The sequence below is a fragment of the Nicotiana attenuata genome, unplaced genomic scaffold (assembly GCF_001879085.1).
Source record: "Nicotiana attenuata strain UT unplaced genomic scaffold, NIATTr2, whole genome shotgun sequence".
Lineage (NCBI taxonomy): Eukaryota > Viridiplantae > Streptophyta > Magnoliopsida > Solanales > Solanaceae > Nicotiana > Nicotiana attenuata.
Genome location: NW_017670621.1, coordinates 64,831 through 136,919, shown reverse-complemented (window position 1 = coordinate 136,919; position 72,089 = coordinate 64,831). Strand labels below are relative to the sequence as shown.

The following is a 72,089-nucleotide window of genomic DNA, read 5'->3' as shown; positions in this document are numbered from 1 at the left end:
TTTGCGGCTACAGTTTGAAATCTTCGATGGTCCAATTAAATTTTCTTTTAGCAATTGATAGTGAAGATCCACTCGTTCTACTTGGTGTCGTTGACAGCGACATGGTAAGGAATGAAGCACAACAATGTTATCCATAATGGGCATTAAAAAAAGCACTGTCAAAATTATGTGAAGACCTGATTCAACCTACCAACAAGGAAAATAATTGTGTAATTTAGTTATCTTCTGGACTAAAAAATTGTAGATTTTGTTACATGCGGTAGGTAGGGAAGAAGAATTTGGAAGATGAAAGAAAAAAGGGACGGGATGAAGAATGGGAGAGGGCTCATCGGAGAAGAAGATTGGAGAGTAGGGTGGTTATGAGGAGAAAGAAATAGGGATAGTGTAGTGGTGGCGGGTTGGTGGTTGAATTGTAATTTACTAGATTATTAGGTTTTTTGTTTTTTATTAACTTTATTTCATATTGTTTAGCCACGTGTCAAATACTAATTGGTTCTTAAAATTGTTTTCGAATGTGTATCACACGCGATATGGGCTGACTAGGTCGGGTATTTATTTGGGGGTTTTGACACAGCTACCCACAAAAATAAAACTATTTACCCTTGTCTACCCATTTATTTTTCTACCCATAAACTAATTACATTTCCTACCCATAGTAGTTTTTGTGGGGAATTTTTTCTTTATTCTCCAATTTTTTATTTATTTATTTCTATGCTTCTTTTGTCTTTTTTTTCTTTTTTTTTCTTTTCTCCTTTTCTTTTTTCTCAATTTCTTCTTATTTTTTTCTTTTTTCCTTTTCTAATTTCATTTAACTTTTTTTTATATTCTTTTTCTCTTTATAGTCTAATTTCATTTACTGTTTCCACTATTTTTATTATTTTTTTCTACTATTACTAAAGAAAAATTAAATTGTGTACCAATTAAATGTAGCTAATACAACCAAAAAAATATTAACTAACATATGATACCAGTATAGTATATAGCTATACCAACAGGGTATAGTTAAAAAAAAATTTCTTGTTTTGAGTTCAAAATAACCACAAACTCAACAAACCCAATTTATGAGTTTCAAAGCTTCAAGGTCCTCCAATGGTATATTAATATTTTGCAGTAGTCAGAAGTCTTGGAATTCAAGTCATACAATAAATCAAAGCGAAAAAAAGATTTGAATTTTCACTTTGGCCCTCACGCTGGGTAAAAGCTTAAAGCAAATTAAAAGAGAAAAGGCAAGTGAATTTACGGGTAATAAGTTTACTATTATGGTATATTATATACTATTACAGCATACTGTTACGGTATATTGCATATTATTACAGTATACTATAACAATATATTGTATGCTATAATAGTATACTGTTGCAATATAACTATATACTCCTATAGTATATTGTATACTGTAGCGGTATACTGTTAGATAACTGTGTTCTTCTTCGATTATTACAATATACCGTTGCAGTATGTTGTAAACTATAACAGTATATTGTTGCAGTATAGCTATATACTCCTACAGCATATTGTATACCATAGCAGTATACTATTGGGTAGTTGTGTTCTTCGTCGATTTTCAGCTGAAAATTTCGATGTCAATCACCTCAAATCAGCTCCAAATGCTATCAAATTTCAGTATGAACTCCCAGAAGGTATTATAAGCAATATTTAACAGCACCCACTTTGAATCAAACAAGAAATCTTCAAAATAAAAATTTTAAATTCAAGAGCTTCAAAACAAATCTCAATACATGTTCTCCTTCCATTTAGTATAAGATTTTTTTTTTTTGAAATTAAACTGATTTTGCATTAGCAGACATGTAGGTCATTGAGGAGAAGAGGTGGTCTGGAGGCTGTGTTTGCCTCTGCTGTACTTGTAGAAGATTTCAACATACAAGGAAAGACAATTTTGACATAAGCAATTGCAAATTGTTGGACATAGGCAATATAAATGGGAACAAATGTTGGATGATTACATAGTTTTCCATGTTAGTAGGGATCCTCTTTCACTATAGGAAGCTACTGAATTTATACCCTTTCTTGACGAGAAATTCAGTAGTTAATATGTAGTTAACCAAATATACCCGCCCTTTCCAAAAGAAAATTCCCGCGATCTTTACTAGTATTCAATTCCGGATCTGACAAATACGATCCAATTCACTCATTTGCAACAGTTTTCCTTCAAAAGTTTTTTTTTCTCTTCAACACACAGACAAAACCTACAAATCACTATCATGGCTTCCGAGAAAGAAACCCTAGAAGAGAAGAAATAAGAAAAAGAAACAAACGAGCAAGAAGAAAAGGTTAAACAGAACAGTGAAGAAATAAAAATTGATGATGATAAGGATGAAATAGGAGAAGACAGAGAGGGTGCAGGGGAAATGGAAGTAGACAAACAAGAGGAAGAGGAAGAATCTGGGGAGGAAGAGGAAAAGAAAAAAGTTGTGAACAAGGGAAAAGATAGAGGTGCAATGAAAGAGGAGGAAGGGAAAAGGGATAATATGGATTCGCCCACAACACCAGGTTCAAAGCCATCGGTGGAGACATACACAAAACAGTTACCGTGAAAATAACCGGGTAAATAGTTTGGGCCCCATTAACAAGAGTAGTAAATAGTTTGCGTCTGGGTATTAAAGGATAAATAGTTTAGAATTAATGTGTATAAAGTGAGATTTTCCCATAAAAATTTGATACACTTGATAGCCACTTGAAGTGTCTAACTGGAAATGGACTCATTTGAAGTATTTGCCTGATAGTTAAGGACAACTTAAAAGAGCCATTTATGTATTTCGCCTTTTTAATTTTCCTCACTACACAAAAAGTGGATTACACTTGATGAAGTAAAAACTTTGGAGAACAATAGTCAATTTGGTCAATTTTGAGTTGATGTCGATAACTATTCTTTGATTAGGGAAATAATATAATTTGTATAATTTCGTTATGTTTTTAAGATGAGAAGTATTATAACGTCGTAATAGTTAAGACAAAAAATCAGTATCCAGCTAAACCTGTAAAGCTAAAAGGTCAGTTGTAACCATCTCATAGATGCATTTTATGTGGTATACATGGCAGGTGAATGTGCTCATATTCATCTTTGATATTTCCAGCATTTATGAGATTCAATCCCAATTTTAGTTGGTATATTAATTAATGAGAACAGGCAACATAAGAGAATTCGTAAAGAACTTTCTAGTTCTTTAATATTTACCCATGTGAATTCTCTTTTATTTTTGCAAATCATACTTAAATTGATATGGGTAAACCAATTATGCCAACTGAATAAATTATCAATATTGATAAACTTCAGATTTATACCATGACGTGTGCAATTATCAATAAACTTCAAGTTTATTATGATATGGGTTTTTATATCAATAAAATTTTCTTTATTGTGACATTCTTTTGTTTGTATAGTACAAACTGAAGAATAAAGCAGGTAGCTTTTCAGATATATATTACCCCGCTACAAGTTGTAGTAATAGAAGATATTAAATCTTTCCTTTATTTATAGTCTCAATATATCCAACCGCTTTCGTGAATATCTTAGAAACTCAATTAAGTTTCTTTAAGACTTATTACAACATAATGCCTTATTGATAATCAGTTTTATTCCTCCAAAATAGTAATAATTGACTCTTCCAAAGCTCTCAATTAATTTGGTACTACTACATATTCATCACATCCATATGGTGAATATCTCTTTTAAAAAAAAAGTTATACCATTATGGTCATGGTTAGAATTCTATACAAGATCTGTTCCTTGCATTACTGTTGCCTTTTAATAACCACATCGCCAAAATATTTTGGCGTACACTAGGTATGTGACCAATGACCCTTCATGCCATAATAATGACATTATTTTCTTATTTCCCCTCAAACTTCATTCTAGAAGTGAGTGTGGTATATTCACTACCAGTAGCACGTTCATATTCTTCCAAGAATGGATATGTATTCATAAATCACATGTTGTCACATTCACATCATGAATGGACCATAATCATCTATATGTGCTTTACGAAATCTCATGTCAAATCGATGACAAATATTACTTTCACAAAGTGGAGGATTATTTTGAGAATCCTTATTGTTCTCATTACCACAATGATGACGATTATAATTTCGTCTATTGCTACGTCTACATCCATTGATACATTCATAGTAATAATTTTGTCTTCTTTCATACGTATTACATACTGCTATCACATTCTCTTAAGGGAATGAGAATGAAGCACATATAGATGATTACGTCCCATTGAATTTGCTCCATTCTCATTCCCTTAAGAGAATGCGATAGCAGTATGTGATAAGTCTGAAAGAAGACAAAATTTATTACCATGAATAATCAATGGATATGGACGTGACAATAGACGAAATTATAATCGTCATCGTTTGTGGTAATGAGAATAATAAGGATTCTCAAAATAATCCTTCACTCTGTGAAAGTAATATTTGTCATCGATTCGACATGAGATTTTGTAAAGCACATATAGATGATTATGGTCCATTCATGATGTGAATGTGACAACATCTGATTTATAAATACATATTCATTCTTCAAAGAATATGAACGTGCTAGTGGTAGTGAATATACCGCACTCACCTCTAAAAGGAGGTTTGAGATGATATAAGAAAATAATGTCATTATTATGGCATGAATGGTCATGGTCACGTACCTATTGTACGCCAAAATATTTTGGCAATGTGATTATTAAAAGACAACGGTAATGCAAGAAACAAATCTTGCATATAATTTTGACCATAACCATAATGGTATAACTTTCTCTTTAAAAGAGATATTCACCATATGGATGTTGATGAATATGTGGTACTACAAAATTAATTGAGAACTCTGCAAGAGCCAACTATACTATTTTGGAGAAACAAAATTGATTACCAATAAGGTATTGTGTTGTAGTAAGTCTCAAAGAAACTTATTGAGTTTCTAAAGTATTCGCGAAAGCGATTGGTTATATTGAGACTATAAATAAAGGAAAGATTTAATATCTTCTATTACTACAACTTGTAGCGGGGTAATATGTATGTGAAAAGCTACCCGCTTTATTCTCCAATTTGTACTAGATAAACAAAAGAATACCACAATAAAGTGGATGCTTATTGATATAAAAACTCATATCACAATAAACTTGAAGTTTATTGATAATTGCACATGTCGTGGTGTAAACCTGAACTTTATCAATATTGATAATTTATTCAGTTGGCATAATAGGTTTACCCATATCAATTTAAGTATGATGTGCAAAAATAAAAGAGAATTCACATGGGTAAATATTAAAGAACTAGAAAGTTCTTTACGAATTCTCTTACATTGCTTGTTCTCCTTAATTAATAGACCAATTAAAATTGGGATTGAATCTCATGAATGCTGAAAATATCAAAGGTGAATATGGGCTCATTCACCTGCCATGTATACCACATAAGATGCATCTATGAGATGGTTACATGTGCGATTATTATTAATCCGCAACATGGTGTTTGCGAGGTAACTTGCTCAATAATTTGATTTAGAGCATAATTTCCAGATTTTTTACTCAAGAAAGTTTATCTTGATAAGTTGGTTTACATCACAGTTAGTTTAGCAAAATAATTATTGAGTGCCTCCACTTAATAGCTAAACTATTGCTTATGAGAATAAAGTTATATATATCAGTTTGATATATGTTATATACAAAAGTATATTATATTCTCCCCTCACAAGTGGTTCAGGGTCAGGAACCAAATAATTTCATCTTATTATTATTGATGTGCGGTGTACATTTTGATTAAGACCATAACGCACAAAGATGGATTCTCAAAGTTGAGGAAACAAGTTAGTTTTTCTAACATGAGGGGGAGACATGATAAACAGTTGAGAAAAAGTTACGTGGAATGAATTATCATTTGTACATTTAGATCCTCGAATAAAATAATATGAACTTGAAGTTCATAAAAAGATAATTCATTGGCAATATATTGCAAAGCATGCCAGACGCATTTGCTAGCCCAAAGAAAGTAACTATATTCTCATTGCAAATGCTCCTATTAAGTCCTAGAAGGACAAAGTCTATAGTACGCTTAACTCATATAGACAAATCGGTTTCAAATAAACTTCTTGATAAAGAAGATGAGCAAATGATCATAATAAAAGAGGCAAGTGATCTAGAAGATCACATGACATAACACTTCATAAAATCTCAAGAGAGATTCAGGTACCTGGATATATGAATGAAGAGATCTCTATGTTATGTCTTTATGAAAAATAAGGAGGTTGGAACCGATATAAAATGTTCGTCGATTACATCTATGATACCGCTAAATATATATGAGGATCTTAAGTCTAGAGAAACAATTCAAGTAGAATTGGTTTCATATGAAAGACATGTTGTTTTGGACCTGCAGTTCAAACACTTGAAAGTATAAAGTCAATGGTATGTGCAATCAGTTTTAGCATGACATGAAAACTTGATATGCATCTAGAGTCTATTATATGGCTTATATGACTTAACTTATATGACAATCCATGAAGGATTTAAGTTGCTTGAAGCATATACAATTCTTGATCTTGAAGTACCACTTCCTCAGTGCAATTTGTGCACAAATGTATCTTGCTATTACCATAAGCATGATAATGTGATAGCGAAAATACCTCTATGGAGATATTGAAAAGGCCATTCCATGGCAGTTTATGAAGACATTACATCTTTATCAAGAATGATGATTTCAAGGTGCAATATATTCATTCGAGTTAATATGGCTGATTTGTTCATCAAATATCTACCAAAGATCCTTTGAAGATGGTGCACAAGATTGGAATGCAAATGCTTAAGTATGTGAATTGATGCTCTCATCAGGGGGAGTTAATGCGCGTTGCACTCTTTTTCCCTTACAAGGTTTTCCTTGCAAGGTTTTTAATGAGGCAACCAAAAGGCATATTGTTAGATATGTGTACTCTTTTTCCTTGTCTAGAATTTTTTTTCCCACTGGATTTTATTTTAGTTAAGGTTTTATCGAGGCACATTATCTGTTGAATAGACATTCAAGGGGGAATATTATAAATAGAATTTTATTTATGGTGAATGTCTATATTTAGAGAGATTCTAGGGTTTATTACTTGGTGGTTAAGTCACCCTCTCCCTATAAATAGAGGGTTCTATTCCATTGTAAATCATCCCAATATCAATAAGAATTCTCTCTCTCTACTTTTCTATGCAATACTCTTCTTCTTCTTTTATTGTTTTATAACATTAATATTATTTTCCTACAAGTTAAAAGCTTGACCCAATGGTTTAGTTGAATATTAATGCAAAGGGAGGTATGGATTCAATTTCCTTAGCCCCAAATTTTTAACAAGAATGCCATCTCAAATATATTCGAAAAATAGAATGTCCGAGTCCATCCACCAACATACGACCTTTACAAACCCAAATATGAGCATGACCAGTGAATCAAGAAATACTCTTTGTCAGAAAGCGGTGTCATTACTATTTATATTGCTCCGTTTTTGCAAGACTGGGAGAAATTCAAAAATAGCCAGATTTACCACTGGTCGTTGAAAAATAGTCAAGTTTCAAAAGTTATCGAAATTTAGCCACTTTAAATCTGAGCGAAAACATTATTCAAAATTTCGAAAAATACGCCCGCAAATTTTACGGGAGTTCCAGCATAAGTATGCTTGAACTCCCGCAAATTTTACGGGAGTTCAAGCATAATTATGCTGGAACTCCCGCAAATTTTACGGGAGTTCCAGCAAGTATAATTGTCCAGTATAATATACTGGAGTTTGGAGCACTGGTGCTCCAGTCTCCCGCAAATTTTACAGGAGTTAGCAAAGTATACCGGTCCAGCATAATATGCTGGAGTTCGTACACAAATGCACCAGAACTCCCGTATATTATACTGGACCGGTCCCTGTTGCAGCAAAATAGTGACTATTTTTCATTGACTTGATAAACGGTGGCTATTTTTCATTGACCAGTGTAAAAACTGGCTATACCATGATATTTTAACGAATATAAGTATAAATCTTTAGTATTTCTTTTCGGCGAAGCGAGGTCGGATGACACTGCTTCCACCCATTTGTGTCCGCCCCTGATTGCTAATCATATTTAACGATGAATTAGCGATAAATTATTAAGAAATTCTATTAGCTACAAGCAATTTAGCGACATATTCGTATGTCCGGAGCTAATTTAGTTTTTTTTTGTGTGTGTGTAATATAACCTCGAATGATGAATCAGTAATTGGCCGAGCTGGTTTGGCGTCAGTGTTATTAGATTGACATATAAGTACTATTTAATATTCTAGCGTACCTTATTTCAATTTGCTTTTCGTTGTGCTTAACATAGTTGCAGACAGCATACGTACTAGAGACACTTGAGTTCTGTGCGAAAGCGAGAATTTTTTTAGTGAAAAAGTCATGGAAAATAAAAAAGAAATAAATTGGCACAAAAAAAGAATTTAAATCGTAATGGTTCCAGCAATAAACTTAATACAAACAAAGGACATAGAATAAATAATTTCTGAAATTCGGTAGGAAACAAAGTAATATAATCTGGTATGGAAAATGTCAACCACTATTAAGGGTGTGTTTGGTATAAAGGAAAATAGTTTTCCAAAAATATTTTTAAATTTTTTCATATTTGTTGGCTTAAATATTTTGAAAAATATTCCTGTCAAGAGAAGGGAAAATATTTTCCAAAACTCTTTTTAAACCTTACCCACCCTATTCTTCATCCCCATCAACCCATCCCCACACCCCCACCTACCCACCCACCCTATCTTACACCACCCCATTCCCTACCCCCACCCTAAATAAAAATATTATTAAGAGTACTTTCTTTTCATGTTATAGATTAAAAAAAAAGATTATTTCAACGAATGAGTATTTTCTTTTCTTGATATAAAAAATACATTTTTTATTTTACCACTTTCTTTTTATGATTAAAAAAAGTATTTTTTTTTATTTCAAAATGGTGTAGTAAAAAGTATCTTCTTTCATTTCAACCAAAAGAGTATTTTTCATGATGTAGAAAAAGTATTTTTTTTCATTTCAACAAGAAGAATTTTTCTTTTCATGGTGTAGAAAAAAATATTTTTTTTCCATTTTAACATGAGTATTTTCTTTTTATGGTGTAGAAAAAGTATTTTTTTTATTTCAATAAAATTTGTAAAAAATATTATCCGGAAAAAGTTTTCCACTCACCAACCAAACAAGAAAAAATAAGTGATAAAATTACTCATTTTCTACGAAAATATTTTCCTTCGTACCAAACACACCCTAAATATCAACTTTGGACCTCTTGATGTTGGGAAGCACTTGATGCCTCTAGCGACGGCTCCTCTTGGGGGCATCCTTTACCATTCTGCTCATGTGTTTCCTTCAATATTTTTTGTTGTAATTAAGACGTGCATTGTGCAAGGTAGCAAAAAGAAAGGAGAAAAAGAAAGATGGATGAAAATTGAGATCTCTCCACTCTTAATTTAGAGGTCTCATTTTTGAGTTTTGAGAATGAAAAAAATTCTTAATAGAACATGAAGCCAAATGCAATATGAATACAGATTAATTTGTTTTGTGCCAAATCCCGAGTAATTACAAAAAGAAAGTGGAAATCATAAGGGTAAAGAACAATGAATAGACTTGTCTTTCAGGGGTAAAGGACTATGGTCCAATCATACTTGTCTTGTCTTGGCATATCGCAACTTAGGATGGTAGAGAATTATAGATAGACTTTGGATAAGTACTGAACTTCTCGAAACACGTCCATAGGGGAATTTATGACTTTTCTGATACATAAATATGTGACATTCACAAATTCGACTATGAAGGATTTCATGATATCTAAAAGTTTAAAAATTTGACTAGGTACGTCCCTACTCAACATTGGATTAAGCTGAATTTGGGATAAACACGATAAGTTCTGATTATCATTTCAAAATAGAAATGAACAAATTCATGATAAAATGATCGAACATCACAAATGGACAGAAAAATGGTGTAATCTGGCTAGGAAAAAATGCATAATGTCAGACAAGCGTGTGACTGCGTGAGTGTCATGCCTTTTTAATACTTTTCTTTTGGTCATATTGCATTAAACAGTAAAAAAGTTACATATGGGGAGCTTCTAAGGTGGCTCTACATCTACATTATACATTATACCAGAATCATCCCTATTTGGTTCCACAGTAGAACCCAAAGGACAAAAAACATCAACATTGGATGGTATAGTAGTATTGACAGCCTCATTGGTTGACGACAAAAGCGATTGATGATGTGCAGTTGAAGAGATGTACCGCAAATAAACAATGCCCAGCAGATCAGCATGGAGTAGATCCAAGACAAAAAGTGGAGGTTCTTCAAAAATTACAGCTGGTACACAATCTTGCTTCAATGGCATACCTAGCTAGCCTATCCGCAACCATATTTTGCTCCCAATATGCGTGCTTGATTGGCGGGTTACCCAGCTGGTGGATCACTGATCTGCAGTCATTAAAGCATGTGTGAGTAAAGCAAGTTGTCAGTATTCAGTAAATGTATTACCTCAGTAGCATCAATCTCAATTTCCAGCGGCATGAGATTGTGTTGGAGGGCAAGCTGTAGACCTTGCAACAAGCCAAGCAATTCCATATGGAGGCTATTTGCGTGATATGAGAAACCAAGTTGCCAATTGCATGTTGAATCTCGGATGAGACCACCATAACCTGAGAAACTATTACTTGATCGAGCGGCTCCATCAGTATTTAATTTATAAGACCCCATATTTGGAGGATGGCACTTAACATATAAAGAAATTTTAGAGGGTGCAGTGTTTGAAGGCTTTACAAGGTATACATATTCATTGGAGTGATGTAGTATGTTGTTAAAACTGACAAGTTCTCGTTTTTGCTCAAAAATATTTCGGTTTCTAACTGTCCAAATCTGCCATAGAGCAAATGGAACTAGTAATGAGGATGGAATATTGTTAGAAGGTGAAACATTAGTGTCCATGATAAGATCCCTTAGCCAAGTGTTAAAATGGTCTGGATAGGCAGGCAACTTAGAGGATATATGATTAAGTTGTAATTGCGACCATAATACAGAAACCATAGTACATTGAAAGAAAATGAGTTGGATCATTTCCTCTCCATTATTGCAAAGGGTGCAATCGGGAGAAGGTATGATATGCAGGCGATAGAGATAGGAAGCTGCAGGCAACCTGTTATGGCATAAAATCCAGAGGAAGTAAGTAATTTTTGGAGGCAATATTAACTTCCAAATCCATCTAAAAGAATTGTTGTAAGGGGTGTTAGTTAAGGATTCGTAGCTCGATTTAACCGTAAATAGCCATTTGAAGTCAGACCCCAAATGATATGATCATAAGCAAACGGATTTACTGGAAAGTAGACACTCATGAAGTGATGAAGAACACCATCCGGTAATTCAAATGAGAGATTAGAGAAGTTCCAGCTGTTATGAAGACGATATTGTGCTAGAAGGGCATTCATTTCAGACTGCTTCAGAGGACCATAGATCAATTGTCTAAGACTCTAAGTGATATATTTGGTTTAAACCAAGAATCTTGCCAGAAATTAATATAGGAGCCCATAGCAGGTTTTCATAATATGCCTTTCTGACAGTAGGGCCAACCTTTTTGAAGATTAGTCCATGTACGGGAAGGCTTTGCCATTGGCATCGAAGGATTTGCATATCGGGAAATGAGTATAGATGCCCAAAGGATATTAGGAGAATTAAACAGCCGCCAAGCCATGCGAGCTAGGAGAGCTTGGTTTTTTTTGTTGAAGGCGTTGGATACCTAGTCCTCCCTCAGCTTTGGGTGAGGTGACTACATTCCAATTTAACAGATGAATTTTCCTTTGCTGGGTTGTGGTTCCCCAAAGGAAATTACGTTCATACTGTTCTAGTCGGCGAATAATATTGAGAGGGAGTGCAATTAACTGCATGACGTGATTGGAAAGAGTATTGAGATTGGATTTGATGAGAGTAACTCTTCCGGCTTTAGAGAGAAGCTTAGTTTTCCATCCTGCTAAACGAGCCTTAAAGTTGTCTAGGAGGAACTGAAAATCCTGATTTGCGAGGCGTTTCATGAAAATTAGAAATCCTAAATATTTACCAAAAGTGTTACCTTCTGGCATGTGGAAGGAGGATAACACAAATTGTCTATCCGGAATAGAGCATTTTTTTAAGAATTTTTTTTTTGACTTTTCAAAATTGATTTTCTGCCCTGAAAGAGATGTGAAATGGTTTAGGTGATCAATGATTGAGTGGCATGATTTGGTGGTGATTTTGGAGGTAAGGATAATATCATCGGCAAAAAATAGATGTGATATTTGTGGGCCTGAGCGGGAAATTTGGATAGGATCCTAGTTATTATAGTCTACGGCGAGATTAATGCTACGGGATAGCAGTTCCATACATAAGATAAATAAATAAGGTGAGAGGGGATCTCATTGACGTAAGCCACACGACGGAGAGAAATAAGTTGTGGGAGATCCATTAACGATGGAGACAGAAGAGGAGGTAACACAAGACATGATAATGTTGATAAGAGAGGTGGGGAACGGAAATGAAGTAGTGCATGCCGCACAAACGACCACTCTAAGCGGTCAAATGCCTTCTCTAGATCTAATTTAAGAAGCATTTGACCCCTTCTACCTTTAATCCTTTTGAAATGGTCTAAAATTTTCTGAACAATTATTGCATTATCGGCCGCACAACGATTTGGTTGAAAACAAGATTGAGTAGGGCCGATAATCTTATCTAGAAAAGGCTTAATGCGAGAGGCGATTATTTTAGTAATTATTTTATAAATAGTATTACAAAGGCTTATAGGACGATAATGATTTAAGGAAGAAGCGCTTTGATTTTTTGGAATGAGGCAAATATAGGTAGTATTTATCCTAGCAGGGATGACATGCACATTAAAAACTTTATGACAAAAATGTAAAACGGAATCCTTAATTTTAGGCCAGTAATATTGATAGAAGAAAGGGTGGAGGTCATCCTGTCCCGGCGACTTATAAGGCTTGAAAGATTTGATAGCGCGAACCACTTCCAGATCTTGAAAGGGACGAGTGAGACTAAGGCAGTCTTCATCAGAGAGAAAACAATTGGAGCTTTGTGTATAAGTTTTAAGGGAGCTCGACTGCTCTGTTGTAAAAAGGGAGTTGAAGAACTGAAAAATTGAGCCTTTTATGACCAAGTTATCAAAAGTCCATTTTCCAGCAGAATCTTTCAAAGATGTGATACGATTGCGTCTACGTCTTTGAAGTGTAGATAAATGAAAGAAGCGTGTATTGGCATGTCCTTCGTTGAGCCATTGGATTCTTGATTTGAGTTTCCAAAAATCTTCCTCCAATTTTAAAATATTTTTAAAATTATGAATGAGCTGGTATTCTAGGTTATAAAGAAATGTGCTTGTGATGTAATTTGGCGACTTTTGGAGACCATCAATTCTTGCAAGCAAGGATTTTTTCTTATGAAAAATATTACCAAAAGTGATTCGAATCCATTCCTGAACATCTACTTGGAAATGCTGGATAGCGAGAAGCAAGTCATGATTATTATTAGCCCAAATATGTGAAATTAGAGTGCAAAAAGTTGGGTGAGAATTCCAAATAGTTTCAAACCTGAATGGTTTGTTTGTGATCGGGTGCGGAAGAGTTAAAGTAAGGAGGAGTGGACAGTGATCTGAATGCGTCCTAGGAAGATGTCTAACGAAAGCATTGGGGAATAGATTAATCCAAGCATAATTAGCCACTATCCAATCTAATCTTTCTAAGATAGAATAAAAATTACTCCTATTATTTGTCCAAGTAAATGTCACGCCCCAACCTCGGGAGGCGCGACCGGCGCTCAATCAAGTGAACCCCACTGAGCAAGGCATTGAACACTTTCTACCCAACTCAATATTATTAAGGAAACCATGCTTTCGTTTATTTAGACAATAGGAAAGATCGTACATGCAACATTGTTAGTTCATTTTATATTACAACCCTTAAACCATCGCTAAGTTTCCAAAATGTCATACAGATACAGTTTTTGAAGAACTAGAGTTTAGAATTACAACATAGTTCATTGACCCATCCAACACCCGTACATAACCCACACAAACGTCTACGGAGCCTCTAAAGATACAAAAGACAGTTATGATAATGCCGGCGACAAGGCCCCGGCTATACCTCCAAAGTGGAAATCTATAACAAAATACATACTACATCACCCCTGGAAGAAAAGGGGCTCACCAAGATTGCTGAGTGGAGGATGCTCCGCTATCTACGATCGGCACTGTCTGCTATGGAGCCACCTACATCCATTCAAAGATGTAGCGCCCCCGGTAAAAGGGACGTTAGTACCATGGAATAGTACTAGTATGTATAACTAAACACCATCTCATTAGAAAGAACTATCATACAAGAACAAGGAAATCACAAAGATCAATCAAAAGCTTTAAACGATCACCACATCATCGAATAGAAGGATCATATAACTTTCACATAATTTTCATAGCTTTAGGTTGAGGCATTTAATACTGTTCATCATCATTCATAATACCACCGCTTTCTTGTGCGGAGTCCGATTACGACCCGATCGGCTAGGTTGCCTCATTTGAGACATGTATCTCAATCTCATTCTCACTTTCCGGATGTTCATCATCAGCACAATACCACCATGTGTGCGGCATGGCGTCCGATCACGGCTCGATCAGCTAGGCCGTCTTACCAAGACGTTGTTCCTTTTTTATTAATCATCTCATTTCAATCTTTATTTCACATATTTCAATTCATAGGCACTTGGGGCTACAATTATCACATCATTTCCACTTCCAACGTTAACCTTGCAATTTAGGATAATAGGCACATACAAGAGCAATTCAAGTTGTAAGCATAGATAAGATTTCGCCCAGTTGGCATAACAATCTCAGTTTTAAACGTGACTTGAAGTCTAGGCATTTCAACACATTGTTCACATCCTTCTCACATTTTTAAATTGCCAAGGATAGTATATTGAACACATTGAGACACACCTTTCACGCATATATAGTTGCAACACCAATCCATGTGAAATAACAATCAACACATCAATCAAATTTTAGTCTTACAACATTTGCATAGACACCAACGGAGCTCAATTTCTAAAAAGAGGGGGTTTTAGCCATACATACCTCAATAGAGCTTTCCTTAAATTCTTATAAAATTCCGGAACTCTTAGCAACTTCGATCTGTTTCATGACAATTACAAGTCGAACCAAAATTATAGAGATGATTAAGATTCTAGCTCATTTGAGTATATTACCAAGCACTAAGTGTGCATTGTGATTTTAGGACCTTTTTGTGAGAGATTTTTATCATCCTACACCCCATTCGTTATATTTTTAGCTCACAATCTCCCCATACCCTATTATCAATCATGCATGCAAGATAACCAATCCTTATACCCATGAACCCACTTGTTAATCACCTATTTTAATTCGAAATCAAGGATTAAGCCACAAGTTCTTACCTCTTTGGATGAAGGCCTAGCAATTTTTTACTTGAAAATCTTCAAAGGTTTGGGCAAGGATTGTAGTGACTTGGTGAAAATTTGTTTCTCCCTCTAGAACTCATTCTCTCACTCTAAATGCAGTAGAAAATAGCATAAAAGGGTCTAATGGGGTGTTTTTAATGAGATGGGGTCGGGTTTTAAGAGTTAAAAAATAGGAGCCCCGACTAAATCTGCGGTCGCATATGCGACCGTATAACTGACATGCGGCCCGCAAAAGGGACCGCAAAATGACCCTCAAAACTTGAACATTCTGCCCGGGTATGCGACAAGAATGCGGTCCGCATACCTGTTCTGCGGTCGCATAATGCACCGCAGAACTGCCCCTCGCAAAATTCCAAGGAGGTTATGCGATGACTATGCGGCCCGCATATTGATTATGTGATCGCGTAATTGGCCGCATAGTTGACCTCAAACCTAACCAACATTCTGCCTCACTCTGCGGCAACTATGCGGTTCGCATAGCTATTAAGTTACTGCATAATGGACCGCAGAAACGCGCTTTTCTGAAAAACATTATTCCCTAACCTTTTTAATGCACAGATCAATCCAAAAGGTCCGAAACTTTGTAGATTTCTAACACATATTCCTAACTTGGCACTACGAGATTTCGGGTTGTTGAGTAAGAATTTCACCGGCCCTTACATCCTCCCACACTTAAGATCATTCGTCCTCGAATGAGGATCAAGGTTCACTCATTAGTTAGTAATCCTTATGCAACTTCAGCTTTTTCACATCTTGAAACATATCAACCGCCCCGAATTTGGCTAACTCCCTAGATTTCTAATTTTTTTGCCAGAGTTTCCTTTGTAACTAGGCCTATCCACCTGCCAGAGAGCCCCATAAACATATCCTAACAACATATACACAATCCATAGACATGACATAACTCGTAACGACACTAACCATTGCCCCATAGGCGACATATAACCAAAACGGAACAATATTACATAGACCAAATCAATGGATACAGAGTTCATAGGAACCAAATTCATAGAAGATATTACATGGCTATACAAACAAATGCGGGTACTTCTTTTTCATTTCTTCCTCAGCTTCCCAAGTGGCTTCCTCAACCTGCTGGTTCCGCCATAACACTTTCACGGAGGCAATTTCCTTATTTCTCAACTTCCGGACTTGCCTGTCAAGAATGGCAACTAGAATTTCTTCATATGATAGTTCTTCATTAACCTCAATAGTTTCGACCAGCACAATAGTGGACGGATCTCCCACTACCTTCTTCAACATAGACACGTGGAAGACTGGGTGTACCAATGATATCTCGGGTGGCAGCTCGAGCTTGTATGCTACCTTACCGATCCTGTGAATGATTCTGTATGGTCCGACATACCTCGGACTCAATTTCCCTTTCTTTCCAAACCGCATGATGCCCTTTATAGGGGAAACCTTCAAAAATACCCAATCATCTTCTTTGAACTCCAAATCTCTGCGACGAATGTCCAAGTAAGACTTTTGGCGACTCTGAGCAGTTTTTAACCTCTCCTTATACTTTCTCCATAGCCTGATGCACAAGGTCCGGCCCTATCAATTCAGCTTCTCCAACCTCGAACCACCCAATGGGAGACCTACATCTTCTACCATACAACGCCTCAAATGGTGCCATCTGGATACTAGCATGGAAGTTGTTGTTATAAGCAAACTCTATGAGTGGCAAATGATCATCCCAGCTACCCTTGAACTCAAGAACACAAGCACGCAACATATCCTCAAGCGTCTGAATAGTCCGCTCCGCTTGCCCGTCGGCCTGGGGATGAAAACTGTAATAAAATTTACCTGCGTACCCAAGCCTTGCTGAAATTTCTTCCAAAAGTTGGCCGTGAACTGAGCCCCTCGATCCGAAATGATTGAGACTGGAGTGCCATGCAACCTAACTATTTCTTTGATATACAACTAAGCATACTGTTCCGCTGTGTCGGTAGATTTGACTAGCAAGAAGTGCGCTGATTTCGTGAGTCGGTCCACGATCACCCAAATTGAGTCGAACTTGCGCGGAGTGCGCGGTAACCCTACCAGAAAATCCATGTTGATCATTTCTCATTTCCACATTAGAATTTCTATGTTTTGAGCCAATCCACCGGGCCTTTGATGTTCGGCTTTCACTTGCTGACAGTTCGAACATTTTGCCACAAAGTCCGCCACATCCCTTTTCATGTTGTTCCACCAATAAACTTCCTTGAGATCATGATACATTTTTGTAGAACCTGGGTGCACGGAATACCTGGAAGTGTGAGATTCTGCCATGATCCCTTCTTGAAGACCGTCAATATCCGGAACACATAGGCGGCCTTGGTACCGTAAGGTAGCATCATCCATGCCAAAGGAAAAAGCTGAGGTCTTATGTTAATGAATCCCCTCTTTCAGTTGTGCTAACAATGGATCGTTGAATTGCTTCTCTTTCACTTCCACCACAAGCGATGATTCAACCCTATTCTGCACAATCACTCCCCCTTCGCTAGAGTCCGCAAGACGAACTCCTAAACTAGCCAACTGGTGAACCTCCCTGGCCAACGGCCTCTGATGCGCCTTCATGTGAGCCAAACTTCCCATAGATTTCCGACTAAGCGCATCCACCACAACATTGGCCTTCCCCGGGTGATAGAGAATATCAATGTCATAGTCCTTGAGCAACTCGAGCCATCTCCTCTATCTCAGATTCAACTCCTTTTGTTTGAAAATATATTGAAGGCTCTTGTGGTCCGTGAATACATTCACATGGACCCCATACAAATAATGTCGCCAAATCTTTAGTGCAAACACCACTTCCGCAAGTTCTAAGTCATGGGTTGGATAGTTCTTTTCATGATTCTTGAGTTGCCTAGAAGCGTAGGCTATAACCTTGCCGTGTTGCATTAGCACACACCCAAGCTCGTTCCTTGAAGCATCGCAATACACCACAAATCCCTCTGCACCCTCTAGAAGGGTTAATACCGGTGCTGTAGTCAATCTTGATTTCAATTCCTGGAAGCTCCTTTCACAAGCATCGGACCACTGGAACTTAACTGCTTTCTGCGTCACTTTAGTCAATGAAGAGGCAAGAGTGGAAAATTCCTCCACAAATCTTCTGTAGTACCCGGCCAAACCCAAGAAACTGCGAATCTCGGTTGGAGTGGTAGGTCTAGGCCAATTCTTCACTACTGCAATCTTTCGAGGATCAACCATAATTCCTTCCCTGGAGATCACATGACCCAAGAACGTGACAGATTCAAGCCAAAATTCCCATTTCGAAAATTGCGCTTACAATTGGTGCTGTTGAAGAGTCTGCAGAACTACCCTTAGATGGTCAGCATGGTCCTCCCGACTTCGGGAATACATAAGAATATCGTCAATGAACACTATCACAAAGGAGTCTAGAAAAGTCTTAAAGACTCGATTCATAAGATCCATGAAAACTGCCGGGGCATTTGTTAGCCCAAAAGACATCACCAGAAATTCAAAGTGCCCATACCGAGTCCTGAAAGCTGTTTTTGGAATATCCTGCTCCCTTATCTTCAATTGATGATACCTGGACCGCAAGTCAATTTTTGAGAAACACATAGCACCTTGCAATTGATCAAACAAATCATCTATCCTTGGTAGAGGGTATTTATTTTTTATTGTGACTTTGTTAAGTTGCCGGTAGTCAATACACATCCGCAGCGACCCATCTTTCTTCCTTACAAATAAAACCAGTGCGCCCCATGGTCACACACTCGGCCGGATGAAACCCTTCTCTAGCAAATCCTTCAATTGTTCCTTTAGCTCTTCCAATTCTGCCGGTGCCATTCTGTAAGGTGGAATTGATATAGGCTACGTGCCTGGCATCACATCGATCCCAAAATCAATCTCCCTGTCTGGTGGGATCCCAGGGAGCTCATCTGGAAAGACATCCGGAAATTCATTCACAACTGGCACGGACTCAAGGCTAGGTGCCTCGGCATCGGTGTCCGTAACGCGGACTAAATGGTAGATACACCCCTTCTTGATCATCCTTGCGGCCTTAAGGTAAGAAATAAACCGACCCTTTGACATCACATTATCTCCCTTCCATTCCACAACGGGCTCATTAGGAAATTCAAGCCTCATAGTTCTAGTCCGACAATCAAGTTTGGCAAAACATGAATAAAGCCAATCCATTCCCATTATAACATCAAAATCGACCATCCCCAATTCAATAAGATCGGTCATGGTATCCCTATCATGTACCGTGACAACACAACCCCTATAAACTCGTGCAGCCGTAATAGGCTCACCCACCGGAGTAGATACCGAGAATGGCTCATGAAGCTGTTCTGGTTCTATCCCAAATTCCATAGCAACATAAGGGGTAACATAGGACAAGGTGGAACCAGGGTCAATAAGTGCATACGCATCATGAGATTGGACAGTTAGAATACCTGTAACAACATCTGGAGAAGCCTCTATAGTCTGGAGACCACTCATAGCATAGAACCGACTGGGTCCTCCCAAACTCTGCGCACCACCCCTAGCTGCACCACGCCCCGTGGGTGCTGGGGTACCTTGAGCTGGAGAGGGGGATGATCATGTAGCAGCTGCTGGGCTGGCTGGCTGTGCTGTGCCCCTACCCGCTCCCTGGTGGGATACACGACAATGCCTCTGAATATGGCCCCTTATCCCACATCCATAGCATACGGGTAACTCCATGTAGGAAATTCCTGAGTGCATCTTCCCGCACCTGGGGCACGGGGACCTCTACTGCTGCTGGGATCTCTCTCCTAACCGACCCCGCTGGTGGGATCCTCTGTTGCCCTGACTGGGCCTAAAACGACTCCACTGCTGCTGCTGGCTGGGCCCTGATGCGGTGCACTGGCTGAAGACTATGCAACAGACTGGGACGGCCCTGATGATCCTCCCCTGAAAGCTGATCTTCCCCCACCTAGTGACTCTCCCAAGTTGCCCGCAGACCGGGCTTGCTGTTACCCTCTCTTTCCATCTTGCTCTTCAGTTTACGGTTCTCTGTGGCCTGAGCAAATGCCACCATCTTTCCATAATTCATGTCAGAGTTCAAGGCAGCTGTAGAAGCCTCATTAATATCAGAGGATTGAGGCCCTGAACAAACCGGTGCACCCTGGCCTCCATTGTAGGCAACATGTGGATAGCATACTTGGACAGGCGGGCAAACTCCATGTGATACTCCCACACACTCTTGCTACCTTGCTTTAGATTCTCAAATTCTGTTACCCGGGCTGCCCTTGTCTCAGCGGGCAGGAAATGATCTATAAAGGCGTCGGCAAACTCGCTCCACCTCGCCGGAGGGCTCCCCTCCTCACGGGAATCTTCCCACAACTCAAACCATGAATAGGCCACCCCTTTCAGACGGTAGGCAGCCAACTCCACTCCCTCAGTCTCAGTTGCACGCATAACCCTGAGGATCTTGTGCATCTCATCAATAAAATCCTGGTGGTCTTCCTCGTGATTGGCGCCCGTAAACACTGGAGGGTCTAGCTGAAGAAATCTGTTTACCTTGGAACTGGTGGAATCCCCTTGCTGGCTAGATGATCTGGGCGCAACATTTGACCTCTGGGCCTGAGAGGCCACTAGCTGAGTCCACATCTGAATAGCTCCCCTAAGATCCCCATCAGAATTACCAGAACTGGAAACTGGGGGCTGGAGGCGGAACAGGAGTACCAATGGGAGGGATAGTAGCACCCTCAGCAGGTGTAGGAACTGGTGTAGCAGTCGGGGGAATGTCCTCACCCCTCAGGTTCTCACCCACATCATCAATTACAGAGTCGACTGCCGCTCCTGGGGCAGCATTGACTCCTTGGCCAGTCCTAGCTTTCTTCTTAGGTGCCATGTACTGAAAGTTGAAGGAATGCACTAGTTAGAGGAGGAATAGTTTCACAATTGCCGCACGATCTAGAATATCAAAGAAGGGTGTTATTCCTAAATGCCCACGTAGCCTCCAACTTATAGATGTGGTCGACTACACACTGATAAGAAGGACTCTACTAGACATGGCTCCGAGACATCCTAGGACACTTTAAAACCTTAGGCTCTAACACCAAGTTTGTCACGCCCCAACCTCGGGAGGCGCAACCGGCGCTCAATCGAGTGAACCCAACTGAGCAAGCCTTTGAACACTTTCTACCCAACTCAATATGATTAAGGAAACCATGCTTTCGTTTATTTAGACAATAGGAAAGATCGTACATGCAACATTGTTAGTTCATTTTATATTACAATCCTTAAACCATCGTTAAGTTTCCAAAATGTCATACAGATACAGTTTTTGAAGAACTAGAGTTTAGAATTACAACATAGTTCATTGACCCATCCAACACCCGTACATAACCCACACAAACGTCTACGGAGCCTCTAAAGATACAAGAGACAGTTATGATAATGCCGGTAACAAGGCCCCGGCTATACCTCTAAAGTGGAAATCTATAACAAAATACATACTGCATCACCCCTGGAAGAAAAGGGGCTCACCAAGATTGCTGAGTGGAGGATGCTCCGCTATCTACGATCGGCACTGTCTGCTATGGAGCCACCTACATCCATTCAAAGATGTAGCACCCCCGGCAAAGGGACGTTAGTACTATGGAATAGTACTAGTATGTATAACTAAACACCATCTCATTAGAAAGAACTATCATACAAGAACAAGAAAATCACAAAGATCAATCAAAAGCTTTAAACGATCACCACATCATCGAATAGAAGGATCATATAACTTTCACATAATTTTCATAGCTTTAGGTTGGGGCATTTAATACTGTTCATCATCATTCATAATACCACCGCTTTCTTGTGCGGAGTCCGATCACGACCCGATCGGCTAGGTTGCCTCATTTGAGACATGTATCTCAATCACAATCTCATTCTCACTTTTCGGATGTTCATCATCAGCACAATACCACCATGTGTGCGGCATGGCGTCCGATCACGGCCCGATCGACTAGGCCGTCTTACCAAGACGTTGTTCCTTTTTTATTAATCATCTCATTTCAATCTTTATTTCACATATCTCAATTCATAGGCACTTGGGGCCACAATTATCACATCATTTCCACTTCCAACGTTAACCTTGCAATTTAGGATAATAGGCACATACAAGAGCAATTCAAGTTGTAAGCATAGATAAGATTTCGCCCAGTTGGCATAACAATCTCAGTTTTAAACGTGACTTGAAGTCTAGGCATTTCAACACATAATTCACATCCCTCTCACATTTTAAATTGCCAAGGATAGTATATTGAACACATTGAGACACACCTTTCACGCATATATAGTTGCAACACCAATCCATGTGAAATAACAATCAACACATCAATCAAATTTTAGTCTTACAACATTTGCATAGACACCAACAGAGCTTAATTTCTAAGAAGAGGGGTTTTTAGCCATACATACCTTAATAGAGCTTTCCTTAAATTCTTACAAAATTCCGGAAGTCTTAGCAACTTCGATCTATTTCATGACAATTACAAGTCGAACCAAAATTAGAGAGATGATTAAGATTCTAGCTCATTTGAGTATATTACCAAGCACTAAGTGTGCATTGTGATTTTAGGACCTTTTTGTGAGAGATTTTTATCATCCTACACCCCATTCGTTATATTTTTAGCTCACAATCTCCCCATACCCTATTATCAATCATGCATGCAAGATAATCAATCCATATACCCATGAACCCACTTGTTAATCACCTATTTTAATAGGAATTTCGAAATCAAGGATTAGGGCACAAGTACTTACCTCTTTGGATGAAGGCCTAGCAATTTTTTACTTGAAAATCTTCAAAGGTTTGGGCAAGGATTGCAGTGACTTGGTGAGAATTTGTTTCTCCCTCTAGAACTCCTTCTCTCACTCTAAATGCTGTAGAAAATAGCATAAAAGGATCTAATGGGGTGTTTTTAATGAGAGGGGTCAGGTTTTAAAAGTTAGAAAATAGGAGCCCCGACTAAATCTGCGGTCGCATATGCGACCGCATAACTGACATGCGGCCCGCAAAAGGGACCGCAAAATGGCCCTCAAAACTTGAACATTCTGCCCGGGTATGCGACAAGAATGCGGTCTACATGCTTGTTCTGCGGTCGCATAATGCACCGCAGAACTGCCCCTTGCAAAATTCCAAGGAGGTTATGCGATGACTATGCGGCCCGCATATTGATTATGCGATCGCATAATTGGCCGCATAGTGGACCTCAAAACTAACCAACATTCTGCCTCACTCTGCAGCAACTACGCGGTCCGCATTGCTATTGTGCGACCGCATAATGGACCGTGGAAATGCGCTTTTCTGAAAAACATTATTCCCTAACCTTTTTAATGCACAGATCAATCCAAAAGGTCCGAATCTTTGTAGATTTCAAACATATATTCCTAACTTGGCACTATGAGATTTCGGGTTGTTGAGTAAGAATTTCACGGGGCCTTACAAGTAAACCTACTGCACTTGTATCCTAGATCAACCAAATTACAATTGTTAAGACATTTAAGGAAAGTATTAATGCGAGAATTTTTGATTGGCCGACCTCCAAACTTTTTAGATGCCCGGGTAACCTCATTAAAGTCACCACCCATCAACCATGAGCCCTGATAATGGTCCGAAATGCATTGGAGGTTTTGCCATAAAATTCTACGATTTTCTATGAGGGTACTAGCATAAATAGCTGAAAATAAAAAAACGGCGGGGAAGAGATTTTACTTCCACCATGCAGTGAACTTCTTGGTTCGTAACAACGACCTCCTCTACTAGAAGTAGAGTGTCATCCCACAAGACCGCAATTCCCCCTGAATTGCCTTCAACTGGTGTGCATGACATGTTAGTGAAATTAAAATCATCTCGTAAAGGAAGATGATTATCGAGATGAGTTTCCAGAAGAACCACAAGGCTGGGATGATGATAATCGAGTAAAGAGTGAAAGTTTCTTCGAAAGTTAGGAGAGTGTGCACCTCTACAATTCCAAATAACAAAATTCATATTATGATTATTTGGGGGGTTTGTGTGTGTCTTAGGACCTTGTGGGATCCCCTGACCATTCTCTACCGTCGCTTGCGGCAGTGGGTAAAGTGTAGGAATGAGTACTAGAGCAAATTTCCCCACGTCGGGATTGATTGTCGGACGAAGTTTGATCAAGCATTTTTTTAGATTTGGCGGTCAGTTAAGATAAACCTTTTTTTGATACGGCTCCTTTAGGACCAAGACTTGCACCCTATTGAGGTCCCCCCCAATTATGTGTGAGTTTTCCTTAACTCCCCTGCCAAAGCTACTATTTCCTGCTGGGTCATGCCTTCTTGTGTGGGCGGAGGAGGAAGAAGGGCAGGTTGTGGAACATTGAGGTCCAAAGGGCTAGTTGGTGATTGAGGAGGCATCTGCATGGGGGTGCAGATGGTCGTGTGTGGGTGAATCCAGGGGACTTGGTAAGTCCCTGAGGTTGGGGTTGGATAAAAGGGCATCTCCCCAACTTGCACTGGGGTCGGAGAAGCCAAGATTGATGGGCTTGGGTATAGGTAATAGGGGAGCTGTTGGTATAGGGTCTGGGAGGTCGAGGCATTGTACGGGTTGGTCATTGAGGGTTGTTTCATGAAAGACTGGTACTGGACATATGTTTCGCATCCCAGTCTCATCCCTTTCGTCACGATTTATGCGAGGTCCATCGGATTTTGTATCATGATGAGAACTTCCTGATTGTTGATCTCCATCAGGAAAGTTAGAGCATGTCCCAGTACCCCCATCTCGAGCCAAGATTGAGCCGGAGCATGGTAAGGATAGTTCGGAGGATGAAGAGGCATGAATAGATATAGTGGAAGGAACTGGAGTGAGATTACTGTCTAAAAGGTCATGCACTATATGAGAAGTAGTTGGTGAAGAGGGAATTGGATGGATTAGCGGTGGATTATTTTTTGGGCTATCAGATGTTGGGGTTAGTGAAGTAACATCATGATTGCCCTGGGAAAGCGCATTGTGGGCTATGGTGATATCTGTTGCGGAATTTTGGTATGAAGAAGATATCGAAGGATTGTTTTTTGAGTCTTTTGGGTTTTTCGGGCCTTCACTGTCCAAATTATGAGTGCCAAAGAAGGCTTGGACTTGGCCTACAATAGTAGGGGTAGTCTGCAACTTGGCTGGTGTAGAGGATATTCGTATCCACAGTGGAAAGTGTAGTATCAGATACCGTCTAACTTTTCTATAACGGTCATCCTCTATAATAACACTTTACTATAACAAGTTCTTTTGGAACCAATTTTTCAAATTATATTATAGTATATGTTCTCTATAATAGTACTTCACTATAACCAAAAAAAAAATCCGGAACAAAAGAGACTATTATCGGTAGGTTTGAGTGTATTGCTCATCCGATATCCGTATTTATTTTTCCTCTGAGCCTTATTTATTTATTTATTTATTTATTTGTAGTTAGACCGACTATGCTGTATGGAGCAGAGTGTTGGCCTGTCATGAACCCTCATATCCAGAAGATAAAAGTAGCTGAGATGAGGATATTAAGGTGGATGTGCGGGCATAACAAGTTGGATAAGATTAGGAATGAAATTATTCGGGATAAGGCGGGAGTGTCCCCTGTGGAGGATAAGATGCGGGAGGTGAGGTTGAGATAGTTCGCGCATGTTAAGAGGAGAAGTATAGAAGCCCTAGTTAGAAGGTGCGAGAGGTTAGCCTCAGTGGGTATCAGGAGGGGTAGAGGTGTGCCTAAGAAGTCTTGAGGAGAGGTTATTAGGCGGGACATGGCGCAACTGGAGCTAACTAATGACATGGCCCTAGATAGGAGGGTGCGGAGGTCGATGATTAGGGTAGAAGGTTAGTAAGTAGTCAAGCGTTTCTCTTTGTGTTACTCCGTTCGCTAGCATTAGTGTTAATATGATATTCTCTTATTCATAGACTGCTATTACTACATAGAGTTTAACTTCTTTCTTGGCTCCGGTCTTTTTTATCTTGTTGTTATTCCTACTTGTTGCCATTGCTTTTTTTTCATCCGTTCTCCAGCCGAGGGTCTATCTGAAACAACCTCTCAGCCCTTCCAGAGTAGGGGTAAGGCTGTGTACATTTTACCCTCCACAGACCCCACTTGTAAGAAATTACTGGGCTTGTTGTTGTTGTTTGTGTCGATTTAAAGGGAAATACTTAATGAAACTCTAAGGCCCAACTAATGAAATTTGTACTGCAACATTAGTAACCAGGCTTAAAGAAGTTGAAAGGCCCAAAGTAGTTGGCGGCCACTATCTTCTTTGGTATTTGGTGTAAACGAAAGGGCAATAGGCCAATACTCAATTCGAAATCACATGCAATACCAATAATAATTCCTCCTTTGTTTCATCTGGAAAATGTAGCTATTTGAGGTTTTCTTTCCATTCTATTGTCGAATGAGAAAACAGCTCTAGAGGAGAGCATATGGACGTTCAAAACAATGTAAACTGCACAGAGGTGATAAAGATGAAGAGTATACGATCTCTACATTAACAATAGTGCATTTTTTATAGCAACCAGTAGCGTAGCCACATAGAGTAAAGAGTGTTCAATGAACACCCTTAATCGAAAAATTATACTTAGTATATAGAAATTTATATTATGTATATAGATTAAATTATATTTTATAAATATATATTAAATTTTGAATAGCCATTGCAAAATTCCGGTTTTTGAAATGGTTTAATCCAACAAATTGGCATCAAAGCCGATAGTTCATTGAAAATGTGAAGATGACAGAGTAGCTCACACGCTCATAATTTAGAGACAAACACACAAGAAGAGATTTATAGATGGCGACAAATACTCAAATGATGTGAGCGTTACAAGTGTATTTTTGTATAAGACTATTAATCTTAGTGATTGGTCGTTTTGTACTTAATTAATTTGAAGGAAATTTGTGCAAAGAAAAAAAAAAGATATAAAATGACATTAAAGTCACCGTTCTGGAAATGACTTCTTCGAACATAATAAGCAAGTTAAAAAGTGGTTTTATCAAATTTGTAACATATACCGACCATGTATCCCAATAGGGAAGTTCTCAATGTCCGTTGAGCACCAGAATTCCCCAAATAAGAAAAATTTGGTCTAATCTTGAATTCTTTTCTTTGAATACCACTCTTGTATAATAATTCTTGCTTATTTGTCCCTTGTAATTTACTTTTGGTCATAATAAGAAAAGAATAAAGAGGAAAAAGAAAAAGAAAAAGTAGGAGAAGTGTGGCCCATTATTTCTCAAACGAACAAAACGATCACTCTCTATGTATGTGGTTATTGTAGTTTCCGCCACCCTCAATCAGCCAAACCCCTCTTCATTTTGACAGAAAATTCCCTCATTTTAACACACACACACACACTCTTTCTCTTTTCTCTTCACTCTAACAATGGAGAGTTTAGCACTTTACTCTCCATCTTCAGCCACCTCCGCCGCCGCTGCCGCCACCACTTCCTTCTGTCGTCTTTCCTTACACCACCACCACCATCTCCGATCACGCCCCTCCTCCATTTCCACCGCCGTTCTCCGTCCATTTTCCTCCCTCCGATCACCTCCATCCGGCCCAGGATTCAATCTGTCCGGCCCAAGATTCAATCTTTTTCATCCCAAACCTTTCATTTTCAATCCCCTTTCAAAACCCACTTCCAAAAATTCACCATCTCACAAACCCATTAATGCTTCCTCATCTCCTGACCCAGATAAGGTAGTTACTATAGATGCAAAGCCGAAACCCCAAGGAGCAAAGCTCATTCCTTTGATCATTTCTGTTTCAATTGGGCTTATTGTCCGTTTCTTTGTTCCAAAACCACCTGAAGTTTCACCTCAAGCATGGCAATTGCTTTCCATTTTCCTCTCTACCATTGCTGGTTTGGTTCTCAGCCCATTGCCAGTAGGGGCATGGGCTTTTCTTGGGCTTACAACTTCAGTTCTCACCAAGACTCTAACTTTTACTGCTGCATTTAATGCATTCACTAATGAAGTCATTTGGTTAATTGTGATTTCATTCTTTTTCGCTCGCGGATTTGTCAAGACTGGTTTAGGGGATAGGATTGCCACATATTTTGTTAAGTGGTTGGGGAAGAGTACACTTGGTTTGTCCTATGGATTGACCCTGAGTGAGGCTTTGATTGCACCTGCAATGCCTAGTACTACTGCTAGGGCTGGTGGGGTATTTTTGCCTATTATTAAATCTCTCTCACTATCCGCTGGAAGTAAGCCTGGTGATCCCTCCTCCAGGAAGCTCGGTTCTTACTTGATCCAATCTCAATTTCAGGTGACCTTTGCTTTTTGCCTGCTATATATATGTGTGTGTGTGTGTGTGTGTGTGTGTGTGTGTGTGTGTGTGTGTGTGTGTGTGTGTGTGTCACAGAACTAGGTGTATTTTAATAAATACTCTGTGGATGCTCGAATTGGTACAGGCTAACCATGAGGAAATTTGCAATTTCTGATTCTAATATAGCAACGGCTCTATGCCTGAGAGATCTTTGTCAGGGAACTTTGGTTTATCTTGAATTTGCAACCGAGACATTATGCATTTGATCTAGTATTACTGCATATTCTGAATAGTGCATATGAAGTGATTCCAGTCCTTCCCGATTAGATGAGCAATTTCCTTTTGTTGAATAAGCATATTCATATGAAATTGATTATTTATTAGTCTAATAATAGTAGCTGTGTGCTTAAAATCAGTATTAAGTCTGGTTGAGAGTTGAGGCATATCAAGTATCGTTTCGAGCTCATTTAGCAATTGATGTTAAATTGCTTTATATCTCTATAAATAAATGCTTTACCGTCTGCACTCTTTGTGTTTATTTGCAGTTATTTTATTTTATATCCGGTGAAATTTGTATTGACAGTATTGATTTTTGTGTGTGCATGCATCTCATATTTAGCAGAGGAATATAATCATTTATGCCCTCCTCTCCCTCCCTTTGATTTTTTGGCTGATTTAGCAACTCGGCTAAATATTTTTGTCTGGTACATACGAATACTATATTTTATGCAGCATTAAAATTTCTGAAGAGTACTAGTTTACCACCGCTCTAGATGTCCATGCACTTACAGATTGCTTTTTTTGTGGTGCATGACAGTCTGCAGGTAACTCTAGTGCTCTTTTCCTAACTGCTGCAGCTCAAAATCTACTCTGCCTCAAGCTAGCTGAGGAACTTGGGGTTGTAATCTCAAACCCATGGGTGTCTTGGTTCAAGGCTGCTAGTTTACCTGCATTTATCTCCCTTTTGGCTACTCCATTCATCTTGTACAAGCTTTTTCCTCCTGAAACCAAAGATACACCAGATGCTCCTGCTATGGCAGCTAAAAAACTGGATCTCATGGGTCCTGTGACCAAAAATGAATGGGTGATGATTGGCACAATGCTTCTTGCAGTATCTCTGTGGGTTTTCGGGTAGGTATCATTTCTCAATTGATGTTGATACCTATAACTTGCTGTGCTTTACCTCTTTGTGATTTTGATTTTAGGTAAAAGTTGATTATTAAGGGTAGAAAATAGTTGCAATCCCAGACAGAAAGGATGAGGCTGCAGAGAGGCAGTAGGGGGTCTGTAATTGTGGTTACGCACTCTCTGTTTTTGCCGATGATTTCCTTTTTTGTATTTTTACCAAACACAACACCAAAATACCATTCTTCTTCAAACCCTTCCTGTTACAGGACCATTTTGGATTTTCTCTAATCTGAGACTTCTGAGAATAGTCAGAAGCTTCTGAAGCATTTATAATATGTCATCACTGACTACAGTGCGTATGACTTGTTTATGGGTTGTGTTCATGTGGTCTTAATGTATTTAATTTCTAACACACTGACCTTTATATTGTTCCCAGTGACGCTCTTGGTATTGCGAGTGTTGTTGCCGCAATGCTTGGCTTATCAATTCTCTTGCTGTTGGGAGTGCTTGATTGGGATGACTGTTTAAGTGAAAAATCAGCATGGGATACTTTGGCTTGGTTTGCTGTCCTAGTTGGCATGGCTGGGCAGTTGACAAACCTTGGTATTGTTGGTTGGATGTCTAGTTGTGTAGCTAAATCCCTCCAATCTTTATCATTGAGCTGGCCAGCTGCATTTGGTGTTCTTCAAGCGGCATACTTCTGTATCCACTACTTATTTGCAAGTCAAACTGGCCATGTTGGAGCATTATACTCTGCATTCCTTGCTATGCATTTGGCATCTGGGGTGCCTGGTGTATTGGCAGCCCTGGCTTTAGCTTACAATACTAATCTATTTGGTGCTTTGACACATTATAGCAGTGGTCAGGCTGCTGTCTACTTTGGAGGTATGTCTCTCCTCTTCTAGGTTCTTTAGTTGGTGTTTTGCATTCAACTAATTCTGCTTGGTTATATCTTTTGTAACAATTGCTTTTCTCAGAGAATCATCGTTAGTTACTTCTGGGGTGACAACGTGAAAATTATCCATTCACTTTCTGTTCGCTGATAAGAAAATGAGCAATAAAGATTGCAATTGGGACAATTCATTGTTCTTTCGCTGTTTTAGGATCTTGGACTGACTCTATTTTGTTGCTTGTATGACAGCTGGTTATGTAGATCTCCCGGATGTCTTCAAAATGGGATTCATAATGGCACTCGTCAATGCTACTATATGGGGAGTCGTCGGGACATTTTGGTGGAAGTTCTTGGGTCTATACTGATTCTTAGTTTTTGGTGTAAGTAGTTTTTTTCCCAGTTATACGTGCCCTTTCTGTTGTGGCATTTTAGCAACGTCCTTGAAATTATTGACTCCAAGCTGAAGTACAATCAGCATTTCTCCATTGTAACATTCTTAAAACATGCGGATGAAAAAAGTTCTGTTTTTTGCGTTGAGTCAACATTTAGGAAGTAGAATCAAAATAATATCTCTCTCTCTCTCTGGTGAATGAGTTACTAGTGGATCTCTTGCTACGGTACTACGTTTTAGGTCCTTCATTTACCCAGCCATGGATCATTTCACCTTTGCAGTTTGAGTGGCATGAGTGTGAATAAGCACAAGGTTAGAGTATTCCAAGAACAGATGCTAACACTTGAAATAGTAATCTTCTATATTTCACTATTGGAAGATGAAAAGGATGTCGGACGAAAGTAATGAAAGGATCAAAATCTTCATCATTCTAAATTTTTTAATCTATGGTCTTACAACAATCAAAAGAGGCAAAACTTGTTATTGTCGTTTATACTGGACTGGTTTCTTCCAAGTTCCAACCCACGAGTAATAAGCAGAACATTTAAGCATGTAATGAAATGTGGTGCTCTTTTTTAACCTGGAAAACTAACAATATATCTGCTAATCATACTCAGAAGTGACCAGGCAATTTAACTGGATACAGGCTACTAATGACTACCTACCAATTGATCAAGCTAATAGCCGTTGCATCTGAATTACTACTAGTATTTGATTTTGAATGCTGAAGAAGACTTGGACTTCTTCCATCAGCTAACAGATCCAGCTCCTTGCCTTCATTGGGGATATGTGCGCACTAAAATGTTGGACCCGGTTCTTGGCTTGATCTATAAGAGATGCTGTATAACAACATTTGAGGTTTTTTTTTTTTTTTTTTCAGAACTGATAAGTAGTAATTAGAGCCGTCAAAATGGGCTTGGCCTATTGCCCCAGCCCAGCCCAACCCGTAATTTAGCAGGGTTGGGCTAGAATTTTTGGAGCCCATTAAAAAATGGGGCTTTTAAACCCAGTCCGAGTAAGCCCGTGGCCCGTGACGCTTGATTGAGACTAGGTTGGGCCGTCCCGTGGGCCTAATAAAAATATTTATTTAAAATATAAAAAGTATACTGCCTCTAGCGATGGAAAGTCAGAATTGGATCTTTACTTAGAGGAATCAAAGCTTGATTTTGAGAAGTTTCAAGAGATGGATGTTGTCATGGGAAAATTTTATTTTGTGTCTCATACAACTAACATTAGTTGTATTGTAACACTCCTCAAATTTATAAAAGTTTCGAGACACGCTAATTATTGAACTAAATTATTGCTATTTTTATTATTTTTATCTTGCATATATATATATATATATATATATTATTAATTATTAAAAGTGGGTATCACTAATTATTAGTTAAGTAAAAAATAAAAATAAAAAAGGGGAAATGGCCTGAAATTATGCCCATAGAGAAGTGGCTTATGTGATGTTGTGGGCAACAAAACACGGCCCTTAGCGGTATCTTCCATTTGGCCCTTAAAAGAAACAGAAACTTACGTTCTGATTCATCGTAATAAGACGCACATACGGGTCGTGGTGAAGGCTTTGCCTTAGACCGCAATGAAACAGAAGTTACGATACGATCAGCGACCTTATCTTATGCACAGCAAGGCAACGCGCAACACATGCTCAGGGTTTCTTACAAATTCACATATGAGTTTTCTCCTGTACTTCAGGTAGTTAAGGCTAAAGATTCTATTTTCAATTATCCTAAAGTAGTAATAGGTAAGAATTGAATAGCTAATTCCCTTCTTCCTCTATATCAACAATAAATTTCATATTTAGGTGTAGTACTTTAAAATTGATTAAAATGCACTGGTTGTTGTAGAATCGATTGTTTGACTGGTGTCAATTGGACTGGGCCTACGTATTAGCTTGAGAAGTTTTGAGGTGAGTTGATATAACTCTTTACTAAAGTGGTTTAACTCACAAAAGCATGCACACAAGGTGTTTGATGAATTGCATAAAAGAGTTATATATACTTAATTGGAATAGTAAGCACCTATTAGCTTAGAATTATTTTCTAGCTAAAGTTTAGATGATTATTTGGATATATGTGCATAAATTTCAGATTTTTATGTTATTCTTATATGCCATTTTCATGTTGAAAATTCATGAAGGATCAAGAACCTTTATAAATACTTTTGAATGTTTATTTCATTCTTATGTCATGCCTTATATTTAAGGATATCAGTGTGAGTATGTATAAAAGAATTAGACTTGAAAAGTCACAAGAAGAAGTTTTAGAAAGAAAAGGTTTTTGGGAGTTTTTTTTATTCTGAGAAGGGGTCATCGTCCAGGCCTAGGGTCCTGACCAAGGCGTTGACTTCCTGAAACTACTTGTGCCAAAGTAGGGAGGACACGAGCCGAGGGTCTCGTTGCTGAGAAATTACTTAGCCATGCTAAGGTATGATACATGAGCGCTGAGAACCATGAAGCGAGTGGCACCTCGTGGATTGGGCCTATTCGATCAGGTTGGGATCGAACCCGTACCGATCACACGGTGACTGAGACAGAATTAAGTCGGGATAGTTGGAACTCCCAAAGTATAAAGTGAAGTATTTTTTTCATAAGAAAGAAAAAAGAAAAGAATTTCTTTTAGAATATTCATAAACTGCTATTATGCGATTATTTAGAATTATTCTTATAAGCTTTATGTTTTACATGCATTTAGAACTTTGCTCATAATGTATATGTTATTAAAGTTTCGCCCCCTGTTGTTGAAGGTACAACGTAGGAACCGGATTTGCAGGCGAGCAAGCTACGAGTTAGGACTTCCTTCTCTTCCAGTGCTATTGGTGAGCTCCGCTTTTGTTCGTGGAGTATTCCTTAGAGTCATCTTTATTTAGTTATTTCTTTGTTACTTAGAGAACTGGCCAGGAAATCTCATGTCCTGAGCAGTGCGTCAGTTTATCAGTAGAGGCTTTATAGACACAGTCGTTGGGTTAAGATTCAGATGTTTTTGATAATAACTTAGAAATATTTCATTGGTTACTATGGATAAAGTTTTGGAGTTGATTTATTTAAATGTTTAAATTAAACAAAAGTATTTGGTTAGAGTATTTCCTTGTTGCATATAAAGTTTGGAGTTATAATAGATTTTATAAGCAAAGATGGTTCGCTCGGTCATGTTTAGTGATCGAGTGCCGGTCCCGGCTTGTTCAGAAAATGGGTCGTGACAAACTTGGTATCAGAGCCTCAGGTTTATGGAGTCCTAGGGGTCTATGAAGCCGTGTTAGTAGAGTCTTGTTTATGGGTATGAAGCGCGCCATACTTATAAACAGGAGGTACAAGCATTTAGGAAAAATCTCATTTTTTGTCATACTTTAGATCGTGCAGTAGATCCTACCTCTAAGAAATTATCTAATGTATTCGTTTCTCCAAAACTCGCAGAAATGGCTCGTACTCGCAACTCTGACACCGACACTCAAGATGCTGCACAAGAAACTATTGCTACTATTGTGGCTCAAGGCAGAACTAAAAAGGCTTCAACTCAGAAAAGGAAGGGTAAATCTACAAATGGGGTTCAAGTACCCCGGGTTGAACATGAAGAAGGGGTGGAGCATGATGATCCAGTACCTCAGGATCCAGTACCGCCCCCACCAGCAGCTCCGGCTCAGACAACTATATCCCCAGAGGTGGGTCAGATGTTTAATGCAGTCAACAGTGCTATGGAGATGTTTAAAGCCTTTACGGCCAACCAGAACGAGAGAAGAGATGAGATTCCAACTCAATCAAATAGACAGAACAATTCTGAGTCCTCAAGAGTGAATGAATTTTTGAAGTTGAATCCTCCAGTGTTCCAGGGTTCTCTAGTTGATGAAGATCTGATGTTGTGGCTGGAGGGTGTCAAGAAAGCTCTCCGAGTGATGAAAGCATTTGATGATGAAGCTGTGGAGCTAGCTGCTTACCAGCTTAGAGATGTGGCCGGCGCTTGGTTTGAGATGTGGGAAAATGAAAGAGATGAAGATGATGGTCCGCCTACTTGGGAAGAATTTGAAGAGGCCTTCATGGCTAACTTTATCCCAGAAGATGATAGGGAAGCTAAGGCTACAGAGTTCGAAAAGCTCAAGCAAGGGAATAAAAGTGTGCAAGAGTACTACATGGAATTCATAAGGTTGGCTAAGCATGCTCCTCACATGGTTAAGAAAGAAAGAGCAAAGATTCGCAGGTTTGTTGGCGGTTTAGTGATGTTTTAGACGTCAACACCACACAAGAGGGGGGTGATTTGTGTGGTACCTAATTTTCGCACTAGAAGAACCTGGTTCTTCTAGGTGTTCTAACTTCTACTATTTGCGGAATTAAAATACAGAAATAAAGAACACAGAGATTTTTACGTGGAAAACACCTGGCTCAAAAGGTGAAAAAAACCACGACCTACTACTCAGTAGGATTTTCCCAAACTTCCACTAAACTTTCAATGAGCCAAAAACAGCATTTACAAAACTCTTTGTAAACCTAAGGATTAACTCTAATCCTAGTGTAGCACACAGCCTCAACTGTTGCGACACTTTCAAGTTAACTCTAACTTGAATACTCAATGCACCTAATACAATTGCTTCTAAGAAAGCTGGAAAGGTACAATGTTAAAACACCTACTACAATTGAACTAGAAATAAAGAAAGACACAATGGAATTGGTTCTTCACACTTAGTTCTTGTAGCTTCAGATTTGCACACTTGTATCACACACAAATTGCTTGCAACAATCGCCTAGCTCTTTTGCTCTCAATTTGGTTTAACTTCAGCTTATGTGCAATCACATGTTAAAAGAGAACAATCGTTATATTTATAGAGTTAGTAATCGGAGTTTGATAAGAACACGAATTGTGGATCCTTTGACAATTCGAGTCCAAGAACAACTCTAACTCCTAATCCATATTCTTGATCCGAATGTAATTCTCTTTTCATAAGGAGACTTCAACTCCTTATCCTATATAAAATCTTTTCGATCAGTTCAGAAGATATTCATCAAGATATTGCTGCTTGATCTCAAGGACTCATCTTCTTCACGTGCATCTCATGTGTATGGGCCATAACAACCGTGTCTCCTTAGATGAACCTGGTCCTTCATTGAGTTCGTTTGTCATTCTTCAAAACTTCAACTGATCTTGGGCCAACAAATTCCCCCTTTTTGATGATGACAAACTCTGTGCTTTTACTGATTATAGAACCTGTGGAACTCAGCTAAAATATCATCACTCAAAAAATTTTACTTATCGTTAAGGGCCAGATTTAATTAGGTCATAAACATCACTGTTTAGAAAATAGACACAATTTCTTTTAAAGCACAATATCTTCCCCCTTTTGGCATCATCAAAAAGTTGCATAAATATGTGAATCCCAGAATATTAATCATTACTCATGGCCACTGGGGCAACTGCAAGTGAAAGCATGCTTTAGATAATCAAAAATCAACTTGACAAAAATAACTATTAAGAGCAGAATCATCACAAAACAAGAGAAATGCAAATTGTCATTATAAGGCATTGCTTCTACAGTACAATCCACAAAAAGAAAGAACAAAAACTACCAACCATGAGCAAAAACAAGAAAAATCCCTAATCTGGGTCACTGGGGGTAACTGAAATGGTTCGGAACTAGGACAAAGATGGCTAAGGCTTAGAAGAACTGGAGGGTTGGGATTGGAGTAGGTTGAGCATTGTTTGTAGCATCCCTTCACTCTTTTCCTTTTCTTTTGCAAGTTCTGCCTTCAGCCCATTCCTTTCTTCTTCCAATTCAGCTACTCGAGCCTGAAGCCTATCAATCTCAGCACCTTTGGTCCCACATTCTTGCATCAANCTATTATGCGATTATTTAGAATTATTCTTATAAGCTTTATGTTTTACATGCATTTAGAACCTTAGCTCATAATGTATATGTTATTAAAGTTTGGCCCCCTGTTGTTGAAACTCACTGAGTACAATGGATGGTACTGATGTTCTCTTTTGGGAACCTACGTTGGTCTGCGGTACAACGTAGGAACCGGATTTGCAGGCGAGCAAGCTACGAGTTAGGACTTCCTTCTCTTCCAGTGCTATTAGTGAGCTCCGCTTTTGTTCGTGGAGTATTCCTTAGAGTCATCTTTATTTAGTTATTTCTTTGTTACTTAGAGAACTGGCCAGGAAATCTCATGTCCTGAGCAGTGCGTCAGTTTATGAGTAGAGGCTTTATAGACATAGTCGTTGGGTTAAGATTCAGATGTTTTCAATAATAACTTAGCAGTATTTCATTGGTTACTATGGATAAAGTTTTGGAGTTGATTTATTTAAATGTTTAAATTAAACAAAAGTATTTGGTTAGAGTATTTCCTTGTTGCATATAAAGTTTGGAGTTATAATAGATTTGATAAACAGAGATGGTTCGCTCGGTCATGTTTAGTGATCGAGTGCCGGTCCCAGCTTGTTCAGAAAATGGGTCGTGACATGTATGAGGTAACCTTTTTGTCTCACAGTTTTGTGGACCCAGATTTTTATGGACCCAAAAGTGTAAGATTGGGGTCCACAAATTTGTGAGACAAAAAAGAGCCTCATATAACTAGTGTCAGTTATATGAGACACAAAATAAAACTTCTCGTTGTCATGTATTGGAAGAACCACTCTAGAAAATATCCCGATCTTTCAGTGATGGCGCGTGATGTACTTAGTATTCCTATTATTAGGGGTGTCAATGATTTAGTTCGGCCAGTTATTTTATAAAGTTTGTACCATACCAATTTTTCGATTATTCTATTATGTATAACCAAAATTAAACTTTTCGAAATCGTCCCAATGATGTCGCTTTCTCTTCGATATCGGTACGATTCGGTTAATCTTCGATGTTTTTTAAATATCATGTAAAAGTACTTTTAAAAGTAGAATGCAATAATATACATACTTTTATAGGACAAAGCAAAGCTCTCTAAACAGTTTTATTGTTTAAATAGTGATGAATTAAGAAAATATGAAAAATGCCAGAGTATAGATCGGTCAGCTACTCTACAACAACGTAAAAGAAACTAAGCAAAGACAAAGAGAAGATAAATCACACGAGTAGAAAGATATTAATCAACTGGGACTCAAGAATAAATTCTATAGAAGATTAATTATTCAAAAATATAAATCTAAATCACACGAAAGGAAACATATTCAATACACTGTAGTTTGCTACTCATAATCGCTAGAATACTTTGTGTCTTGCTAGTAAATATGCTGGAGATAATTTAGTTTCATTAGGAGTAGCATAATAAGTTTGGGAATTAGGATTTTGATTTTAATTTCTTGTTCGCTTGTAATCATTTTCATAATTCCAAGGCCCAAGGAAAAATTTAATGCTTTATTGCTTTTAAACTTAATATATAAATATATTTTTAACATGTAAATTTATTCGGTACGGTTCGGTATTTTTTCGGTTTATTTTCATAAAATAAAAAACTACCCTAATTATTGGTATAATTGTAGATTTATATAAAAACCTACGGTTTTATTAAAAGAAACCTAAAAATCGGTTCAGTGCGATATGATTCGGTCCGTTTAGTCAGTTTTGAAATATCCATTGACACCCCTATCTATTATCATTGTAGCATCGGAATCAGCATTTAGCATTGGTGGGTGTGTTCTGACAACGTAGAGAAGTTGCATCCATCATGAAAATGTCCAAAAACTTGTTACTACTCGAAATTAAGCTGCACGACTTTTCCCAAACTCAAACTGGTAATATTTTTTTATGTGAATTTGAATATTATTAGTTTTTAAAATTTAATTATTCTTAGTATTGAACTAATTAATGTTGCATATGAATTGTAGATGTAGATGAAAATGAAGATTTTAAGACAACCTTGTCACAAGCGAATTCAAATGTGTTCGATGAAGATGATGTATTGGATATAGCATAAGAGTCAAGACGTATTGAGTTTTAACTTTTAATGAATGAAATATAGTCTTGTCTTTTACTTTTTAGTGTTTATTGTGATATATTGGAACAGTATAAAAAGTTATTAAGTTTTGCAAAAAAAATTCAATAAGATTGTAACAGCCCAACCCGCTAGTGATATTGTTCGTTTTGGGCCTAGGCCTTCACGGGTTTAAAACGCGTCACTAGGGTCTAAGGCTTGTTAACTTATATATCCAACATCCCTCTTGTGTTTTGCCGATGTGGGACTCCGTCTAAAGTCTGGGGTGTTACATACACCCCCTCTTATGGACTCAGCGTCCTCGCTGAGGTTTGCCCCACCGCATGGGATTCGCTTAGACTCAGCACTGAGGTTTGCCCCGCCTAACCGGGATTTGCCTAAACTCAGTTGAACTATGACCCACCATCGGCAAGGCTGACACAAGAGTGTCTCTAATACCATCTATAACAGCGACTAAGGTTTGCCCCACCGCATAGGATTCGCCTAGACTCAGAACTGAGATTTGCTCCACCTAACCGGGATTTGCCTAAACTCAGTTGAACTATGACCCACCATCGGCAAGGCTAACACAAGAGTGTCTCTAATACCATCTGTAACAGCACAGCCCGCTAGTGATATTGTCCGCTTTGGGCCTAGGCCTTCACGAGTTTAAAACGCATCACTAGGGTCTAAGGTTTGTTAACTTATATACTCAGCGTCCCTCTTGTGTTTTGCCGATGTGGGACTCCGTCTAAAGTCTGGGATGTTACAAAGATATATTTTAAATTTTAAATATTTATCTTTTTTTAGGTTAGAACTTAATGAAAAATATAAAATTATATTTTAAAAAATAATGGGCCAGCCCGTGGGGGTCCGCGGCCCACATAGGGCTAGGTTTGGGCTGACCATTATAAGGCCCATCAAAATAATAGGCTAGCCCAACCCAACCCGTCAATTGCTAAAGCCCACGTGGATTGGGCTAGCCTGGCCCGACCCATATTGACAACTCTAGTAGTAATATTACAAAATTCTGAATTGTTTGGAAGAAATAATCGGGATATTTTTAAAAATAGCCAAATTTACAATTGGTCTTTCAAAAATAGCCCAATTTCAAAAGTAACCGAAATTTAGCCACTTTTTATGTAAAGATAAATCTGAGCGAAAACACTGTTCAAAACCCGGAAAATACTCCAGTATATTATGCTGGAGTTCCAGCATAAGTATACTTGAACTCCAGCATATTATACTGGAGTTCCAGGATAGTATGCTGGAACTCCAGCATAATATGGAGTTCCAGCATAAATACACTAGAACTCCAGCATAATATACTGGAGTTCCAGCAAGTATAATGGTCCAGTATAATATACTGGAATTTGGAGCACCAGTGCTCCAGTATATTATACTGGAGCCAGCAAAGTATACTGGTCCAGCATAATATGCTGGAGTTCATACACAAGTGCACCGAACTCCAATATATTATGCTGGACCGATCTCTATTGCAGCAAAACGATGGCTATTTTTCATTGACTTGGTAAACGCTGGCTATTTTTGATTGACCAGCCCAAAAACTGGCTATACCGTGAAATTCTGGCGAAATAATCAGTGGCCATGGAAGAAAGTATGGAAAACAAAAACTCCAAGCAAGGTTGTTTGGTGCTTGTTTTTGTTGATTAATAAAATAACAATTGGTTATAAAAGAACAATAATTCTGAATTCTTTTGCTCCAATGTCAATAAACGTAACATATTAAGAAAGAAAAGAATATTGGCACATGATACATGAGCTAACAGTATAGAAATTGCATTTCCATATATGAGAAGTCAATTTAGTCAAGATGCTGCAACTTCCGTATGCACACTTCTCAATTTACAGATTTTGTTAATCGACTGCAATTGCTGATGAGCATAGGGGTACCTATCAATCATGGTATAAGTATTTCATAGTGATTTTCTTACCTTTATGATCATTTTTGGTGTTACACAGTCGTGAGATGTGGTACAGGTATATATATATATATATATATATATATTAGAGAGGGGGGGGGGGGAATCAGCAATCATTCTAGTTACCTGTTCTCAGGATACAGATTGAACTTCATCAGCATATTGAGCTTCCGGTGCTGATTACTTCAGGGAATTCGTCTAGTAAGTTCAACTTCTCAAGGATTAGTTTTTCTTGCTTGGCGTCTATAATATGTGTTGTCAAGAATAACATATGATATGCAAAAACAAATGAATATGACGCATCTATAGAAGGACCATTTGCTTAAATATATAACCCAACTCTGCTATATATGAAACAAAGAGAATAAACTTCATGCTGACGAGCACCCCAAACATGAAGCCAATTCACAAGCAGATTGGAAATAGATTTATTGAAATACCATCAGGCAGATTATGACAAAAGGGTAACTTAATACACAAACTAACAAGAAACAAGTTTACAGTACTTTTTATGCATTTTCTGTGTAGCTTGGATGTTGAGGGTACGGCTCAGAGGCACAATATTTACTAGGTCCTCAACATAGAAAATTATTTCAGCAACTTTGGCACTAATGACTGAACACACTCGCATAGAAGTAAATAAAATTTGGTTAGAAGAGCTCAATTTCAAAGGTTTCTGCGTCATGATTCATGTGCATGCAAATAAGAAGGTGCCATTAGGATACATTCTTGATCAGGATTTTCTGCAAAATTGGAGTGCAGTGCATTCCCCATGCTGTCCACTATAGCCGAGGTAGTCATGGACGACTCAATGCATAAGATGGCAGTGATGGCATCCAATCTAGTGACCTCATCTCTAAACATCAATCTTGCATGTGCTGTAATATTCCATATTGGTTCTTCAGAATAAGTCACAAATAGATCATATAGGGCCAAACCATGAAAAAAGCTAAAGAGTCAATGATACACCTTGAGCAAGTCTTATCAGACTCTCCAGCATGCGCACGGTTGTTCTTGCTGCAGATGTTCACAGTTGTTAAGTGCATAGCCATGCAAAAATCAGAATATTTAGTGACAACAATGATGCCTAGTGACCTGCATTTTGAGTCACAGATCTTCTCTGCAGTTGGTAATAGCTTGAGATAACCTTTTCTGCCTCCTTTGTGAGGACTGGTCTAAAGTATCTCTTCACAAATTGGATGTACCTACAAGATGTCATCAGAAGACATAACACTGCCATCTCATCAACAGAATGTGATGGAGTAATTGCTGTTGAAGATTTTCTTTTGCTGGAGGTAACATGGTAATAAAATGGGAGAACACAAATAACTAAATTAGAATAGATCTTTTTCTTAGTGTCATGTGGATTTCCATTATGCTAAATTGTTTTGATAAGTTGCACTCACCGGCACTGCACAAACTGTTCAGGAGCCCAAGACATATTTTTTATAAGGTAAAGTAGGAGCCCGAGACATTAATATGATTAAACTGTTTTTCTAACTATCAACCAAAGCCCAATGTACAACACGTGACATGAAAGTCCCGTGACAATTCAGACACTCAAAATCAGTGCTGCTAGCAAGACTATGGATATGCTTTTAGACTTTAATTTTTTGGCTCCAAAATGACTCTTTAACCTTTTTGTTTACTCGTACATGCATCTCAATTGGAGACCTTCCAGTTTTAACGCTTTTAAGAAAATTCATGCTAAACAACCTTCTCCCAATAAGAATTAGCATTAAATTAAAAAACCTTTGTAGAATTAAGAAATGTGAAAAGAGCGAAATTTTTGCATGTTGCTTTACGTAACTCAGTCTTGTACCAGCTTCTACAAAGGAAAAAGAATCACCCATATTGAAATGGGGGGGGGGGGGGGGGGGAATAAACTAATACTATTGGTTTAGGCAATACTTGGAACTATGTCAATAATCATTTTTAGGGACTTATCTCATCTTGGCCAGTTTCACTATTATTGATGTGCAAAAGCACATGCATACTCTCTTACTGTTCATGAACAACGTTAATAATCATATTTGGGAACTTATCCTAGCTGAGTCTTTATATATAGAAGCAGTCTAGCCAAAGTGGAAAGAGACCACAAATAGACTAGTGGAGTAGTAGTTAATTAAAGATGAGCACATATCAGATATATCAGAATCCGGATGGTTGTTGAGAAGTATTTTACCTTCTGAGCATTGGAAGTGCCCAGGTACTCCCAAGATCCTCTTCAGAACTGTGGCTCTTTGTTTCTGCCTTTCAATCACATAAAAAAGCATTTTCATCCAGCTAATTGACGCTTCATGACTAAATAATAATGTATTCACATTGTTTCAGATGTATCACCTCAGCAAGGATATGTGAAGAAACAACAGCATCCCACTCTGGGTTTCTAGTGTCTAAGAGAACTAGGACTATATCAAATCTGCTCAGCAGCGGGCCAGAGAGCGTCGTATTAACAGATAGAGCTAGCTTGAGTTAAAAACATAGAAAACAAAATGAGATGGGGAGCAAAGCGTTTAAGATGCCTGATAGAGATTCTAGCTTGCACAAAGATGAAAGGTAAAAGAATAAAAGAAAGAGGACATCAAAAGAAAAGATACGCTGATCCTTGTCATATTGCCCCTTAGGGTTAGTTGCTCCAAACACAAGTGTCCTTGTACTGAGAGTTGTCACCAGACCAGCCTAGAGATTAACCAATCATCAAGGATCAGAAAAGGATTCATCGAAGTAATTAAGAACACTAGAACAGTAGATATTAGGGGGACGGGAAATAAGGTGGCAAAAGGAAGAAATAAGAAAATATCAAGAACTCGTGACCTTGCTAATCATGTATGTATTGGTACTTTACCAAAAGAAGAAAAAATTAGGTTCTTCGAAGAATGATATACCTTTGCAACACTTATAGTCTGCTGCTCCATTGCTTCATGGATGGTTGCTCTATCATGCTCCCTCATGCTGCCAAACGGAATTTTATGAGTCAACATCAAATGAATGTGTAGGATAACAATACTGGCTATATTTAACAACAAAAAACAATCTTCAAATAATTTGAATCAACAACCTTTATATAACCGTAACTAGAGTGCAGACTGTACTTCAAGCCACACAAGTTATATCAAAACATGGGGAAACTGAAAAAATCAACCTAAGACTCCAAAACAGCTGTGAGATACCTGTCAAATTCATCAATGCAACAGAGACCACCGTCTGCTAATACAAGTGCACCAGCTTCTAACATCCACTCTCCTGAAAATATAGCACGCCTTTACACTTGATGATCAAATAACTGTACATATAGGTCAAAAGATTATCAAGAATAAATGCATGTTTGGTTCGCGTGATGGGAAGGTATTCCGATGGTCCGCTCATATTGTTTCTGGATTTAAAAGGTATAACAATCTAAGTTATCCTTTTTTGATGAAGTAAGATGTTATATTACTGGCATCAAGAAGATGCAAAACATTACAAAAGAGGTTGGTTAGCTCCATTTACACAAAAATACAGTTCTAGTCAGGAAGCTAACCAAAAGCACCAAAAACCTAAGATTGGCTATCAAGCCAAAGACAGAGCTAATAAAATCTAGAAATGGAATTAATTCATTTACAGGGGAAAGGTTGCTCCAGCTATATAGATTCCTAAGGCACTTTGCTTTCAGGGAGCTGTTGGGAGTTGATATGCCATCAAAGCATCTGCGGATTCCTTTCTGTCCAAATACACCAAAATATACATGCTGAGTTATCCTACATCTCTTTTATTTCAACATAACACATTATATAGTCTTACAGTACTCTTTTCTTTATATAAAAAAACAGATCATTTAATCCTAGCGGGGTACTAGTACTAACTCAGAACCAGGGTCATCACATTTGAATTCAGCAAGACTATTATGCCTTTAAGTCAGATTAACAAACCATAATACTACCTAAACTTCCTTTGCTTTGTACAAATTTTTATTGATGTAAATTTTATGAACAGAAAATTTTAGGTTGTTATATGCTTACTTTGATTCTCATGATGCAAGTAAAAATGCTGTTCTATATAAGAATTTAAAGTGTTTTAAGGTTAGAATTATTCCTAATAGTAATATACACTTTTGTATTACTTTAAACACTCGCTTCCTAGTTTCTCAAAGATGAAAAACAAATTTGATTAAATTTACTTTCTTCATTACGGGAGATTTTGATTAGTTGTTTATCATCTAGCATTAACTAAAGAGGATGGAACCATATCAAAGTATTCAACATATGCAGTGGATTTCTGAGGGCAATTCATTTGGGAATGCCCCATCCTACTTTATCCAGTTTGTGAACTGAAAATGAACTAGCATAAATCTCAAACAAATTACATGCGTCACTTTCCAATAGAAAAGGATTTAAAGAAGATTAGAGATGTAAGAAGAATTCCCAGCAGTACCCAGTAGAGTGCGCCAACTATTAGTCTTAGTTTCATCGGAGAATTAATGTATATGGGCTTGGTAATTTAGGAATGAATTAGTGTTTTATGTGAAATTACCTCAATGTATTACTTCATCAAATTCGTTCAAAGTTTAACACTCCCTCCGTCCCAATTTATGAAACACTTTTTCCTTTTTGGTCAGTCCAAAGAATGACATTTTTCGATTTTAGTAACAATTCAACTTTAAATTTCAACTTTAAATTTCCCTTTTTACCCTCAATGAAATGATTTCTAGCCACAAGTTTCTATACTTTTTTTTAGACCACAAGTTTCGAATTCTTCCTTTATTTCTTAAACTACGTGCCCGATCAAACACCGTCACATAAATTGGGATGGAGGGAGTAGTACTTTAGTCAAGAACAACAACAATTTCTATGTTACTCTTATTGTAGCTCTTTTATGCTTCACCTGTAAAATGTGATGGCAGCTTCCTCATGCTCTCCCATCACATCAACTGATCTAGTGAAGGTTCTCATGCCCTCATGTCATTAGATAATTGGTCATACCCTATGAATGTTGAACAAGCAAATGTTCTTGTCTCTCTGTTTTTTCTTTTCCTTCCTACTCATATTCTAGCTTATCTTTGACTACCTTTGCCTTTGCTCTTAGCTTATTTCCTCTGATGCTATATTAATCAATCTATCACGATATCTGATGATATCTCCATGTTCCCGACATCAGTGCTTAAGATCCTCTTTTAAAAAATGGAAAGTATTCTCCAACTTGAATGAACTTGGATTGTGATTGCTTTAGACAATTAAAATTTTTAAGACTTCAGGCTCCATGTAACTGCAACTTTATATGCGAATTGAATTTTTAATAAAAGCAAGATTTGAAACACTTATGTTTATGTCTTGCCAATCTCAACAAGATTCACGAGGAGAGAGGATGAACTTTCACCCTCCTTCCTTTCCATGGGAAAAACCAACTAGTTTAAAGAACTCAAGCCCATTACTGATAGAGCTGGTAAAGGACTCTGCGAGTGTGCGCGTGCATGTGCATGCATGAGTGGCATCATGACTGTCTCTGTGAGAGTGCTGCGATAGAGACACAGTTTCCTAGTTCAATATGATCAAAGCAAATAGATAGAGACAGCTTCAAACTTCAACATGACAGCTATTAGTGAGTAATAAGATAACAGGAACAATCTACCTCCATCTTTAACTGCTGTAACAGTCAATCCAGCACTAGTGCTTCCCAACCCAGTCGTTATGACAGATCTATTGCTTAATTTAGCAGCAAACTTCAGAAACTGTGACTTCCCAGTACCTGACAGGAAAATAAGCAACCATATTATCTCAATTGTGACAATTTCCCAAAATTCAAATGAATATCATGTTACATAAAATGTCACCACAACCATGAAAGAAGGAAAAATCGAGTATACCAGCTACTATGCAGCACAGTAGCGCTAGACACAATTAAATGAGTGCTGGAAGAAGTGAAAATCCCTAAATATAACCATTTGCCTACAAAGAAGATATACTCCAATCTTGATTCAAAACATTTAACATTAAAATTCATTACCAGGATCACCAACGAGAAGCAAATGAGACTCTCCTCTAACTTTTGTTCCAGAAGCATCAACATGTTGGACACCTCCAATAAGCGTCAATGCCACTACATTGAACTCGAAGTTGGTCATTGGCCAAAATGGTAAAGGAATTATCCATCATCATTTGGACAGATTGAATTATACATTAACATCATAGGGGATACTTTTCACGATGCACAGTTGCTGAGAGAAAACCAAGAGTAACACAAATTCCCTCTACTTTATATCGAACAAGTTAAAATTATAAATTAACAATTAGACATGTGACATCAACTGAAGAGGAGACACTTGCAGGGGCCAATACCTGCAAGCTTGACTGTGAAAAGTCCAAAGACCTGTGGGCAAATACCTTTCAGAATCGCATTCCTACCTGCGTTTAGGAATGAAAGAGAATAGAAGGAAAAGCAGGTTTGAGACCCAAGTACTTTTAGCAAGTAATTTAAAATCCAACCTGTTCAAATAATTTTTACCCTTTAAAGGAGTATCTTTGAAGTCAGTCCAAAAATGCTTGAATTTCAGAATAGCATCATCAGGGATATCGATTTCTGACTTTAGCTCATTCATTCTCCTGAAGATACATTATAGAAAATACATGAAGAGAAAGACAGTTTATTTTATGAGAAAGAGTCAGAAATGTATTACCTCATCCAAGCAGTGGTGGAGACAAAAGGTGAGAGGTCAACAAAGCATTCCACCTCTAAGTTTAAAAAGTCATGTTTTGCTTCACGTAAGTTTTTGAAATATTTTGAGAGATAAAAGTGTACATTTGCTCCTGATACTTTTTAATAAAAACAATTATAATATTGTTGTATATCTCATCTAAGTTTAAATCCTTATTTGGCCATTCCTCCTAGGATATAAGATTCATTAAGCTCTACAAACATCACAATGCTACTTTAGCTTGGGAAGATGACATATTCAATTAATAATATCGTATATTTCTTCACCTATCAATCAAAAGGAAAGAGGAACTACAACAAGATCCTGGAGAATGATCACCTTTCTGGTAACAAACTCAGTGAAAGAATTCAAAGGCAATTCTTCATACTGTGAGCCCTTCATTGGGACTCCCCTATACTATCAATGAAAGGCCAACTACATACTCTCATCCAAAGTCTTCGTCACATCTAACCATGCTTTACAGTATGAAATTGCTGTATCTACTGATCAATGAACCAACCTAAGGCTTCGAATTACTCTACTTCTCCTTTAATTTTTTTTTAATTTATTTATTTTTATTTTTGATAAGGTAAGTTGTTTAATTGAATGGCATCAATAAGATGCAGAGATAACAAAAATAAATCTTTAGTGGGGGAGGGGAGATGGTGTAATAAAACCATGCTAGTACTTTTATGATGAGAAAAAATCCACATCACCTGAAACAATGTTAAATGAGAGGAAACAAAAAAAAGGGTGACCTGCTTCTGTTTAACCCAATTATTAACCATCCTTCCCAATTGATGAGATATCAAGCAGTATCTAACAGTTTAAATGGCACTTTCTGAATTCGTTCTCAAATTAAATTGACAAGGATCGAAGGCAAAATGAAAAAAGAGGGAGATTGAGCTCGCCATGGTTTAGCGGGTGGCTCTGCTACTCTAAACAACCTAATACTTCAAGACAAATCAAAGTGATGCACTTCATCTCAAGCAACAGCAATGATTTGTACAAAATACCAATAATTCGCATTCATAGGTTCTGCAGAAATAATTGGATAAAAATCCTTTAACTATCCGGATTTGACTTGTGGTCACATAAAATGAATTGAAATCATTCTCAAAATAAACTGAGTGTACTCCCGTTACCTTACATGGTTAGCAATTAGCACTGGATCAAGGTCACAGCGAACATCTTTTAAATCGGGGGACCATTTGGCAGTTAAGATCCCAGTGACAATCACATCATCTGACGACATTAAAACATGGCAGTAAATTAAGGACAAGGAAGAAAATGTGTATCAAGCTTATCATTGAAAAAGAGAAAGAAAAGAGAGAATTGTGTCTCATTAGGGTAGAAGGTGAATTAACATAAAATAACACAGAATAACGTTGCAAATACGCAGACTGACATATTAACTACCTCCATTACCAAAAGCAACCTATTACCATTCCAAATTCAAAACACATCTTAACTTTGACCTTGATTACTCAAACAAATGCTTAGAAATTTCAATTCCAAAATTTGTGGCGAACAGGGTACTTCACATTAACAAAAATTTTCTATAAAATGTGAATGATAAATGTCCTAAATTAGACTAAACATTGATCATTTTGAACCATGTAGGATGGAGGGGCTTAAATCTTGGTGTCATCAGAGCATAAGATGTTTTAGTATACTCCATAGTTAAGCTAGCAAGGGACAGCTAATCAGCCCACACACCTCTATTGAACTGCAAACAAGCTAGTTTTAAGAAAATAGTACCTCCAGCTTTAACCATGTCAACAAGATCATCCTTCAGAATGACAGGAATGGAGCGAGGAATAGCCCCAACACCCAATACCTGAGTACTTTCTTGGATTTTAATCTCCTGATAATCATGACAGATCTTATTGTCTTCTACAAGCTGAAAACTTGTGCTTTCACAAAACTTAGGCCTCTGTAAAAAGAACTTTAAAAGATTATTGATTTTCTTACAAGCAGCTGGTTTTAGAAAATGATAAACCAAACTGGATGAAAGTTAACGTAAAACCAACATGGAGAATGGGAGGGAATAAGGGTAGAAAAGGAGAAAATAGAAATTCAAGATTGAATAATGAAGTACAACAACACTGCACATATAACTTATGAGGCAGTTTGGATTTTACTGTTACCAGCATGGTTATCAGAGGCGAAAAGCATAAATAAGCGCCAAGTATCTGTTGGGTCTTTAAACAGAAAGCACAACATTTTCACACGATGTCTGAAATTAGAGGCAACATACAATATCTTAAATATAGGAGGATACCATACAAAACATTCATTCGTCTCAAGTTTGGTATCAATTTCAAATTTTTATTATTCCAGTTCTTTTATCCATAAACTCAATTTATGGACGTATTTAGCTTCTAATGCTTAACTTTCTTGTAATTCTCACACTTATGTGACTATTAAAGGAAATCTGATTATACAAAAACTAGTATAGTGTAGCTTATGTTAATACATCCTCATGTTGCACCCGAAAATTTATTCTTTTTTAGAGGCCATCCCGGTGCACTAAGCTCGCGCTATGCGCAGGGTCCGGCAAAGGGCACGACCAGCTTAGTTCACCTGCACTAATCCACTGGGCGTTCTGCTATAGCCCACAAATTACAATCCAAAATTTCATACTTGGCCAAATCTGTTGCTAGCTATCAAGTTTCTCAAAATAAAATGTGGTAGAAATTCATATCTAACTAAAATGAGCTTCTCTTGTCGGGACAAATTGCTTACAAAATTACCCATACCAATCTACTTCTAGTTGAATACTTTGTAACAAACAAAAGTCTCAATCACATCAGTTGACATGATTGAATATGTAAAGTTCTTAAATTCAGTGGGACAGATCTAGAACTGCTAAAGTATGAAGCATATTTCATTCATAAGAATTCAATATGACTGTCCTTAATTATTATAAGGTAAAGTATTTAATTAATAGAGCAGTACCAAGAAGGTACCAAAAAGTTTACGAAGGATCGGGATTCTAACAAAAACTACACTGTAACATAGTCCAGCAAATTCACGAAATCGGAGATGTTAATTACAGAATCTCCTCTAAGCCAACAAAATAATCTCTGTAAAAATCCAGAAAGAATTCAATATGCCTGTTATTTGTACTTAATAGGGAAAAAATGTAGTTCTTTTTCCACTCTAAATTAGTTTGAAATGCTTTGCGGTATTGCTTACTTACATTTAGGTATGCTATTTTTAGAAAAAATTCATATTTGTGATTTTCTTAACCAGAAAACATAAATATGAAAAACAATCCACCTATTGTATTATTGTTAAATAAGCTGCCAGAAAAGGTATTCAAGTGCAATCCCATTGCATCATACCACAAAGCAACATCAATTTTTCTCAAAGTTAAAAGTAACTAGGAAACCCAAAAGAAGAATCTAGTTGGAATTCACATAGACCGTACTCTTATGAGATAAGGCTTAGAGGAAATGTGAATGTCTACAGATGTATAGCAAAAGCAAAAGAAGATTAGAAAGAGCTTTTCTTCCACGCGTAATCAAATGGAAATAAACAAAATCTATTAGCAAAATCAAAGCATTGCGCGTTTGTCCACACAAAAAAATAAGGATAGTTGGGAACAGACCTGTGAGGGACAAAAAATTGGTTTTGGAATTGAATTCCTAGTTTCCACCTCCGGATAAACCTTGAACCTACATAAAATTTCCTTCTTAGCCAATAATCTGTTAAGGGTAGATTAGCATAGGGTAAAAGCTTGACCATGTAATCTTGCCATAAGACTAAATTGAATTCTTTGGTACAATCAGTTAAAAGGAAAGCCAAAAAAATGAGTGGACGTTTTGACCTCAGAGTGATAAAGAGTTGTCTAAGAAAATTATGATATAAACAAGCAAAATCACTTTTGTAGCAATTTTTTTTAGGCATCAGAAAAATGCAAGCCCCAATGTGAGATATGGAAGTCTGTTTTTGACATAAGCATATCCCCTGAGAAGCCAAAATCTGGCAAATTGAAGGTTTTAGCCTAACTTATAAATTTGGATTACAGCAAAGTTTGCTCGGCTTTGGATTACTGCTCGAAAGTTAGTTATGTTAAGCAATATCTTACACAGCCTACTTAGCCTATATAGAAAAGGAAGCATGTTACCTATTATTGTAACCAAACACATCCTACATGATTATAGAAGTCAGAACAAAACGGAAGTTTAACCTACAAAATTAGCCTGTTGGAGCAATATACAGACTCTACCAACCGAATTAAGCATGTCTGTACTGAGTTCAGTCCCATAAAGGATTAATTAAAGCTGAGCTCAACTTTTTAAGGATGCTAAGAGCCCACATAGTCTTACAAGGGAATCATCCATGTTCAATTACAATTACTAAATGTCTCTTTAATAAAAGATGAAAAATGGAGATCTGTTGCTAAATTTGTAATTGCTCATTCTGTTGTTATCCCTTGTTCAGGAATATCCCAACCCCATGCCACTTATTTGGCGACCCAATATTGTTGAAAAACCAGATGAGCACCCTTAATCACTTGGCTCTGTCTCCATGTCTATCAGGTGCAACTATTTGTTTTGTTAGTCAGAGATGTCACTGACAAAGAAATGAAAATAAAGGAGATTAAGGTTGAGGAACAATTGTGGTAAGTGAAAACTACGGCAATCCGATTCTAGTAGAGAAGTTATCTGGCAAATTGGAATTATGATTGCAAAGATAAGACGTTTTTCAGTTGAATTATGCCATGCTAATTTCCATTCGAGACAAAGTAGAACCAATTACCTTGATTAGTTTGTATTAGACTTGATAAAATAAATCAATGATTCCATTAAAACTTCGTGAATATATCTCCATGATTTTGAACCTAGAAAATGGTTGGAAGAATTGAAACTAGCAGAATGACTAGGTGAGAGGCACACAAGAACAACCTGTGCTTACATCGCCGACACTCATATATCCTCTCCCCTTCAATCATCTTCACTGCTCCAGACCTGATTATAGTCCCTTTGATAGTAAGAAGCATTCCACGATGCTTCACCCTCACGCGGCCAATGCTGGGAAATGTCTCTAAAACATTACAAAAAATGACTAAGTTTGATATTACAAGGTATACTTTCTTTGAGAATGTGATATTACAAGGTCTGCTTAAAACTACATTGCACTGAAGCATTATATAGCAAGGGTAGTGAAGGATTTATGACTTGGACACAGAAAAGAAATAAGCGAGGAATAGCTCAAAGAATACTACTAATATGTACTTTTTGTGGTCAAAGCATGTGCATTTACATGTGAAAATTGTAAAAATTTCCAGTATTGGGAACATAACCAATAAAGTTTAACTTTTATACACTAATTGTCACGTCCTTAGTCGTTAGCTAAGTACACGTGTGGCACTTAACAACTCGCTGACGATCTTGCACAACTTGCTCAGGTTCTTGCTATGCCAAGTCAGTCTTGCTACACTCAAGATCGCTAAGGGAATGTTAAAAAGAACACAAGAGAATTGCTAAAAGAAGCTTTGTATTAGAGAGAACTTAAATTGTTTGCTTGGTGAATTACAAATGAATGGCCCCTTTTATATACTAGTCTCCTAGGGGCTAGTGTGTAAATATTAATTGTTGTGCAAGTCCTTAATATTTACAAGATAAGGGCTTTCTCTAGAATTCTCTACAAGCCTAGAAGATTCCAAGGACTTTCCTACCAAATTCATAGGGATCTAGGGTCTTATAAAAGAAATGTCCTTACTTCTCTAGAATCTTCTCACAAATGCTAGCCTTTCTCCTATGTAAGTTTCCACATGGCATTAATATATGCCAAATGGTGCCTATGTGGCATGATGACGTAGCGGGTCATCACACTCTCCCCCACCTAATGCTGTGACGACCGCGGCGCAATGCTGCTATATAAACTCTCGGATCTTATCTTTGAATTGCCATAAGTCTTCGTATCGTTCCCACGTGGCCTCCTCCGGTGATTGCCCCTTCCAATGGACGAGGAACATAGTGGTGGCTTTCTGCCCTTGTTTTCACCTAGCTTCGTAATCAATGATAGCCTCAATGGCTCAATCTCCCGATCATGCGAGGTGGTGATAGTAATAGGTGCTCAACTTGATTGGCCCCTACTCGGATCATCCTTGTCTTCATGATATGGCTTAAGCATGCTGGCATGGAAGACAGGGTAGATCTTAAGATACGATGGCATGTCAAGCTTGTATGAGATCTTGCCTACCTTGGCGACGATCTTAAATGGCCCATCATACTTGTGAATTAGATTTTGATGCATGCCCCATAGTGCCTTGAACTGTCTTGGATTAAACTTCACCATGACCATGTCCCCAACTCTATAGTCCGTGGGACGCCGCTTACGGTCAGCAAACTTCTTCATCTTCTTAGCTGCCTTATCCAAGTAGGACTTAGCATCGTCAAGCTGCTCCTCCCATCCTTTGGCCATATGATAAGCCCCCAAACTCTTTCCCTCGAATGCGACTGGTAATGAATGTGGAGTTTGTGGTTGTTGGCCTGTGGCTAGCTCAAATGGTGTCCGCCCCATGGACTCTCTCCGCTGCAAGTTATAAGAGAATTGGGCGATGTCTATGAGCCTTGCCCAATCTTTCTGATGCGTGCTTACATAATGCCTCGAGTAGCATTCTAGTAAGGCATTGACCCGGTCCGTTTGTCCATCCGTCTGTGGGTGGAAACTAGTGGAAAAGTGCAGTTCCGTGCCAAGTATGTCGAATAATTGATAATCGGCTTAAAGTATGTATATTTTGATATATATCGCCTCGCATTTGCTCTTGTTCCGATGATTTGAGATGTTTAATATGATGATTTGTGCTAAATTATGGTGTTTCTATATGTAGGAATCATTCGGATGCAATTTGGGATGAAAGGGCGCGAATTGGAGCGAAAAGGCAAAAAGTCAATTTTGAGGGCCACAGCCAGCGTGGGGCGCTCGTTGTGGCCCAGTTTCCAGTAGTCAATTATTTTGAGCGCCAGGGCCAGCGTCCCACACTGCCCTGGACGCTCGGATCGCTAGAGCGTCCTATTTCGACTAGGACTCGGTTATTTCGACCCTAAGACGCCTCTAACTCATATAAAAGCCAACCAAAACCTATTTTGAGGGAGGAGGACGTTTTTGAGAGGAAAACACAAGTATAGAGCCGCCGTGGAGGCCGGAATTCATCAAGTTCCATCTTTTCTTCCATCAAACTTAGTAATTTTTATGTTTCTTTGTATGATTTGTTGTTTTGCTACCATGTCTATGTGCAGCTAAACTTCACGTTCTAGGGTTGTGGTTCATTCATGACTATTGTTATTCGAATATTGATTTTGATTTCTTGATTTGTCGTATTAGTTTATTTATTTAATCCTGCACTAAATTATTTAATTGCTTGATCACCAATTAAATACTATCTACGAATCTTGAATTGAACTCGAAAGTAGGAATTCTATATTGCATATAGGATTGAGTGAGCAAGTTCTTGAACCTGGGCATCGGGGAACGCATTTGCGGTTAGGATAGACATATACCTAATTGCTTTGCTTGGTTGAAATACAGGAATTATAAATGCATTCTTGTTAATCTTAATTCCATAGACATATAGGAGTTAGGTTAGCTTGAATAGGCGAGTAAGAACTCGACAGATTCTTATGAGCAATATTAACCCTGTCAACCAATAAACCAGATAAATTAATTAGTCAATTCAATTGAAGAATACAATAGGATTATTAGATAGCCCATAATCCTAGATCGTTTTCATTACATTGATATCATAAAAATCTGCACTTCCTCAATTGAAAGTTCATTATTTATATTTTTTTAATTTAATTAGTTTAGAATCAAATATTTCTAGGTTTAATTCTTGTGTAGATAGTTAGGATAGTCTAATTTAGTTAATTAGTTAATCACAAGTCCTCGTGGGTTCGACATCCGACTTTTAGTCACTTTATTACTTGATGACAGCGTAAACTTGCGTGTGCGTTTGGCCGCAACAAGTTTTTGGCGCCGTTGCCGGGGACTTAGAAATTAGCTGTTTTTCTAGATTGGACTTTTAATTTTGTCCTATTTTTTTGTATATATTTTTATTTTTATAACTATTTGACTTTTCTCTTAGTGTGTTTCTAGTTTTCGCAACATGACATTTGGGGATGAAATATCCGGAGGTAAGGTTATTGATGAAGACACTTGGTTGACGGAAGACTTTATGGCCCGTCTTTTTGGGCTTGTCATGACCTGAACTCTTGGAGATAGGAATTTGAATATGGGAGTAAGGGTTGGTATTGGGATGGATATTCTCGATTAGGCCAATATGCGGAACGACGTTGTCTTCTAACAACATTGGTGAATGATTGGTCTAAGGAGAGAGATGATCTTGCACATAAAATTGATAATTTTAGCTTGGTTGTGCATAACTTAGATGTAGATTTGAGTGCGAAGGTTGATGCGTGTAACGCCCAACAATTTAATGATGAGTTGTGTGAAGCCAAGAAAAATCTTCTAGACCAAATTGAGGAGCTAAAACGAGAATACCAATCATTAGACCATGTTTTTCTTGAGGATGTCAATATTGAGAAGAGTGCTCTAGAGTCATGTGAGGGAGTAGATAACATTACTTTGGGAGACTTGAGTGTGTGTATATATGGGGATGTAAATAGTAGTAAAATTTATGAGTTAGGGCGCATTAGACCTCATTCCAATCATTTTTCCACATTGTGTTTGGATAGTAAGATAATAATAGAGCCATCTGAGCCAATGAAGGGGTCAAAGAGTGAGGATGAGAGTGCCTATATTCTTGAATTTGTTGTGCCAAAAAGCGAAAATTACATTCCTCATCTAAAGGCCAAGAAGTGCAGAGTGAAAAAATTATTACTTGGCATAGTTATCATTGTAGCCCCACCACTGGAGTATAGCCGCAGACTGGATGCCATGTTAGGGGTACAATTCATAAGTTCAAAGTGGAGGAAAAAGTGGTTCACGTCGTGCCGCGACGTTAAATTAGGCGTTTGTTGGGAGGCAACCCAGCTTTACTGTTTTCTTTTATTTTTGATATTTTTTTCTTATTGTATTATTTTTGTTGTGTTGTTTTATTTTGTAGGATTTTGAGCATAGGGAGCAAAGCTATAGGAAGTGTGCAAAAGTGAGCCATGTGATTGGAACTAAGTGTGGGGTGCCCGCACAAAGGATCGTACTTGGGAGAAGTCTGAGTATCCCGTGAGCTGCGAATTCTTCGGCCTTTGGCCTACCAGGGAGTCTCTTTTACCTTATTGTTATTTTCAGTGTGCATTGAGGACATTGCACAATTTTAAGTGTGGGGTGAGGAGATTGTCCAGGTGACTTTCTGTGCTATCTTAGCTTAGTTGTAGTACTCATTTTTAGTGTAGTAGTTTTTGGTTAAAAAAAATAATAATAAAATCATAAAATTGGGACTTTTCCTGATGATGGATTTTGTGGACAGCTTTCTTGAGGGATTAAAGTCCAATAAGTAAAAATACCAAAAAGATTTTCTTTTTTTTTTAGGTAGTTAGGTAGCATCCCTTGGTTTTTCTTTCGACACCGGTTCTTTTCCAAAGGTGTAGCTCGAACCGGGTATTCTATCTTAGATTTTTTGTTTTTATTTTTTTATTATTTTTTCTTTCTTATGAGTAGGAAAAGGGAAATTGAGGTGCTTTGAGATACCTATTGACATGGTTGATGTTGGCAATTTAAGTTACGGCATGCGCTCTGTCTTTCTGCATATATGATTTAAATTGTAATGCCCAAGTAAAGTAAGTAGCCTACTCTTCGATGCCTTCTTCTCAGTTGATTGACTTGTATGCTACCTAGTGCATTATTGCTTTAAAATTCTCAACTTGCTAGCTTGCTTGACTTGAGAGTTGGACAGAACCATCTTGAGTGAGTCAAGTGCCATGTGTGTGTAAGGATTTTTGATACTCTGTGCTATCTTGTGTAGCTTAGAACTTGCCCCGTGTGTTAATCAACGCGAAATCATTAAGTTATGCTAGTCTAGGAGATGATGTAGGTGTTTCTTGCTTGACCATGAAGGTGCTTGTCACTTATAAATAAAATTTTCCCATTGCTAGCCCTTTGAGCCTATAGAACGTTTCCTTGGCACCCATATTACAAGCCATACTCCTACTTTGTTTTTGATTTGAGAATTTTGAACCTTTACCTCCTACGGCACTTAGTCGCTAAAAGAAGTAAGGGAGAGATTTGGGAGTTACTTTCGAGTGGAGCCATGGAAGGGCCCTTAAGGTGCACTAAGATTGTGAATAAAAGTCACTAGCTTAAGAACTTCAATGTATGGAGTGTGTGTAGAAAAAAAAATGTGCAAGAAAAAGCAAATAAAAGTTCAAATAATGAGAAAAGATACACACCTCTTAATATTTTATTTTTTTCATTCGTGCTAGTGAATCCATGGAGGTGCTTAACTGAAAAAAAAAGGGGGCTATGTTATATATAGTGTATGAGAAGTGAATGGGTTGAGGAGAAAAAGATGTTTGATTTGTGAATGTAGTGTATTAAAGTGCTTAGGAGGGTTAGTCACTATTCCTAAATATATCCTACCCGTCCCTTAGCCTACATTACAACCTTAAAGTCCTAATTGATCCTAGATTTGGCTAGCTTAGATTAGTAGAGATATACAATACGGGCAAGCTTATGGTACGACCACGGGATTCACATGAATTGTTTGTGAGAGTGAGTGAATTTTGTTCAATTGTGTGATGTCCTTGAATTATGTTCAATGACATATTTAAATGTGGACTTTGATAATCACTCTTTGGTTTGTGGTGAGGGCACTTGGTCTCATGATGGATTGGTGATGTTGTACACTTTCTTTTGTTGGGTGAGTGTGTAAGTTGAGGATACTTAGTGTAACGAGTCATCTCTTGAGGTAAGGAGTTTGTGGAGAGGTTGCTTGAGTTGGTTGAATAGTATTGTATATACTTGGGCTAATTTGAAAACGGGAAGAATGTGAAATTTGCATGTTCATACTTAATTGCCAATATCGATCATAGTCCAAAGGTAGGGTGTTTGATTGAATTAATTGTGAAGTGCTCTTTCATAGTGATAAGTATGTTTTGGGGGATTGATTTAGTTCCATTGCTCGAGGACGAGCAAGAGTCTAAGTGTGGGGTGTTGATAATCGGCTTAAAGTATGTATATTTTGATATATATCACCTCGCATTTTGCTCTTGTTCCGATGATTTGAGATGTTTAATATGATGATTTGTGCTAAATTATGGTGTTTCTATGTGTAGGAATCATTCGGATGCAATTTGGGACGAAAGGGCGCGAATTGGAGCGAAATCGAAGCAAAAAGGCAAAAAGTCAATTTTGAGGGCCACAGCCAGCGTGGGGCGCTCGCTGTGGCCCAGTTTCTAGTAGTCAATTATTTTGAGCGCCAGGGCCAGCGCCCCACGCTGCCCTGGACACTCGGATCGCTAAAGTGTCCTATTTCGACTAGGACTCGGTTATTTCGACCCTAAGACGCCCCCAACTCATATAAAAGCCAACCAAAACCTATTTTGAGGGAGAAGGACGTTTTTGAGAGAAAAACACAAGCATAGAGCCGCCGTGGAGGCCGGAACTCATCAAGTTCCATCTTTTCTTCCATCAAACTTAGTAATTTTTATGTTTCTTTGCATGATTTGTTGTTTTGCTACCATGTCTATGTGGAGCTAAACTTCACGTTCTAGGGTTGTGGTCCTTTCATGACTATTGTTATTCGAATATTGATTTTGATTTCTTGATTTGTCGTATTAGTTTATTTATTTAATCCTGCACTAAATTATTTAATTGCTTGATCACCAATTAAATACTATCTACGAATCTTGAATTGAACTCGAAAGTGGGAATTCTAGATTGCATATAGGATTGAGTAGAGCAAGTTCTTGAACCTGGGCATCGGGGAACCGATTCGCGGTTAAGATAGACATATACCTAATTGCCTTGCTTGGTTGAAATACAGGAATTATAAATGCATTCTTGTTAATCTTAATTCCATAGACATATAGGAGTTAGGTTAGCTTGAATAGGCAAATAAGAACTTGACAGATTCTTATGAGCAATATTAACCCTGTCAACCAATAAACCAGATAAATTAATTAGTCAATTCAATTGAAGAATACAATAGGATTGTTAGATGGCCCATAATCCTAGATCGTTTTCATTATATTGATATCATAAAAATCTGCACTTCCTCTATTGAAAGTTCATTATTTATATTTTTTTATTTAATTAGTTTAGAATCAAATATTTCTAGGTTTAATTCTTGTGTAGATAGTTAGGATAGTCTAATTTAGTTAATTAGTTAATCACAAGTCCTTGTGGGTTCGACATCCGACTTTTAGTCACTTTATTACTTGACGACCGCGTATACTTGCGTGTGTGTTTGGCCGCAACAATAACTCTCCAAAAGTTTCCAGTAAAACGAGGGTCTTGATCACTGATAATATGCCTTGGTAAGCCCCAATACTTCACCATGTTCTTAAAGAATAGCTAGGCGGATTCCTTGGCAGTGCAACCTGGTGAGACGGGCATGAAGATGGCATATTTAGAAAATCTATCCACGACCATCATAATAGTACCATAACCGTCGGACTCGGTAGACAAGTGATAAAGTCCATAGTCACGCTTTCCCATGGACGCTCTGCGACTGGTAGCGGTTCCAAAAGTCCTCCGGGATGTTGTTGCTCAACCTTGTCCTGCTGACAGACAAGACAAGTCTGCACATAACACTCTATGTCATCTCGCATGTGTGGCCAATAGTAGACTGACTCAACCAAGGCCCTAGTGCGACGTTGACCTGGATGACCAGCCCACTTTGTGTCATGACTCCCTTGTGATTCGCTGTCTAATGTCTCCAAACTTAGGCACGTACACCTGCCGGCCCGTAGTAAGCAATAGGTCGTCTTCTACCCAAAAACGTCTCGTCTTGCCCTGGTTGGCTAACTCGATAAGTTGTTTGGCTGTTGGATCATGCTGCATGCCTTCTTTTATAGCCTCACGAATATCCCAACTTGTTGAAGTGATGGCAACAAGCTCAGCTTTCCGGCTCAAGGCATCGGCAATAACGTAACTTTTGCCCGGCTTATACTGCAGCACATAATCAAACTCGGCTAAGAAATCCAGCCACCTAGCCTGTTTTGGTGTGAGCTTCTTCTGCGTCTGAAAGTAGCTAGCAGCTACATTGTCGGTCTTAACCACGAACCTCGACCCAAGCAAATAATGTCGCCATGTACGAAGGCAATGCACAATGGCAGTCATCTCCTTCTCTTGTACCGTGTAACGCTGCTCTGTCTCATTTAACTTGCGGCACTCAAACGCTATGGGATGCTAATCCTGCATCAAGACACACCTAATGGCAAAATCTATGGCATCTGTATGCACCTCAAATGTCTTGGCAAAGTCAGGTAATGCCAAGGTAATGCCAAGACTGGCTCCTCTATTACAGCTACCTTAAGGACTTCAAACGCCTTTTGACAATGTTCCGTCCAAACTCATGGCTTGTTCTTCTTTAGCAACTCAGTAAATAGTGTGGCCTTGGCTGAGTAGCGGCTGATGAACCGACGATAGTAGTTAACAAGGCCAAGGAAGGATCTCAACTCAGTTACCTTTATATGTGCCTCCCACTCCTGGATAGCACGTACCTTAGCCTCATCCATGCGTAGCTCGCCATTGCTAATGACATGGCCTAAGATGTGCACCTTTGATTATGCAAACTCGCATTTCTCCCTGTTGAAGTATAGCTCGTTCTCCCACAAGACTTGAAAAACCTTCTTTAAGTGCTTTATGTGCTCCTCCAAGGTGTTGTTGTAGATGAATATGTCGTCTAGGTAGACTACCACGAAAGGGATGGAAAATCTTATTCATAAGGGTGCAAAATGTGGCCGGTGTATTGGTTAAGCCGAAGGGCATCACCAACCACTCAAAGGCTCTATATCTCGTCACATATGCTGTCTTTGGCTCATCCCCTTCCGCAATGCGAACATAGTAGTAGCCCTTGCAAAGATCCACCTTAGTAAAGTACTTGGCTTGCCCAAGTCTATCGAACAAGTCAACAATGAGCGGGGTCGGGTACTTATTCTACACTGTTACTTTATTAAGTGCACGGTAGTCCTTCTTCTTCTGGAACAATACTGGCCCGCCGAAAGGTGCCTTTGATAGGTGAATGTGACCAACATCTAGCAACTCTTTCAATTGTTTCCTGAGCTCGTCTAGCTCGGGCGGTGCCATACAATATAGGGCAAATGCGGGTGGCTTAGCCCCTGGCTTCAACTCAATCTTGTGATCCACCTCTCGCCTAGGCGGCAAGTGCTTAGGCAACTCCTCGGGCATGACATCTTTGTTTTCCTCAAGCAACTTCTCTATTTAAGGCGGCAGTGTCCCTTGAAAACCCTTGTCTTCCTCCAGACTAGCAATGGTTGCCACGAATGTCGGCTCCCCCTTCTTGATCCCCTTGACAACCTGCATAGTTGAGAGTTGTGCTTGGCTCTGTCCGTATGGCATAGTCACTATAGGTACCATGCAAGCTCCTTCTCCTTCTCGATCCATAACCAAGAAACGTTGGAGGTAGGGTTCGATCAAAGTATGACAATGTCTAAAGAACTCTTGCCTCAGTATGATGTCAAAGATATCCATAGCGGTTACAGTAAAGTTCGTCATACCTTTCCAAGTTCCCAATTTGACACCAACTCCATTAGCTACCCACGAGCATTTTGTACCTCGGCATTCACAGTCTTGACGCGAGAGTTGGTTGGAGCAAGCTTCAATTCTAGTCTCTTTGTGGCAGCCTAGTCACGAAATTATGAGTTGCTCCAGTATCCACCATTGCACGAGCGGAATTGTTGTTGATGGTGAAATCCACGTACTGATTGCCATTCTCGATAGGTTGGATAGCTTGCTTCGAGACAGCACCACATAATCCGATCATACCCAACTGTGCGGTTTCTGAACTCTTTCCTTGTGGCTGCTCCTTCCGTTCACGAACCATGGCACTGAGGCTCTTGAGGTTGGGACAATTCCTGAAGCCGTGCGGCCCTCCGCATATAGCATCCCTTTTTCTCGGCCTGCGTCTTCTTCTCAGCGTAGCCTTGACGACCACTTGACTTTTTGGAATCTTGAGTCTTGGAGTATTGTTGTTATATCTCCTTGCCTTTGCCACGGTCTCCCCCGCCTTTGACATTATTAACCTTTGACTTCTTGCCTTCGCCTTTGTCGTGCTTGTCATGCCTGAAATCTATCAATGATTCAGTCTCCATTATGGCTTGGTCTATATCCGCGACTTGCCGGTGTTGCAACTCCTGTTTAGCCTAATTTTGCAACCCGTCCATGAAGTGGAACAACAAGTTGTCATTGGTCAGGTTGGGGATTTGAAGCATAAGGGTAATGAACTCCTTGACATAGTCACGTGTGCTCTATGTTTGCTTCAACTCCATAAGCTTGCACTTTGCATCGTACAAGACATTGTTTAGAAAGAACTGTTGCTTGAACTCAGCTTTGAATTGATCCCACGTGCTAATAGTACATAGACCTTTATCCACGTCGGTCATCTTTCTTCTCCGCCATAGCATGGCAGTTTCTGAGAGGTACAACACCGCAGTGTTGATCTTGGCCTCGTCGCCACTCACTTTGCCATGCCTGAAGTAGATCTCCAAGTGCCAAAGGAAGTTTTCCACTTCTGTGCATCACGGACACCTTTGAACACCAGGGGTTTGGGAGCCTCGATCTTGGCCTCCCTCGTCACCACAACATTGCTGGTTGCCTCGGTCACGCCAGCATCAACATGCTCCTCGAGTGAATCTATCTTTGTTTTCATAGCATCGATAGTACTCAAAGCCTCCATGAGTCTGCACTCCAAGGCAGTGATGGTTTGCCTTAGTTCTATCTCGGTCTGTGTACATCCCTCCAAGTCATTTCGGATACTCTCAATCTCTTCAAGAGTGTGCCCCTCAAGAACGCTAAGGGTGCCTTCCACCTTCCCCAAGCGTTGGCCAAAGATCTCCATGGCGTCCATCCCCGCGTTCATCTTCATCACCCACTCTTTACCGAGCGAGACATCCTCAGGCAGGACCTTCACTTCATCCTCGCTCGCCTCAGTGGCAGATGGTTCTTGGGATATAAGTCTTTCGTTGGACACAACCTCAGGTGGCACCTCCTGGCTCTTCTTGGTGGCATTCCTCTTTTTGTTATGGCCCTTATTGCCAACAGCATCCTGGATGACGTTGGCTTGGGTGTTGGCAGCGTTAATTTCTCCATTGTTCGTCATTCCCTTAGTTGCAACATTTGCTCTGATACCACATTGTCACGTCCTTAGTCGTTAGCTAAGTACACGTGTGGCACTTGACAACTCGCTCACAATCTTGCACAACTTGCTCACGTTCTTGCTATGCCAAGTCAGCCTTGCTACACTCAAGATCGCTAAGGGAATGTTAGAAAGAACACAAGAGAATTGCTAAAAGAAGCTTTGTATTAAAGAGAACTTGAATTGTTTGCTTGGTGAATTACAAATAAATGGGCCCCTTTATATACTAGTCTCCTAGGGGCTAGTGTGTAAATATTAGGGGTGTGCATTCGATTTATCGATTCGATTTTGACCCTTATCGATAATTACTTATCAATTATCGATTTGTACATATGCTTATCGTTATCGTTTCAATAAGGTTTCGATTTTTTCGATTTCGATTTATCGATTTTGGGGGCTTGTCGATTCGGTTATCGATTACCCCAATAAGAAAATTTGCGGGATTCCACGGAAAGTATATCGCTATAAACGCGCCTAACTAATATGGACAAAAAGAAGCTAAAATAAGACGAACACCATTTATAATATAAAAATTGTGTCAACAAGCACATGCAACAAAACTAAAGTAAGGGATCAAATGTATGCCATCAACACTCCAACGGTATAAAAAAAACAAAACAAAACAAAACACATCATCACGGCTAATTCAGTTTTCCATTAATTTGAACTTCATTCCCTTGATCTTTAAATATGATCATTCCTTAAATGTGGTAAAGAAAATAATAAGGTAAGGGACTTAGGGTAAAGGAAAGGGTATAGATTAGGGAAAATAATATTGTATAGCCGCTTTCAAAATAGTAGCGGTATATATATACATTCTGTATGTTATATTAATCTACACAAATAGGTAATTACTCATTTAACAAGTGTCTACAGTCAAGGGATGTGCATTGTGCATTCGATTTATCGATTCGATTTTGACCCTTATCGATAATTACTTATCGATTATCGATTTGTACATATGCTTATCGTTATCATTTCAATAAGGTTTCGATTTTTTCGATTTCGATTTCGATAACAAATAATCGATTCGATTTATCGATAAACCGATTCGAATGCACACCCCTAGTAAATATTAATTATTACACAAGTCATTAATATTTACAAGATAAGGACTTTTTCTAGAATTCTCTACAAGCCTAGAAGATTCCAAGGACTTTCCTAGCAAATCCATAGGGATGTAGGGTCTTCCAATGGAAATGTCCATACTTCTCTAAAATCTTCTCACAAATGCTAGCCTTCCTCCTATGTAAGCTTCCACATGGCATTAACATATGCCAAATGGTGCGTATGTGGCATGATGACGTGGCGGGTAGTATAAAATTTCTTCACACTATCATGTTGCTTGGAAGCCCATTACAGGTACTTGTCCAAAGTGAGGTTGAATGGTAATTAAGGCTGTAACATGTCATAACCAGTTAAAATAGTGTAAATGTTCTCTACATGAAAATTCCACATGAGAAATTCACCCCTTCATCTTCTTTATCAGTCAAAAGCAAATTATTTTTTCGTTCGTCGGCTGAGAAATTCGAGGACCAGCAATATATGATTCCAAACTCGGTAAATAATTAACCTATTACTTTATCATTATCTACTTAAATAGTATTTCCTTTGTTTTAATTTACATGACATATTTTACTTATCGCTCAGTAAGATAATTTAAATCCTAAACAATAACGGGTTTATTTTATCTACATTGATGGTGTAGAAGATTTTTGATAAACACTATCAAGTTGTTCAAACCCCCCAACTACAAGTAATTGTCTATAGCAAGCATGGGGCGGTAATATGGAAAATAAGATATGTAACCTCCGTTGGATCAAGGATTTAAGCTTTATGGGTTCGAGTTTGGAATCTACCACAACTCATTTAATTTACTGGATTTGCAACCAATTATTCGTACTTATTTACTAAATTTTTTAAACACATATACAGGTCCGAAACAAAGCTACTAGGTCCAGATGAACTCATAAGTTGAACTCTAAATTCACCCTGGTAACCTCTACAACCGGCTAAACTACACAAACAATATAGAAGAATCTTTAAAATATCGTCCATATAGCTTAAATCCAACAAAAATAATACGAAGATAAATAAAGGGATAAAAAAGGAACAAACCAGGGCATTCAAGAGGAGAACCACTGATGTTGATACGAACATGTATGTTGTCCTTGAGGCTTGCGTTTTCATGTTGTTTAAGATCTGCCAAAATAACTTTCTACACAAAGACAAAAAACCACTGATTATGTAGACTACTAATCTAAGTATACAGAATTTTGAACAAGAGGGTAAAGTAATATACCTGAGCCCAGACGGCAGCTTCATCAAAAAGGGGTAAATATTCTGTGGGTTTAGCGAAAATGAACTGAGAAAGGGTTGGATTATCATCCATTATCTCTGCAAAACTGTTTCAAAAAACCAAACTCGTTAGCAGAATTTTTGTGGAGGCAGATGCGAAGTATACTGTAGTGTTGCTTACTCGACAAGGAGGGGATAGTGAAGTCGAGGATCAGGAGAGAGAATAATGGAACTCAGCTGCTCCGAGTGGTTCTTTAGCAAATACGCCGCCAGTTCTTTGCTGTGACCGTTGCCCTCCATCGGATTTTCCCACGTCGGGAGAGGCTTTTCGCTTTCACCGACGGCGGCGCGTGTGGTGGGAATTTGGGTACCAAGAATTTTGGGCGGGAAAAATTGGTGTGCACTGTGTACTGCAGGGTTAAGGGGAAATGATATTTGGTCCGCGTTGAAAAGAAAAGAAAAATAGATATTTGGTCCGCTGTTTATTTTGATATGGGCTCGTATTATTAAAAGGAAGAAGATTGCAATAAATTGAAACTAATTAATCAGTAAAAATAGTACGGTCTAGCCAGTTTTCGAACTGGTAATTCAAAAATAGCCAGCGTTTACCAAGTCAATGAAGAATAACCACTATTTTGCTGCAACAGAGACCGATCCAGCATAATATACTGGAGTTCGGTACACCTGTGTATGAACTTCCAGCATATTATGCTGGAACTCCAACACACGGAAAGTTCCAGCATAATATACTGGAGATTCGAGCACTTGTGTATGAACTTCCAGCATATTATACTGGACCGGTATACTTTGGTGGAACTCCAGTATATTATGCTAGAGTTCTAGTGACTTATGCTGGAACTCCATCATATTATGTTGGAGTTCCAGCATACTTATCCTGGAACTCCAGTATAATATGCTGGAATTCAAGTATACTTATGCTGGAACTCCAGCATAATATACTGGCGTATTTTCCGGATTTTGAACAGTGCTTTCGCTCAGATTTATCTTTACATGAAAAGTGGCTAAATTTCGATTACTTTTGAAACTGGGCTATTTTTGAACTACCACTTGTAAATTTGGCTATTTTTAAATTTCTCCCAATTAATCATGACCTTCAAATTAAGAAAGTATTAAACGATTAAATAACAGATTGAAATGAGTTCAAATGAACCACAAGTAATAGTGCAAATTATATAGTCAACTCTAATTGATTTGGAACTATATAACATACCTTAACAGCAGGGGCGATCCTTTCATAAACAAGTAAAGCAACTGCTTTAGGCCCCACATGTTTTGTTACACCTAGTATGATGTGTATAAGTTTTAAAAAAGATTGTGTGAAGTGAAAAGTTTGATTTCTTTCTTTAACAAGTATAGAGAAGAAGGATTTGCAACTGCTATGATTTCTGCCAAGAAAATTATACTTGAAATGAATATCGAACCCGAATTTTGTATGAAACGTATGATATATAGGAAATAACAATTTGATGAGAATGTTGATAATAAAATCTCAAAATCTTTCAAAGAATACTTTGGAGTTGATTACTTTATACATAGTAGACAACGATATTTTTTTCACTTCAAAATAAATTTGAACAATTCGAAGCATATGAAAATATTTTTAATTTTCTATCTAGCGGTAAAAATTAAGATCAGTAGATGATAAAAATTTGACAAAAATATTGCCTTAATGTTGAATGTTCCTTAAAGCAAAATAATCAATTCGATATTGATGGTATAGATTTATTTTTTCAGAGTTAAAAACATTAAGAAAAATAGTACAATTAGAAGATAACAGTTTAATTGATACACTCGGTCAAATAAAAAAAATTGATTCTTTTTCCAATATCTATAATACTCATGGAATAATGTTAATAACTATTGTTTCCGTCGTTTCAGCAAAAAAAAAAAATCAAAATTATAATTGATAAAATCTCACCTAAGATCAACAATGTCTCCATAAAGGTTAAATAGATTAGCTATATTGTCAATTAAGAAACACTTATTAGAAGTTGTTGATTGTAACAAAGCAATTAATAACTTTGTATCTAAGAAACACTAGAAAAATAGACTTTAAATAAATAAATAAATAAATATATATATATATATATATATATATTTTTTTTTTTTTATATATTTTTTTGTTGGAATTTTACAATTCTTATGTCCAGGCGCCCACTAATTATATTAAGTTACTATCAGAATACTCCATTTGGTAATGATTTTACTATTGCTACTTCTTATCGGCCTTACTAATCTCTTATGTCCAGGCACCCACTAATTATATTAAGTTACTATCAGAATACTCCATTTGGTAATGATTTTACTATTGCTACTTCTTATCGGCCTTACTAATGTCTTTGTTTGGATGATTGTGGTGAGAATGGGGAACTTTTTGGGCAAATTTAACATGAATACTTCATTTGGATATTATTATCGTAAGAAGAAGAAGAAGGAGAAGAAACATCTCAACTTATAAGATCAAAACCGAAAATCCAAAATATCCAAATTGATTAATCCGAATTTAGAAAATTCGGTCTAATTCGAATTTATTTCGATTGAGTTTGGACAGTCAATTTTTCAATCCGAAAACGGAAAATACAAACCAAAAATTTCATCTCCAATCCAAACTGTCGGAATGACAAAAGTATTGAAATTCAAATGATCACATTACTGTTTAAAATGTGACACCTTAACTAATGAAATGTCACATGAAGACTTGTTTTCTTTCATTTTGAAAAAGGAATAAATCAAAAACAAAGAAAGAAGTGACTGTTGAATGTTGACAGGATTTGGTTTGGTTTAGGTAGTTTAACACTACTCTAATTTATAATCATGATGAGTTTAGGTGCATCTAAAGAACTCATAATACAGGATATTTTCCTCAAACGACGACGTGTGATTTAATGAAAATTTCAAAAGTAGATTAGCAGGAAATCACCAACTTTACTAAAAGCGACAGTATAACAACAACTACAGTATACAGTTGTACTCAATCGTATATGTACCAGTCCACTATTCACTACTACTCACAGAATCCAATTCCAGAGAGAGAGAGAGAGAGAGAGAGAGAGAGAAGTAAGAGAGAGGCGGTGGAGGGGTCCATCTTCCACAAGGTATGGATGGCTATGGCCTAATGGGCCTGCTCATTTGTTAGCAGCTGCATTTTCTTTTTTCCTTTTAGCTTTCAGCTCAATCAATCTTTTACCTGATTTCTGTTATTTCTCTGTAGCTCACTCTCTCTGGAATTTTTACTTTCAATTCAGCTATGCTAAGTTTGGGATCTTAAAAGCAGCTTCCAATTCATCAGGTACTTCTCAGATCTGACCTACATTTGCTCTCTAAACCCTACTCCACATTTTTGTTTTCTCTTTAATTTTGCATGCCTTCAATTATCAATTTGCTTTTTTCTTGTGGTTTTAGCTCAGATCTAGTGCACACGTTTTACTTGTTTTAAGGAGAAGTTGTTTTTTTTAATTGAATAGTGCAGGATTCAGTTGAAATCCACTTTAGGTGAGCGGCTTGCTGTTTGCGATGGGGAAATCTCCGGCCAAATGGATCAAGGCTGTGCTTTTTGGCAAGAAATCATCCAAGTCTCATTTAACTAAGGTATAACAGAGTATTTTTTATTATGTCATAATTCTACAGCATTACAGAGAATTTATGAAAATTGTACTTCTCGTGTTTGGTTCGATCTGGTTTCAGCAATTTGGCACTTCTGTTTCTTAATTAGCAATCAAAGGAAAATGAGTTCAATTCCGCCTTTCTCTCTCTCACCCTACTTAGGTGTAAGTGAGAGTTGCAGTGCAAATGCATCACTCTCATGTCATACTAAGTAGATTTTGGAAATTAGCTCAGCTGCATGTCTTGCATCATTATTCCTTATTAACTCAAGTAGTTTGATGCCATTTTACAAATTTCCTCCGAAATTCTCTTTGCTGCTGAAGATTCTTTTTAATTTTGTTACTCTATGTTATTAAGTTACTTAGAGGTATCTGCTATCTTAATCTATGTTTTGTATGAAGGATGTTACGGGTGAGAAAAAATCGTCTGCAAAAGCACCATTGGGGGATCTAGCTCTGAATTCACCAACTTTGGATCCACCAGTTCAGAATTTGGATGGTGGTGGTGAGTGTGATCAGGCTGGATTGGAAAAGGGGACAAGCACTGACTTTGCATGTGAAACCGCCTCATTATCTTCTGCAACACACGAAACAGATCCGCATGTTAAGGGGGAAATTTCCACAGATGATGCTGAGCTGGAAAGGCTAGAGCATGCTGCCACCAAAGCACAAGCAGCCTTTAGGGGTTACTTGGTACTGTTTAATAGCAGAATTTACAGCTTTGATCTCTAAAGAAAGTCCGTACGGTCTATTAAGAGTTTAATTTGATATTCAGTTCTGAATTAAGATTTTAGGTATTCACTCTAATGGATCGTGTCCCTCTAGATTGCGGAACAGTTTGAATGTTTATGTGCATAATGTCTAAAATCTGTAGGAGTTTAGAGCCCTTGTTTCTGCTTAATTGAGGCAGTAGAAGTTATGTGATCCTCTACAAAGACATTGCTTGTGTGGCACTAGGGTTCCTAATTATCTGCTTGTGTAAATTAATTCTGCATTAGATTTGGAGCCTTTTCTGTTAAGTCAAATAGTCAATTGTCATTTTTTGCAAACCAGCATAAATTCTTTACAAATGCATAGCTTTAGGTAAAACGCACTAGTTGGACTTAAAAACTGAAGAAGCTTCGGTGTTTCTCCCTTTTCTAATTTCAAAGCATGATCCACCTTTCAATTGTTCTTTGTGCTATGTCCTTATCCACTGGTATCTTTCCTCAGGCTCGTCGTGCTTTTCGAGCTCTCAAAGGTATCATAAGGCTACAAGCACTTATTCGTGGGCACTTGGTTAGGAGGCAGGCAGTTGCTACTCTACGCTGCATGCAGGCAATTGTCAGGATTCAGGCATTAGCTCGTGGTCAAAGTGTTAGACTCTTACATTCTGGGCATCAGCTGGTTAGAAAGTATAGTTTTGGAGAACTTAAGGTAACTCTTGCAATACAATCTATGATGCTTTTCTTCCCCTTGCTTGCTTGTATTCTAGTTCCTTTTTTTTCCCGCTTATAAAAGCATAGGCATAAGAACAAGATGGAGTTGATATTTATTAGGATATATGAGGAGTTAGGTTGACTTCAATATTATTCTCGTAGCGAGTTTAACTAACCTGTAACACTTTAGTGATAGAAGAAGTATAGCTCGTATAGTTTGATTGAAAAACATCACATCCATATCTATATGTAAATTATCAATGCGCACAAACTATTAAAGGCGAAGAATAATGTAATTGATTTTCATGGTTTTATAGTGTGTCAAACACTTGGGACAATCCAAAAGAGGAAGTGCACATAAAATTGGACAATCAGGAAAATGGAAGTGGAAAGTAATAAGAAAGAAAGTTTGGATTTGTTTACATCAAATGTTTTTTTGACTTTTGTTATAATATAAGACGAGTATCTGCTACTGCTTTTCTTTTCCCATCTTGTCAGCTTTGACAGATTGTAGTATCTATTTTGAACTTATTCATGTTGGTACAAATTGTTTTGGCTATTGACTCTGTGTTCCATGTGTTCTTTGTTTAACCAGAATCCTGAGCAGAGGCCTTCAAAACTGACAGCTAATGCATTTCCACACAAGGTATTGTTGACCTCCCTGCGCCGTTGTTAACTGACAAGTTTTTGTTGTATTACAGGGTTTTCCTGTTAGGTATTATTTCTCTTCTTTTTCCCCTTTTGGCCCTAGATTGGCGTCGAGTTGCAGACCTGTGTGGCTGATAATATATTTG

General features: G+C 38.0%; 4 protein-coding genes across 10 annotated transcripts in view; 3 read left to right on the top strand and 1 right to left on the bottom strand.

Annotated features, from left to right (window-relative positions):
- LOC109241596 (acidic leucine-rich nuclear phosphoprotein 32 family member A-like) overlaps positions 1-2,555 on the top strand; it is a 3,832-nt gene extending 1,277 nt beyond the window's left edge. The window contains exons 3-6 of the mRNA XM_019408356.1: positions 14-104; positions 264-353; positions 1,805-1,858; positions 2,334-2,555. Coding sequence (XP_019263901.1) covers positions 14-104; positions 264-353; positions 1,805-1,858; positions 2,334-2,555 — 457 coding nt within the window. The remainder of the gene's footprint in view (positions 1-13; positions 105-263; positions 354-1,804; positions 1,859-2,333) is intronic.
- Positions 2,556-27,584: 25,029 nt separating this feature from the next.
- Positions 27,585-31,303, top strand: LOC109241605 (dicarboxylate transporter 2.1, chloroplastic). Its single transcript, XM_019408368.1, has 4 exons — positions 27,585-28,741; positions 29,559-29,872; positions 30,306-30,754; positions 31,011-31,303. The coding sequence occupies exons 1-4, from the start codon at positions 27,857-27,859 to the stop codon at positions 31,124-31,126; spliced, it is 1,764 nt and encodes a 587-aa protein (XP_019263913.1). The 5' UTR covers positions 27,585-27,856; the 3' UTR covers positions 31,127-31,303.
- Positions 31,304-40,675: 9,372 nt separating this feature from the next.
- LOC109241603 (probable DNA helicase MCM9) lies at positions 40,676-66,720 on the bottom strand. 3 transcript variants are annotated; one of them, XM_019408366.1, is made up of 21 exons: positions 66,436-66,720; positions 66,259-66,361; positions 66,075-66,174; positions 52,582-52,720; positions 51,282-51,348; positions 49,427-49,601; positions 48,811-48,910; positions 47,476-47,573; positions 47,310-47,375; positions 46,978-47,070; positions 46,603-46,719; positions 44,169-44,241; positions 43,884-43,950; positions 43,579-43,677; positions 43,339-43,464; positions 43,181-43,248; positions 42,091-42,200; positions 41,965-42,012; positions 41,721-41,873; positions 41,122-41,238; positions 40,676-40,966 (listed from the first exon to the last, which is right to left on the bottom strand). In XM_019408366.1, exons 1-20 carry the CDS (start codon positions 66,552-66,554, stop codon positions 41,150-41,152), a joined length of 2,010 nt encoding a protein of 669 aa, XP_019263911.1. In that variant the 5' UTR covers positions 66,555-66,720; the 3' UTR covers positions 40,676-40,966; positions 41,122-41,149. The 3 variants fall into 3 exon arrangements, 2 of the variants coding, with proteins under 2 accessions (XP_019263911.1, XP_019263912.1); XM_019408367.1 differs by having other exon boundaries at positions 43,339-43,460; positions 43,596-43,677; positions 66,436-66,719; XR_002070259.1 differs by lacking the exon at positions 40,676-40,966 and having other exon boundaries at positions 41,123-41,238; positions 43,181-43,244.
- Positions 66,721-69,254: 2,534 nt separating this feature from the next.
- The window catches only part of LOC109241602 (protein IQ-DOMAIN 31-like), a 5,613-nt gene continuing 2,778 nt past the window's right edge, over positions 69,255-72,089 (top strand). Inside the window, exons 1-6 of one of the 5 annotated variants that reach the window (XM_019408365.1) lie at positions 69,255-69,370; positions 69,521-69,564; positions 69,745-69,863; positions 70,280-70,570; positions 71,090-71,293; positions 71,891-71,941. In XM_019408365.1, the coding sequence (XP_019263910.1) occupies positions 69,789-69,863; positions 70,280-70,570; positions 71,090-71,293; positions 71,891-71,941 (621 nt within the window). In that variant the 5' untranslated portion in view covers positions 69,255-69,370; positions 69,521-69,564; positions 69,745-69,788. Of the gene's footprint in view, positions 69,371-69,408; positions 69,565-69,739; positions 69,864-70,279; positions 70,571-71,089; positions 71,294-71,890; positions 71,942-72,089 lie in introns of those variants that run through there. The other 4 variants (XM_019408364.1, XM_019408362.1, XM_019408361.1 and 1 more) reach the window with 4 other exon arrangements.

Bases quoted from the DNA above. Each gene is read 5' to 3' on its own strand.
- LOC109241605 (XM_019408368.1), top strand. From the start codon at position 27,857: ATGGAGAGTTTAGCACTTTACTCTCCATCTTCAGCCACCTCCGCCGCC. The intron at 29,873-30,305 runs GTAGGTATCATT...TATTGTTCCCAG, and splicing joins GTATCTCTGTGGGTTTTCGG to TGACGCTCTTGGTATTGCGA. The intron at 30,755-31,010 runs GTATGTCTCTCC...CTTGTATGACAG, and splicing joins GGCTGCTGTCTACTTTGGAG to CTGGTTATGTAGATCTCCCG.
- LOC109241603 (XM_019408366.1), bottom strand. From the start codon at position 66,554: ATGGAGGGCAACGGTCACAGCAAAGAACTGGCGGCGTATTTGCTAAAG. The intron at 66,362-66,435 runs GTAAGCAACACT...TTTTTGAAACAG, and splicing joins CACTATCCCCTCCTTGTCGA to TTTTGCAGAGATAATGGATG. The intron at 43,465-43,578 runs GTCCTCTTTCTT...TTTTAACTCAAG, and splicing joins AGCGTATCTTTTCTTTTGAT to CTAGCTCTATCTGTTAATAC.